The following is a 72089-nucleotide window of genomic DNA, read 5'->3' as shown; positions in this document are numbered from 1 at the left end:
CGGAGAGAGGTTAACTGCGCGTCAACTTGCTCCCCGTGAAGATTTGCCTATAGAAGAGGTTACCCGTTTTATTCAATTGAGAAATCAAGAACGCCGTGAACACGACTTCATTCGTCGCAATAATGTAAAAATAAATCGATAAGCAATCAATAACTATTATCGCTTAACAACTAGCGATGATCCGAATGTTTCTAATATTTTGAGACCGCCCAGAAACCATACCAGAGCAATACCGCGAATTCAAGTAGATACCGCGCGTCTCGTAGAATCAGAGGCGGAAGGTCCCACTCAGATAGCTACCTCAACCGTAACAAACCCACCACGTTACTCGGAATTATACGGGCTCGCTCAAAACCGATTGCTGCCACCGACACCGCGCATCAATGAGGTCGGCTCCCTAGCCAATTCAGACTTGGATCATCAAGGTATAAATACGATGCCTATACCAATCCCTCACCAAAATCGCTTATTGGAAAACGACTGATTCTCCACCGCGCGAGCCAATGTAAACCATGATATCTTGTTGGATACGGATTCGACACTGCAACGCGTTTTCCAGGAAAGCCGACGTTCATCACAGATGCTGAACGTACGCCTTACACCAAGGCCTAGTCCACAGTGGCCTATTGGTCCGACGTATTACGAAATCCCACGAGGGACTGGTAGCAATACCCGTAGCAACGTCCCGCGTCGTCGTCTAGAACAGCAAGAAGAGGACCAACTTCGAAGAGCCTTGAAAATGTCTGCTACTTTAACAGATCGTCGTGCGGACACTGTGACGTTCAGTATGACCCAGTTTCTGAGTGATCCCGAAGCCTTACGCGAACAGCAGGAGATAATGAGGAACATTGAGGAACTCGCTCGAAGAAACCAAACAAGAATTCCCCATGCTTCCCCCTCGGAATCCAAAAGACCAAGGCCCGTATGCACGAACGGAAGCTTACTTAAACGATGTCAGCCTACGCCCCAATGCTGCTGGAAGATACCCTGGAGAACCAAATCGCCCAGTGGACAAGCCTTACGTGATCCAAGATTTCCTACCCGCGAACAGTACATACTGAAATCAGCCAGCAATGGCAATGAAAACAATACAAACATGGAACATAAAATACTCAGGAAACACAAACGAAAACATAAACGAATTTTTACAAAATCTCCGCGACTATCAAACGGGTTATGAAATACACGATACACAATTAATCAACAACCTCAGCCCGATACTCGAAGGTGACGCAAAAAACTGGTACAGATTAAATAGAGGCAAATGGCGAACACTGGAAGAATTCGAAAGAGACATTACACACGCATTTCAAGACATACAACATAGGGACAGGCTGGAACAAAAAATCAGAAACTACGTACAAGGACCAACACAAAAAATCACACAATTCCTAATACAATTTAGAACACTACTATCACAACTAAAACCACCATACCACCCACGAACACAATTAGACTTGGCATACAGAAACATGAAAATAGAATACAAGGCATACATAAAACCATACGACTTCGCGAACTTCGACCAACTAGAAATGGCCGCAAAAGAATGGGAAGCAAATATCGAATGGGAAAACACGAGACAAACAATATTAAACAACTACACACACCCGCGACAAACCTACACACACCAAACACACCACACACAATACATCCCATACAAGTACACACAAACACAACCCCGCCCAGCAATACTCCCAACACCAAATATACTACCGGCACTCACAGACAACATACGACGAAACCAAACAAACCAAAACACGCAACAGACTCGATACCCCGCAATCACGTATAACTCACCGCATTGCACTCAGCAACAAACACAAACGAACCCAAATACAGGCACAACACCACGCAGATGCTTTAACTGCAACCAACCCGGACACTTCAGATGGCAATGCACACAAACACAGAACCAGGGAAATGAGTAAGGGTTGACCCAGCAAGGGTGGAGGGCAACCCCACAAACAACACAAACACACCCGAAACAGTAGCACCTACAACAGATAACAACAGAACGGAAAGTAAGTTTCACATCAGAATCGAAATACACGGTCACGAATTTAACGCATTGATAGACACAGGCGCAACACACTCATACCTAGGCGCAGAAGTAATACAAATACTACACAACACAGACACACAAATAAACAACACACCCAACAGAACAGCTACAATGGGAAACGGAACACAGGTGACGATAGAAGGAGCAGTAACACTCCCAATACGCCTCGGCAACATAACAAAAAAAATTAATTTCGGATTAATACCAAACTTAGGCCCGCAAGGTATCATTGGGAACAGCGACTTAATAAGATTTGGAATACTAATAAATTATGGAAAAAACACATGGTCACTGATAGACGACCCACAGACACACTACCACATGCAAGCTAGACCACAAAAACTATCAACACCACTCAAAGAATACATACAAACACATCAAACACGAGAAACACGACACCAATCAACACAAACACACACAAAACAAGCAAAAGCAGCAGAAAAATTGGAAGCAACAAAACAACAAACGAACCCGAAAACAACAGAAAGACACGAAAACACAAACAAAACAACCATGAAACAAAAACCACTAACACCAACACTACCCAGCACAAAGACACCACCGGAAAACACCCCCCAAAAAGACAACCCACAGAACACACAAGACACAAATCAAAAAATCATACCCACAAACGCACAAACAACAGACAACACACACACCGACAAAGAAACCGAACCACAGATATGCGCAGGAATACAAGAACTCACACAATCACAACACAAACAACTACAGACGACAATACAGCAGAAAATCTCAACAGTACCAGGCCAACTCGGGCTAACACACCTTATTAAACACAAAATAGACACACAAGGACACGCACCCATAAAACAAAGATACTATATGGTATCACCAAAAATTAGAGAAGCCATCCATACAGAAATAGGCAAAATGCTAAGAGAAGACGTGATAGAACCATCAGAAAGCGAATGGTCGAGCCCAATTGTTATGATAAAAAAACCAAATAACACATATCGCTTCTGTTTAGACTTTAGAAAAGTAAACTCAGTATCAAAAAAAGACGCATACCCACTACCATACATGACAGCGATATTAGACAAACTACGGACAGCACAGTACATATCAAAAATCGACTTAAGCCAAGCATACTTTCAAATACCACTCTACGAAGACAGCAAACACATAACAGCCTTTACAGTCCCGGGAATGGGCTTATTTCAATTTAAAAGAATGCCATACGGACTGACAGGCGCACCGGCGACCTTCCAAAGACTACTAGACAGACTCATAGGCCCAGAATGCGAACCATATGCATTCGCATACTTAGACGACATAATAATAGTAACACAAACATTCGACGAACACTTACTAAGACTAGAACAAACACTCAAAAGAATCACAGACGCCGGACTAACAATAAACCCAGAGAAGTGCGAATTCGGATGCGCACAAGTAAAATATCTCGGATACATGGTAGACAGACACGGACTACACATAGACCCCGACAAAACACAACCCATAAAAAACTACCCAAACCCAAAAACAATAAAACAACTACGGAGACTAATTGGCATGGCATCATGGTACAGACGCTTCATACCTAACTTCGCACACATTACAGAACCACTAACACGACTACTGAAAAAAGACCAGAAATGGCACTGGGGGAAAGAACAAGAAAACGCAATGAACACAATCAAACACGCACTCACATCACCACCCACACTCGCATGCCCAGATTACACACAAACATTCACACTACAAACAGACGCTAGCGGAACAGGGATAGGTGCCGTACTAACACAATCTCTCGATGACGAAGAGCATGTCATAGCCTACGCTAGCCGTGCGCTAAGCGAGGCAGAACGTAAATACTCGACAACTGAGAGAGAATGTTTGGCGGTACTCTGGTCCATTAAAAAATTCAGACCGTACGTGGAAGGATATCAATTCAAAGTTATCACAGATCACCACGCACTGAAGTGGCTTAGAGAATTAAAAAACCCCACAGGCCGACTTGCACGATGGGCATTAGAACTATTAGAATACGACTTTGACATTACACACCGAAAAGGTACAATGCACAACGTACCAGACGCACTTTCAAGACGACACGAAGACGAAGAACACATAGACACAATAGAAGACACGACAGACAAGTGGTACACATACAAGAAAACACAAGTACAAACACGCCCAGAGAAAAACGAGTCGTGGCGAATCAGAAACAATCAACTATACTTCCACCGCCCTAACCCCCTACACTCAAACCTCCTACCAGACACAAGCCCATGGAAACTAGTCATACCCAAAGACAAAATAACACACATACTACACGAAAACCACGACGTAACAAGCAGGCCACTTGGGGATCGAAAAGACATACCAAAGAGTAGCAGAAATATATTAGTGGCCGGGGATGTACAGAGACACAGTAAACTACATAAAAAAATGTGACACATGCCAAAGAACAAAAACAACACAAGCGCGACCGGCAGGACTAATGGGCATTAGAATCATCGAAGAACCGTGGACAGTAGTAGCCTCCGACATCATGGGCCCACTTCCACTATCAAAAAAAGGAAACCAATATATCATAGTGTTCGAAGACCTATACACCAAATGGGTGGAAATCATACCGATACGCAAAGCAAACGCCAAAACAGTAGAACAGACATTCCACTCACACGTAATATCACGATGGGGTACACCGTGCATACTACTAACAGATAACGGCACACCATACATAAACAAACTCATACGCGAACTGACACAAAAATTCAACATAAGACACGCAACAATCCCCCCATACGACGCACAATCCAACCCCGTAGAGCGAGTCAACAGAACCGCTAAAACAATGATCCAAGCCTACGTAAACAACGACCACACAGAATGGGACATACACTCACAAGACTTACAATTCGCAATCAATACATGTACACACACATCAACTAAACACACCAGCCTTTTTAAACCTAGGAAGGGAATTAAATCCCACACAATGTCTAAGAAATCAGTTAGAGAACGCCAACGAAGTAGAATTACAAGACACAGACAGATGGACAGACCACTTGAGACGACTACAAATACTTAGAGACGAAGTACAGAGGCACTTAATAGAAGCAAACGAAAAACAAGCACACTACTACAACCTACGAAGACGAGACATTCAATTCAAGGAAGGAGACAGAGTACTGAAAAAGAACCATACACTCTCATCCGGACCAGAACGAACGACAGCTAAGTTCAGTAAAAAATTCATAGGCCCATACATAATCACTAGAAAAGTCTCACCCACAATATACGAATTAACAACAGAGAGCGGTAAAAATATAGGAAAATGTCACATAGAAAACCTAAAATTATATACATAATCAAATAAGCAACAAAAGAACCACGCCCAATAACACACCTTGAAAATGAACTAGCATGTGTATTCACCCCACAGAAACACAACATGGAAAAGCAGCAACCAAAAATACCGGCCCTGATGACACTGCGACTGACGAGACCGACGACAACGACGACACAGACAGAAAGAACACCACTATTGCAAACACCAGGACAGGCCCGACACCCACACAGATACGGACGCGACGGCACACACCAGACTGAGACCCGACGAACCCTACTACCGACACCCACCACATACATAAAGGTAACACAGACCACCACGACAACAACACACATAACAACCACTGCACCCACAGCCACACAGAAACACTCACAAACACACACACCTATGACCACACACACAAGTACACTCTCCGGACCAAGGCAATGCCCAACATGCAACGGGCTGGTCCGGGGCACAAAATACACAGAACACATACAAACCTGTACACAAGCTAACACAGACACACCACACCCACCACAAATTGTCCCACACCCACCAACAGTTACCCAAACCACACGAACTACAGCCACACACACGACTACACACCCACCCACCAAGAAACAAACACCCCACACAACCACACGCCCCACATCTACACCAACACCACGGCACACACTACCCCCCGCATCACCCCCTCAATGGGCACACACCAGATTCGCGAGACCACAAACAACAGAAGACAGGATCTTACAGACATTCGCCAACATGGACAGACACACAGAACCGACACAGACAAAACAAACATACAAAAAACACACAGGACCACCCCCCGAAATAATAGCCATAATTGCAAATTTACAATCAACAAGCACCCTGGACGACGAATTACGAGCACAAAGAGAACGATACATGACCAGACGGGCACACGAACGCACAAACACTGACGAAACAGAAGCCAGCACCTCAACACGCCAACCACACACCACACATCTAACAGCACCACACAAAACACAACCCTCAAACACACCAGACACCGACAGCGACACAGATTCCACCACCTCCACCGCAGAAACAGTCATACACATCGAAACCACACACACAAGCACGCTACAGACACAATCGACGGACAACGACACAAACAATGACACCGACACCACCTCACTCACGGACATAGTCGAATATACACAAACACCCCAACCAACCACACACACCACACGGGACTCAAAACGATACAAAAAACGAAAATCAATACGCAAACAGAAAAAAGAACAAAACAGAAAACACTAGACAAACTGGCAACACCAAACGGACGGACGAACAACGACGCACACACAACACGGGACGCAATACAATACAAAAAAAGGGGACAAAACAGAAACCACCAAATACACTAACAACACCAAACCGACGGACGAACAACGACAGACGGAGGCCAAAGAAACAGAACACAACCCAAAAAGAGAGAAGAGAAGGGAGAAGCAACCACGAGCCACGAGGTACAAAGAACAACGCAAAAAACTCACCAAGACCCACACCGACGAGAGCCACCGAACCAAAACCAAAAATTCAAGTACAAAATAATATAACAATAGAATAAGTTTGTATAAGAGAAAAAACATGATTTTGATTAAGACACAAGAGACCAAGTAGAATAAGTAGATATAAGACAACCCACAACCCACACCAAACACACACCCCGCAAATACAACCCAACCTACATCCCTTATCCCCGACAGATCGGAGCAGACAACACAGAAACAACAGAAATAACAAAAGGAGAATACACAGACGAAATGACCACAAAATCCGTCACCGAAACCGGCTCACCCTATAGGCCTCGCCCCGCGTGGGGAGGGGGAAGTTGTGACGTTGCACCTAGAGTGCAAGTCATAACAAACCCTAAACCCGCGGGGAAGAGCCGAACGGGTGAGTCCTGTCCCGTCGGGAAAGGCCCGAACATAACCGAAGCCCCCCGACGCTCGGCAGAGCCGAGCGCCAGCGGCAGTACGATCACGGCCGTGACAGCATCCAGACCAAAAACAGCCTAGGCTACGAGCGAAAGAGAGAGAGAAACCACCACACCCACACCGACACACCCCGCTACACACACGCCGACGACTCCAGGAACCAGCGAGACCCAGCCACACTCCACCACACCTCGAAACACACACCCACACACGCCGACGACACCAGGTTAGCCTGCATTCTACAGCCGATCTGCTCCTCCCCTCGCAATACCAACCCTTTCTACCTCACACTCCACGTCACACTACACCACCCCATCCCCTCGCACTACCAACCCTCCCGACTTCACATTCCCCGGCACCTCACCCACTCTTCCCCCCCCCGCGCGCGTACCTGTAAGTTAGTATTAAGAAACGCTAAGGGCTGAGGCGTGATCAGCCCCCGTTCGAGTCTACAACCCTTTTGTATTTTTCTTAGTTTAAGTCGACCCCTTTCGCACAAATACACACCAAGTTTTACCTTTTACATCCGCCCCGTCTCTAATTGTCTCTCCCCCCCCCCCCCCCCACATTATTCGTGCGGACTCAAAACCCGTCACAACGCATACAACCTCAAATTCAATCAGATCTACCAAGATCTCGTAGCTGCCTTCTCGAATCAACAACTGCGAGTGAACATCGCTTCTAATCTTCAAGACCTCGAAAATAGAGTGTGCCAGTACTATCTGTGCGGACTCAATCCGAGGATATTCCATCAAGTCAATAACCGTCAGTACTTCAAGTTATGAGAAGCCCAGAAGGCCGCGAAAGAAGCCGCAGGCGAGGAATTGGATTTCCGAATGCATCAACAACAGTTGATGAACACTAACGACACAGCCTCGAAACCCACGTTTTGGAACAAGTCCCAAATTTACGGGCCAGGCAGCGCATAACATACGCAAAGATTCTAGGTACAACAAAGAACCTCGACGAACTCGCCGAAGTCAACTCCTCGATCACCAGCATCTGTCCACCACCACGATGAAGCGGAACAATATAAAGATAAAGAACTCCAGAGATGTGAATGCCACACCTGTAACACACATCGGACCGCCCATGAACAACAAGCAGTATGTGATAACTGCGGAACCAAAGGACACCACAGCCAGAACTGTTCGCTCCGCGCCGACCACAGAACGACCAACGCAACGCCGTAATACTAATGGTAATAAGCGAGACGCAAATTTTCAAAACGCCAGCCTCAAAGACAAACCGCCCAACGACCAAGTCAATTGCACGTCAGAGGAATAAGATACACCACCTTAGTAGCGACCGAAAAGTTCGATTTAAACCAAATTCGGTGAACAGAATTGCCATCGATACCGACGAAAAGAATCTCGATCTCATGTTACTGTTTGGAAGAGACCGCGAATTTTGGTAAAGAGTGATCGTGAGGACAATCGAGGATGGAAAAGATGAATAGGCCGGAAATAAATCGAAGAGTCCGCACACAGAAATTAACAAAGAAATATAATTGAGATTTATTCTCCCTTGATTTTGGATTAATTTTAAATATATAAAATTGGGTAACTGAGGTCGCGCGAACGATGGCGAAGCCTTTCGCGCACACACGTTTTTTTTCGTCTGGAAGAGCTCAACGAATATTTATAAACTGAAGAGACCGAAAAACGAAACAATATCGCGGAACGGATCGCGGGCGTAAATCGCGAGAGTACGTTGATTTAATTTGACGAAGAGAGCCAGGGATGTTTTAGTAAAAAACTGTTGGAAAACTGAAGAGCATGAGTTGAACGTATCGCGGCATTTCGAAGAATACCGGTCGAAGAAGATTGCGGCGGAGCCTCATGTCGAAAAGTCAAAAAAAAGGGGGGGGGGGGGGGTGGTTGTTCGTCGGGTTCGAAGTCCGAGCGAGGCGACGGCCAATATGTGCCGCCATCTCGAGTGAACTCTGAACGCTAAGAAGAATCCTGAACATTCTCCCCGCCTTCGGCGACCGTTGTCGTTGAAGAGTCCACTGGAAGCACCGCCAGTTTCGAAGTTGGTCTCTTGAAGGTTGAAGTCGCCGTACAAAGTGTCACTACTCGGGTGAGGCCATCGGATCCGGGGTGAAGCTCGATCACTCGAGCAAGCGGCCATCTTGAAGGCGGAAGTCATTCATCCGTAATTAGCACGAGTGAGCCGAGTTGGATTTCGTGCGAAGGATGACGCCATTTCGAAATTGAAAGGCTCCGTTGAAGGTACTCCGTTGACCATCGCTGCCAGAAATGTTGAAGTGTGGCTTGAAGAAATTGCCAACTCGAAAGTCGAGATTTCGGAATCGTAATCAGCGATGGTTCTGGCATAGTTGTCAGCGCTTCTCCGGTAGTGAAGTGGCCTGGTGTAAGAGGCGAAGTGTCCTTAGGGTCGTCCAACAATGGACAAAGTAGCCTTGAATTGAGAATCGCCTCGACTTGCGTAAGAAGAGTCGTAAATTCTTCATACGTGAGCGAAACGTCCACGATAACCCGACGAGGATAAAATTTTGCAGATTATACCGCGGCCTCCCACTTTCCACCCATGTGAGGTGCGGCCGGAGGATTGAAGGACCACGTTGTTCCAAGGTTGGTCAGAGAAGTGATTGTAGAGTTCATTTCTGCTGAACCAGCCCTGAAGAGAGCTCGAAGTTCCGCGTCAGCTCTGATGAATTTAGTACCACAGTCGCTGTACAATGTGTGGCAGATGCCTCGCCGTCCTGAAAACCGCCGATACGCGGCAATGAAGGCTTCTGAAGTGTAGTCGGTGACGAGTTCGAAGTGGACTGCAGAAGTTCCGAAGCAAACGAAGACGGCGAGGTAGCCCTTGTAGGTTTTCGCTGCTCGTCTGCGCCAAGTCTTTATTGTGAAGAGACCTGCGTAATCGAGACCGGAGTGAAGGAAGGCTCGTGAAGGCGTGACTCAGGCGGGCGGAAGTTGTCCCATAAGCTGCTGAGCTTGAAGTCCGCGAAGTCTTGCACAGGTGATGCATTGAAGAATGTGGGCGCGAACCGGAGCTCGGCCGCCCAAAATCCAGTACGACTGTCGAAGATAGCTCAAGGTGGATTGCGTGCCACCGTGAAGGGTCCGGGAATGAGCGTCAGAAATGACCAACGCTGTTAGTCGCAACGTTCGTGGTAAGATCGGGGGGTGTTTTGCTTCGGGCTGCAGGAGTGAATGCTTGAGTCGGCGGCCCGCTCGGAGGGTTCCCTGTTGATCGATGAAGGGGGTAAGGTTGGCAAGAGGGTTGCTCTTATGATGAGATCCTTTCGAAAGTATTTTCAACTCAGCCGCGAAGTATGTTTGTTGCACGAGATGTATCCAGATATCCAGAAGTGTCTTGCCTCATCCACGTCCCCAGGGGTGAGCGGGTAGCTCATTGAGGTGCAAGGAAGACGTCTGAAGCGCGCGACAGCTCGTTTACACACTGCCGTGATTCGAAGGAGTTTTTTTAGTGAAGAATAATGTCCGAGAAGGTCCCAAATCTGTCGGTCAGGGTCGGAAGTAGCGATTAACCGAGCCCCGGTCTTAGTTCGAGGTCGGCATCCGAGGGAGGGTCCGGTGGAGCGTTGGGCCACGATCTTCGTGGAAGGGAGAGCCACTCAGGCCCGTCCCACCATAGTCGATGCTTTGAAAGTTACCGAGAAGTCATCCCGCGCGACGCGCAGTCTGCTGGGTTTTGTTTTCCTGCGACGTATCGCCAGGTTACCTTCGAAGTGAGCTCTTGAATCGAGGCAACCCGATTTCGGACGAAGTCTTTTCATCGTGAAGGATGCGAAGTCATCCATGTCAGGGCGACTTCAGTGTCCGTCCAAAGGGAAACCCGAACCTCCGACAATTCCAGCGCTCTCTGGACGCTTGACATCAATTTTGCTAGTAGAAGGGCTGCCGACAACTCAAGTTTCGGTATTGTGAGTCGCTTGAGAGGTGCGACCTTGGTCTTTGAACAGACAAGGGTGACGGTTGTTGTCCCATCGGCCGACGTCGATCGAAGATAAACCGCTGCTGCCATCGCATGAGTCAGAGGTCACTCAAACTCGCTCGAAACCGGAGCCATTTTTCTTTAAGTTGCACCGGCAGTTTGTTATCCCAATGAAGCTTTGCCAACTACAGTTCTTGCAGGAAAGCCTTCGCTTTGACTGTGATCGGTGAAATGAAGCCTAACGGGTCAAATAACGACGCCGTCTCCGAAAGAACGGTCCTTTTTGTAACGTCTTGATGAAAAGATGTCTGAAGTGTGAACTTGAAGTTGTCCTAGGTCGAATTCCACACGAGGCCGAGAAGTTTGAGGTTGGGATCTTCCGAATTGATCGAGACCACGTCCGTTCGGGACTCTGAAGTGACGTATCGAAGGGCGTCCTTTACATTGGCTGACCACTTTTGAAGTGGAAAGCAGCCGCGCTGACAGATTTCTTGAAGTTGCCTTGCAGTCTCTTGAAGCTCTTGAAGGGTATCAGCGCCCCCGAAGATATCATCGACATATCTTCCCTTTGTCAAGGCCGAGATAGCCAACGGGAAGTCGTGACCCTCGTCTTCGACGAGTTGAAGCATGAGCCGGATGGCGAGGAAGGGAGCGCAGCTCAGTCCGTAAGTCACTGTTGTCAAACAATATGGAAAAACTTGATTATCAGAGTCGACCCATAGGATTTGTTGAAGAGCCCAGTCATCCGGGTGGACTGCGATTTGTCGAAACATCTTTATTACGTCCGTCGCGAAGATGAAGCGATGGCGTCTAATCCATAGAAAAACGTCGGCGGTGTCTTGTTGAAGTTTGGCCCCGGTGTGAAGAATATCGTTGATCGACACGCCGCTTGTCATTTTTAAGGATCCATTGAAGACGACGCGAAGTTTCGTTGTGGTGCTGTGGGCGCGAAAGACGCCGTGATGCGGAAGGTAGAATCGTGATCTTGAAGAGTCCGTGTTGGTCGCACGAGCCATGTACGATAGCATTTCGTATTCTCGAAGGAATTCGTTGTAGAGCTCGGGATACGGATTGTTCGTCGAGAGCCGCCGAGGAAGTTGATGAAGACAACGTTTTGCGCCAGCAAACTGTTGTAATATATGTGTTTATTATATTTGAAGAAAGATTTGTGTACAGGTGCGCTCTCGGTGAGCCTCGCGTTCAGAATAATCCACACAGATCAACGGTGGTTCGGAACTGTATACGGTAATTTGGGCGTTGCCAAAATTACCATCTCATACACACACACACTCATACACGCATACATCGTGCGACGCCTTTTCCAACACTCCCACTCGGCGTACGATGTACACATTATCATACTACTTAGGAAAGAAGTTCGTGACCAGGAGGTAGATTGAAGATGAAGGTTTGTCGAAATTCCGGTCAGGAAGAAGAAGGTTTAATACTTTGAAAGACGTGAATATAAAAATCGACGTTTCGGCCGGGCCCTGCCGACCATCCTCAGGAATAAATTCTATAATAATTAACAAAAATAGGATGCTTCAACACAACAAATTCTGAATTGAGAGCATGGAATATGTTCAAAAACAATATTTGTTGTTGTACAAATTAGGTGAAAAATTAAAACAATTGCACGAAACTGTCAGAGTGACAGTTTTAGGTTAAGTGTCAAATTTTAAAGAGAGGTTAATCAGAGGAAAAATTGGTTGATGAGAATTGAAAATATGTCAGAAAATGCTTAATAATAATTTGGGAAATGGAATTGGGAAAAGATCAGTTAAATTTGAAAAGATTACTCACAAAAAATGACGACCAGTACATGCTTAGGTGTTGTTAGTAGTACAGCATTTCGGACGGAAGTGAAGGTTAGCGGGAATCGATCCGTAAATCTATGTTGATCACGTGTGATCTTGATCTATGTTTGAAAGTCATGGAGTTCAAAGGCAGTGACCAATCGGAGTAAGGGGCGCCAACGATTTGAAAACACGATTATGTACACTAGAGAATGTTGGAGTATAGGTGGCTAAGATGTTCAATATCTGTACGTTTGTTAACAGAGTTCCTTTTGTTCTTAAAGATATGAATCATTTCTTTGATGATACGTTTATACCAGTTCGGTTCTGTAGCTAGGGTTATAGAGTTGTTGAAATCGAAATTGTGACCCAGGGTCAAAGAGTGATCTGCTAAAGCGCATCTGTCAGTGACATGGCATTTGATATTAGAACGATGGCCAGAAATTCTATTTTTTAGGTGTTGTGACGTTTGTCCAATATAACTCATGCTACAGTCTCGACATGGTATTTTATATACACAGTTAATTTTCTCTAAATTAGGAGTAACAGATTTAAGATGAGAAAACAGAGACAGTTTGGTAGTATTAGATATTTTAAAAGTAATTTCAATTCCCTCGTCTTTCAGAATTTTTTTGATTTGGCTAGATAGATTTTCAATATACGGTATAGAGATAGAGTTTTTAAATTTATCCTTAACATCAGTTGGGTTGTTGGAGTCTAAATTCCAATCAATCGAGTTGTACATTTTTTTTACTCTATACTTTTTGATATCATTGATGAATTTTAAAGGGTAGCCATTGGAAATAAGAGTTGTTTCTACAAGTTTTAAATTCTTTTTAAGGAATTGAGGGTTTGATATTCTAAGGCAGCGATCGAATAAGGATATGGCGACAGATTTTTTGTGTTTAATTGGATGATGTGAGTTAAAATGAATGTATCTCCCAGACCAGGTTGGTTTATGGTGCCAATCTAAGATTATGGTGTCATTGTGGTTAATTACCATAGTGTCTAGAAAACTGATTTTACCATCTTTTTCCAACTCGAAGGTGAATTGAATACGTGGGTGAAAGTTGTTAAATTTATTAAGAAGGAGTTGTAGGTTTTCGTTCTTGACACACGTTATAATATCGTCGACGTACCGATAGTAAAAAGGTAGGCTGAAGGGAAGATTTGAAATGATTTTTTTTTCAAAATGTTCGAGTACCAGATTCGCTACTACTGGGCTAATTGGTGAGCCCATTGCTACGCCAAAAATTTGTTGGTAAAATTTATCTTTGTAGGCGAAATAGCATGAATCTAAACAAAGTTTGGTGGCGGCTAGGAATTCTTTTTTATTAATGTTTGTGTGACATTTCAAATTGGGCCAGTTTTTACTGATGATCGATATTGCTAGATTGGTTGGAATGTTGGTAAACAGTGATTTGACATCTAGGGATACTAACAGGTGATCAGGAGGGATTGTTTTTCCCCTGATTTTGTTTACAAAGGACCAAGTGTCCTTGATGTGATAGTCTGATGTACCTGTTATGTTTGATAAAACACAAGAACAAAATCTCGAAATTTTGTAGGTGGGAGAATTGATGTTAGAAACAATCGGTCTGAGAGGAACATTTTTTTTATGAATTTTCGGTAGAAAATATATTTTGGGAGGAAGAGAGTTGTATGTTTTGAGTTGTTTAGCAGAGTTGGAATCTATAAATTTTTTTTGTTGCCATAGACTTATCATATCGTTGACTTGTTTTTGTACTTTTAAGGTGGGATCAAGAGAGATAAGATTATAGGTAGTCGAGTCATTAAGGATATCTTGGCATTTTTGTTCAAACTCCATTTTTTCCATGACGACTGTAATGTTACCTTTGTCAGCATCGGTGACTACTAGGTGGTTATTTTGTTTTAAAAATTCTTTGGTTTGTTTAACCTTGGAAGTTATTTGAACGTGAGATGTGGGGGGATTTTTGCCAAGTTTGTTGCCAATGAGTTGGCTAATATTTGATCTTACTTTATCTTTGGTGATTTCACTTTTGTTAATAAGAGCTGATTCTACGCTGCTTACAATATCATCAATAGGTAACTTAATATTATTATATGGTAAACCATGATTAGGACCGAGTGATAAGGTATCCTTAATTTCAGAAGGTAACTCTGTCTTAGATAGGTTAACTAACCAATTATTAGTGTGAAACTCTTTAGGAGTATGTATAGACTTAAGTTTGTTAAATTTTCTAATATTATCTGTTTTAATAGCATTGAATAAACGATTAGCCTTATTTATATCCAAGTTGAAATTTCTATAATCCAAGTTTGTGAAATGGTTCGAAAAGAAGAAAATGGTTCACAAACTTGGATTATAGAAATTTCAACTTGGATATAAATAAGGCTAATCGTTTATTCAATGCTATTAAAACAGATAATATTAGAAAATTTAACAAACTTAAGTCTATACATACTCCTAAAGAGTTTCACACTAATAATTGGTTAGTTAACCTATCTAAGACAGAGTTACCTTCTGAAATTAAGGATACCTTATCACTCGGTCCTAATCATGGTTTACCATATAATAATATTAAGTTACCTATTGATGATATTGTAAGCAGCGTAGAATCAGCTCTTATTAACAAAAGTGAAATCACCAAAGATAAAGTAAGATCAAATATTAGCCAACTCATTGGCAACAAACTTGGCAAAAATCCCCCCACATCTCACGTTCAAATAACTTCCAAGGTTAAACAAACCAAAGAATTTTTAAAACAAAATAACCACCTAGTAGTCACCGATGCTGACAAAGGTAACATTACAGTCGTCATGGAAAAAATGGAGTTTGAACAAAAATGCCAAGATATCCTTAATGACTCGACTACCTATAATCTTATCTCTCTTGATCCCACCTTAAAAGTACAAAAACAAGTCAACGATATGATAAGTCTATGGCAACAAAAAAAATTTATAGATTCCAACTCTGCTAAACAACTCAAAACATACAACTCTCTTCCTCCCAAAATATATTTTCTACCGAAAATTCATAAAAAAAATGTTCCTCTCAGACCGATTGTTTCTAACATCAATTCTCCCACCTACAAAATTTCGAGATTTTGTTCTTGTGTTTTATCAAACATAACAGGTACATCAGACTATCACATCAAGGACACTTGGTCCTTTGTAAACAAAATCAGGGGAAAAACAATCCCTCCTGATCACCTGTTAGTATCCCTAGATGTCAAATCACTGTTTACCAACATTCCAACCAATCTAGCAATATCGATCATCAGTAAAAACTGGCCCAATTTGAAATGTCACACAAACATTAATAAAAAAGAATTCCTAGCCGCCACCAAACTTTGTTTAGATTCATGCTATTTCGCCTACAAAGATAAATTTTACCAACAAATTTTTGGCGTAGCAATGGGCTCACCAATTAGCCCAGTAGTAGCGAATCTGGTACTCGAACATTTTGAAAAAAAAATCATTTCAAATCTTCCCTTCAGCCTACCTTTTTACTATCGGTACGTCGACGATATTATAACGTGTGTCAAGAACGAAAACCTACAACTCCTTCTTAATAAATTTAACAACTTTCACCCACGTATTCAATTCACCTTCGAGTTGGAAAAAGATGGTAAAATCAGTTTTCTAGACACTATGGTAATTAACCACAATGACACCATAATCTTAGATTGGCACCATAAACCAACCTGGTCTGGGAGATACATTCATTTTAACTCACATCATCCAATTAAACACAAAAAATCTGTCGCCATATCCTTATTCGATCGCTGCCTTAGAATATCAAACCCTCAATTCCTTAAAAAGAATTTAAAACTTGTAGAAACAACTCTTATTTCCAATGGCTACCCTTTAAAATTCATCAATGATATCAAAAAGTATAGAGTAAAAAAAATGTACAACTCGATTGATTGGAATTTAGACTCCAACAACCCAACTGATGTTAAGGATAAATTTAAAAACTCTATCTCTATACCGTATATTGAAAATCTATCTAGCCAAATCAAAAAAATTCTGAAAGACGAGGGAATTGAAATTACTTTTAAAATATCTAATACTACCAAACTGTCTCTGTTTTCTCATCTTAAATCTGTTACTCCTAATTTAGAGAAAATTAACTGTGTATATAAAATACCATGTCGAGACTGTAGCATGAGTTATATTGGACAAACGTCACAACACCTAAAAAATAGAATTTCTGGCCATCGTTCTAATATCAAATGCCATGTCACTGACAGATGCGCTTTAGCAGATCACTCTTTGACCCTGGGTCACAATTTCGATTTCAACAACTCTATAACCCTAGCTACAGAACCGAACTGGTATAAACGTATCATCAAAGAAATGATTCATATCTTTAAGAACAAAAGGAACTCTGTTAACAAACGTACAGATATTGAACATCTTAGCCACCTATACTCCAACATTCTCTAGTGTACATAATCGTGTTTTCAAATCGTTGGCGCCCCTTACTCCGATTGGTCACTGCCTTTGAACTCCATGACTTTCAAACATAGATCAAGATCACACGTGATCAACATAGATTTACGGATCGATTCCCGCTAACCTTCACTTCCGTCCGAAATGCTGTACTACTAACAACACCTAAGCATGTACTGGTCGTCATTTTTTGTGAGTAATCTTTTCAAATTTAACTGATCTTTTCCCAATTCCATTTCCCAAATTATTATTAAGCATTTTCTGACATATTTTCAATTCTCATCAACCAATTTTTCCTCTGATTAACCTCTCTTTAAAATTTGACACTTAACCTAAAACTGTCACTCTGACAGTTTCGTGCAATTGTTTTAATTTTTCACCTAATTTGTACAACAACAAATATTGTTTTTGAACATATTCCATGCTCTCAATTCAGAATTTGTTGTGTTGAAGCATCCTATTTTTGTTAATTATTATAGAATTTATTCCTGAGGATGGTCGGCAGGGCCCGGCCGAAACGTCGATTTTTATATTCACGTCTTTCAAAGTATTAAACCTTCTTCTTCCTGACCGGAATTTCGACAAACCTTCATCTTCTATCATACTACTCGCATACGTTCACACATTCAAGCGCTCGATATTTTTCACGAATTTGTCGCTATGGAGAGCTTTTGTAAAGACATCAACTAACTGGTCGTCACTGCATACATACTGCACTTGCACTATTTTGTCTTTATTTGCCTCTCTCACGTAATGCAGATGCACATCGAAGTGCTTGGTTCTGGCGTGCACTTCCGGATTCTTGATTAGTCGCAGCGTACTTTGATTATCGATGTTCAGATCAATTGGGTCTCGCAACTCCTTTCTAACGTCCTTGAGGAGCTGTCTCAGCCAACACGCTTCACGCGCACCCTTACAGCTGGCGGCATATTCCGCCTCGGTAGTGGAAAGTGTGACTTTCTTTTGCCTCTGACTTCTCCAAGTGACAGCCCCGCCGCCTCCCATGGTGAAAACGAAGCCTGTCGTCGATTGTCGAGTCTCCATGCCAGCAAAGTCTGCGTCAGTATATCCGACGATACCTGTCGCAGAATTGTACGTGATGCCAAGCTCTGAGGTCGATTTGAGATACCTTAAGACTCTTTTGACTGCATTTACGCGCCCAGTGCTGGGTTTTTCAAGGAATCTACTGGCTACTCCCACCGCATACGCAACATCTGGCCTTGAAACCATCGCAGCATACAACAGTGACCCCACGACTTCACGATAAGGAAAAACACTGGCGCAGGTCTCTTTTGGAGCGGTCAATCGAATGTTTGCATCAGACGGCGTGCTTGACGGCACATCGTTCACCATGTTGAATTTTTCGATGAGTTTTTCGATGTACGATTTCTGCCCGATACTGAATTTTCTGTTGTCTCTGTCTCTTAATATCTCAACTCCGACATAATATCGACATGCTCCAACGGTCATTTCAAAACAGCTCTGCATATATTCAATCACCTTTTTCAAAACAATGCCACTCTTTGACAAGATGAGTCCATCGTCTACATACAACAACAGAAATACATCGTGTCCATCCACTCTTCCACTGAACACACATGGGTCTGCTGTACTGGCCACGAAATTAAATTTTTGTAAACACGAAATGAATTTCTGATTCCACATTCGTGAGGCCTGTTTCAGTCCGTATAAATTTTTTTTCAATTCGCACGCAAAGTCTTTACCTTCTATATCAAGTCCTTGTGGCGGTTCCATGAAGATTTCCTCTTCAAGTTCCCCATTTAAGAAAGCACACTTCACATCGAACTGAACAATCTCTAAGTCGTCTTGCGCGGCGATACACAACATGATTCGAACCGAATCATATCTCACCACGCGGGAGAAGACATCTGCGTAGTCAACTCCTTTTCGTTGTGAGAATCCTCTCGCTACAAGACGAGCTTTTGCTCTCACTTCGTTTGACCCTGGTGCGCTTTTCACTTTGAACACCCACTTGCATGTCACTACATTCTTGTGCGGCGGTCTTGCAGTCAGTTCCCACGTCTCGTTCCTTTTGAGAGCATCGAGCTCCTCACATATGGCTTGCCGCCATTTGTCAGCATCTTTAGAAACCATTGCCTCTTCATACGTATTGACTTCTTCGATGATCGCGCTATGTCCGTTCTCTTCATATCGATCTGGTTCATATATATATGGTCTCAAGTTGGAGCGTGCTGCTCCTTCACGGGCGTCCTCAACTGCATCAACAAAAGTTTCTGCATCGTTTTTATCATCGTCAACTCGCGTGTCTGCTGGTCTATGGTTCTCTTCGTCTACAGCGTCTTCATCAGCCAGGACAACGATGGGTGAGCTTTCTTCCTCGGACGTAGCGACACAGTTTTCGTTGATCACAGCGTCGCAGCTCACAATTATTTTTCTTTTGCTTGGGTCATACAGTCTGTAATTCTTCGCACTTGACTCGTATCCTACGAGGTACATCTTTTTGGCCCTGGTATCCCACTTTTTTCGACCGGTCTCCTTGGGGACGTACACGTACGCTTCCGAGCCAAAGATTCTTACGTGGCCCAGATCGGGCTTAGACTTAAACCATAGCTCAAAATTAGTTTTTGATGGATTCTTGGCGTTGGGGGTTTGTAACGGTCTTTTCGTTCTCGCGGTTTTTGTAAACTAGGATTCACTCCAATTGCGGAGCCCCTCGCAATTAACGAAAATCTTCCGTAACAATTTTCTTTTATGGTGTTTTATTGTTTTTATTTTAAACGAAATTTCGGACGTTGGTATGACTCAATGACATGCATGGATAAAATTAGAATCGAATACGAGAAGCGAATAAATATCAACGAAAAGAATAAATAAAGGTATAAATAAAATGGGGACGGCGGACATTTAGGACGACAACAATTTCATAAAAGTCATACTCATAAAATTACAAATAAAATAGGACAGGTCAGAACGGAGATAAAACTTATCATTAGCGTTATTGAGGATATTCTTCAGATCCTTAATTCCGTGTCCGGCCAATTCGAATTCCCTCGTCCGTCATTCTTGGTGGGCTTTCCTCGATCGGGAATCCAAATGCGTTTTTTGTTTCGTCGGTTGTCTTTCTTCTTTCGTGATGACTCTTTATTTCGAGCGCACTCTGCTGACGATCCCCTCATCCGTCGTCTCCCGCTTCCCGCTCGATCGATTCGAAACCGTCCTCTCTCTTCAACTTCTCGATCGATTCTCCAACCGTCCTCTCTCTTCCACTTCTCGATCGATTCTCCTTTGTCGTCTCTCGCTGACACTTCTCGATCACCGCTTAGGTGAAAGCCCCCCTCCCTACGGACCTACCTATCACCGAGTTCCGTAGTCTCTCTGGCGGCTAAATTCAACTGTTACAGGTTCTATTCAGGATATACACCGCTGTGCGAACGGCCTCAGACCACAAGCTCATGTGTAGGCCGCTGGTCAGCAACATCGTCCGGGCAGACTCTTGGATGGTCCTATTCTCACGTTTCACGCGGCCGTTTTGCTGAGGCGTGTAGGGTGATGTTCTTTTGTGGACAATCCCTCTCTCTCGCAGTACTTTCGACATATCTTCATTCGTAAACTCCAAGCCGTTATCCGTCCTGAACGATTTCACCCGATTTCCAGTAACGGTTTCGACTGCACTGACTTGCTCTTTTATTTTACTTACGACGTCAGACTTCTGTACTAGGAAATGCACGTATCGAAAACTTGTGGCCTCATCTTTTACCACCAGGATGTATCTGAACCCTCCCACTGAGGTCACATGCATTGAACCACAAGCGTCCGCGTGGAGTCTTTCTCCAGGTCGGCATTCACGGATTTCGCAAGATGGGTGAGACATGCGGTGCATTTTTCCCACAACACAGTCCGCACAGAAGAACTTATTTTTCGCGACGAATGATACTCCATTTACACTGTTTTTGTTCACCATGTTCTGCATCATTTTAAAACTCAAATGTCCCAGTCTCTGGTGCCACCTACTGCACAATTCAGTGGTCACATTGTATGCTTCGCATAATCGATCTACTTGCAGGCCTAAACGATATTGATTCATGCTGTCTTTGATACCGACAACTGCTATTTTTCCGTCCGAGAATCGCACTTCACACTCGTGCTCTCTCTCGATAACAACAAATCCGCGAGACGTCACCGTTCCCGTCGAGAAAAGGTTCGGTCCTAGACCGGGCACGTATTGTACCTTCTCTAACACACATGAGTCCCACTGAAAACCGTTCCACATCGATGCATGAATATTGCCCACGCCATGTATCGGTAGCTTGGCGTCGCTCGCTACACGCACATATCTCCCGGTCGGTGTCTCGTCGAGCTCACTAAACCAATCTTTTCTACTCGTCATGTGCTGCGTTGCTCCTGAGTCAACGATCCATACGTCTTTCAGCGGGCTACTTTTGATTCCATTCGGCATTGCTACGAAAGCTGTCTCGTTCTTGGGAAAAATACAGGCTTGGAAAGCCGTGTAGCTCTTGGAATTTTTTTTGTCTGTGTGCTCGTTGTTTACATTTTCGTTCTCTGAACATTCTCGATGCCAGTGTCCCGTCTGTCCACATTTATGATTCTGTGATTCCCTTTTCCTTTGCGCGATTGGTTTGTAATCTTGTTGTCTCGACCACGGCTTTTGTTTTCCACTTGCTGCGAAGGCACCGTCTTCAACGGCCTTGGTCTTGTTTATTAGATCCTCTTTTTGCCGTAAGCGAGCTAATAGGCTATTGAGATCTCGACCCTCTCGTATGTTGTACCACACCGTCTTGAAATTTTGAAATTTTGGCGTGAGGCTACTGATTATTCTTGACATTTTAATATTATCAGATAACTTTTCCCCTTGATCCTCAATCTCAGCTGCAAGTTTCATCACCTTCGAGACGTATGTCGTTACAGATTCGTCCTCGGACATTTTCAGGGCGAAATATTCTTCATAAAGAGTCATCACACTCACTTCACTTCTCTTTTCATGAATAGCACTCAGTTTTTCATAAATTTCTTTTGCTGAATTGCATGTTAACACATTCATTGCTTGGTCGCTTTCCAATGTTGCAATTGAGATGGCCATCGCTTTGCCATCTTTTTCGTTGAACTCATCGACTTCTGCTGAAGTCGCGGTTCTTGCAATCGTCTCATGGACGTATTTGTTTAGCTCTTTTCCACGCAATATGGCGTCCACTTGAAATTTCCACAATTTGTAATTGCTCTCATTGAGCTTGTGGACAATATTGGTCGACCCTGTGTCTGCCATTATTTTTATTCTTATTTTTACACCGACTTCGACGGCCACTAGTTTTATTCTTTATTTTGCACTCCTGGGCCCATAACCTGTTGTAATATATGTGTTTATTATATTTGAAGAAAGATTTGTGTGCAGGTGCGCTCTCGGTGAGCCTCGCGTTCAGACTAATCCACACGGATCAACGGTGGTTCGGAATTGTATATGGTAATTTGGGCGTTGCCAAAATTACCATCTCATACACACACACACTCATACACGCATAAATCGTGCGACGTCTTTCCCAACACAAACGAATCTCTGAGAGAAGACAGAGGTGCCTTAAAGGGAAGCCGAACCACGTAACGACCGTTGTTGTCTCTCGTATGCGTGTCCTTGAAGTGTTGTTCGCAAGATGCCTCTTCCGGCTCGGGTGTAGGGGCCGAATCCGAAGGAAGTTCCTCTTGTTCCCAGAACTTCGTGAGCAATAAATCGATCTTGTCGTCGATTGAAGTATGCTGAACGCGAACCGAACTTGAAGTAGAATCATTGACCGGGCCGAGCACGATCCATCCAAAAAGTGTCCGTTGGGCGATAGGCTCAGTGGCTCGACCCTTGATAATTTCTGGCTCGACCAAGAGACCATACGAGTCAGCTCCGATGATGACGTCGATTAGTCCTGGTCTTAAGAAGTCTGGATCGGCTAGAAGAAGTCCTTGAAAATGTTCCCATTGGATTGAAGTCGTGAACGAGGGGAGCGTTGGAGTGAGAACGTTGAGAACAAACGCCGTCACTTTGAAGGTTGAAGTTGAATCATAGATTGAAGACAGGGTGACGGTGGCAGCTCCCCGCGTACGGCCCGCAGACCGACTCCCGATTCCGAGAATATTGATCGAAGCGGCCATCCGTTTTAATCGGAGAAGTTGTACCGTGCGTTCTGAAATAAACGAAAGTTCAGCACCGGGATCAATCAGTAATCGGACTCGATGCGAGTCGCCGGAAGGTGACGTCAGAACTGCTTGGCTCGTTGCTAGTGGGACTGATGGCCTAAAAACCCGTACGTTGAAAGGTCCCTTGAAGTTGCGGAAGGGTTGAAAGAGTCAGAAGCGACTGAAGTCAGAAGTCGTGCCGGGATGTCGAGCGAGCCAGTAATCGCGTCGCATAAGTGACTGTCGCTGAGTCAAGCCTGAGGCTCGTTCGGCGACGAAGTGGCCACTGGCTTCGACGTCGGTGGTCGGTTGCTCGAAGTATCCTTTGAAGTTGACTGCCGTAAGGTTGAAGCGGCCGGTTGGGTAGAAGACGGGAGGTGGATCATCGTATGATGTTTCCCGTTGCATTCGAAGCATCTTCCCGTGACGCGGCAATTCGTAGCCGAATGCGGTCCGAGGCAGTTGAAGCAGAGCCGCCGTTGTTCAGCGACGAGGCGGCGCTCCCGGGGGCTCTTTTGTTTGAAGAGGCCGCACTTTGTTATGAAGTGAGACCCGAGACAGAAGTGACAACACTGTGTCGCGTTGCCGGCTGGATTCAGAGGGGCTGTCGCTGCGACCGCTGCCGCTGTGTCGATATTCCGGCTTCTGCCGTCCGCTTAGTTGGCCTGCGGATTGGTTGTTTGCGACGTATACGCCTTGACCGAAGAAGACGACCGTTTCTGTGGTATATTTGAAGTGCCCGAGGATTTTGGCCGTGGCGAAGAGGCTTTTCCGATGTCGATACTCTCGAGGGCTCGAGCTCGGGTTGTCAGAAACTCTCGTAGCTGCGGAAGTGTCGCCGGTTCCGTTGAAGAGCCCAATCTCAACTCCCACTGTTCTCGTAGGTGATGGTCAAGGCGAGAGACGATGAAGTGAACCAGTATTGTGCCCCATTCGTCCACCGGCATTTCCAGAGACCTCAACGCGTTTAGAACCTCACTCGTAGTGTTGATGAGCGCGTTGAGGGACTTGTACGATTTTGGTGTGATGGTTGGGATTCCGAAGAAGCGGTCCAATTGGGAAGTGACCAAGAGGCGCTTGTTTTCGTCCCGAGCGACCAGAAGATCCCAAGCAGCAATAAACGATTATGAAGAGACCGGTAGATTGGCGATGAGCTGGGCGGCATCGCCTTTCAGGGAGAGCCGAAGATAATGAGTCTTTTCGACCGAAGTGATATCCGGGTTCTGGCCGACAAGGGAGACGAAGAGATCATGAAATGACCTCCACGAATGGAATTCTCCATCGAAGTCTGGAATCTTGATCTTTGGAAGTGCACTTCGCATGTGCGAAGATCCCGGAACGGCCGAAAGATCAGCCAGGTTAGCCCCCGTGGAATCGACCTGCTCATAGTGCTCCTTGAGGGCGAGCAAAGCCACCTTGGCATCCTGGTACGCCTGCTGGCATTGGGCTTCGAGGCAATCCTTGAAGTATTCCGTCCCCGCCAAGTTCTCGCAGTTCATTTCGAGAAGAATGGCGTGCTCCCGTTGAAACCTTTCCCAGTTGGTTTCCAACAACGATAGGCGTGTTGTTGCCAACGTTGTATTGGTATTCTGCGGGGTTGACGCAATGGTCTTGTCCGCGAGGGTCTTAATGCACTGAAGAGTGCTGATGAGCCCGGCGATGCGACGCTCCCTCTTGGCGATGTTGCTCGTCATCACGGAAGTATCCGGATCTTTGAAGGAACGCGAAGTGACCGAAGAGCTCGAACGAGTTGCGGCACGAAATTGTCAGACGCGAACCACGCTCAGACTCGAGCAGATACTGTGTTTGAAAATTCACGGAAGGTCACTGAAAGTACTCAGGTCGAAGGGACCGGCGAATCAGAACGCGAATAGAGGCAAAATTGTCCAAAAAAAATCTCGAACCAACCGTAGCCCGAAAAACCAGAAATGTCACAAGGTCACGTAATACACTCGCAATTTGTCCCGAAAATATCACCCGAAGTATCGAACAACCGCACGGTCGAAGGAAAAAAAACCGAAGCGCCCGAAGGACGCGGTTGTCGCGAACGCGAGTCACGTGAGCGCGCGATCTCAGCCGCGAATGCGAGAGAGCGCTTATCACCGTTCGAAGTGTTCGAGTTCACTTGCACTGAGCCTCCACTGAATACGAGGCGTATGACGCAGCAGTGTACCGTAGAGCACGAGCGCGTGTGTGTATAACGCGAAAGTCGCGAGGGTGGTCGATCACAGCAACGAGAGCGAGAGAGCGCGCACCATTGTCCGAAGTGTCCTATCCACACACACAGCTGAGCCTCCAATACGTGAGGCGAAAAACCGTTATATTTGTCGAAGCACTATACCGACGAGCACAAGCGCGTGTGTATATAGCGCGAGAGTCGCGAGGAAGATCGATCTCAGCAACGAGAGCGAGAGAGCACGCACTATTGTCCGAAGTGTCCTATCCACACACACAGCTGAGAGAGTCAAGAGCGACTTGTTTACGAATGGCCGCACAAAGAGGAGACCGATAGCTCGAGCCAGCGTGACGAACGCGTGTTCGCGACGAAGAAACGCCGGTTCTCTCGCACACTGTACGAAATAAACCCGAAATACACACGAAATTTCCTTCCTTTTCTTCAGCAAACACTTAAAAATCGCTCACTGTTCACTCGGATCCGGCTCGAAGGACCAGTAATGTTTGGACGAGACCGCGAATTCTGGTGAAGAGTGATCGTGAGGAAAATTGAGGATGGAAAAGATGAAGAGGCCGGAAATAAATCGAAGAGTTCGCACACAGAAATTAACAAAGAAATATAATTGAGATTTATTCTCCCTTGGTTTTGGATTAATTTTAAATATATAAAATTGGGTAACTGAGGTCGCGCGAACGATGGCGAAGCCTTTCGCGCACACGCGTTTTTTTTTTGTCTGGAAGAGCTCAACGAATATTTATAAACTAAAGAGACCGAAAAACGAAATAATATCGCGGAACGAATCGCGGGCGTAAATCGCGAGAGTTCGTTGATTTAATTTGACGAAGTAAGCCAGGGATATTTTAGTGAAAAACTGTTGGAAAACTGAAGAGCATGAGTTGAACGTATCGTGTCTTTTAAAAGAATACCGGTCGAAGAAGATGACGGCGGAGCCTCATGTCTAAAAGTCAAAAAAAAGGGGGGGGGGGGGGGGTGGTTGTTCGTCGGGTTCGAAGTCCGAGCGAGGCGACGGCCAGTAGTGCCGCCATCTCGAGTGAACTCCGAACGCTGAAAAGAATCCTGAACAGTTACGCATGGTCTATAAAGACGGAATGCCTATGGAAAATATCCTGGTGCAGATTGTAAACACGAACAATCATGGTACTGCTTATGGAATCATCACCACTGGTGAAGAGGAAGATATCGAGCTCGGACTGGAGAACGTCCAAGTCCACCGAGTGAAGAGTATGTCAACCCCGGGTGTATGGCAACAACCACGTGATGAAAGAAAGCAGGCGCATCAACATACTGTCGACTTGAAACACATAGCGGAGAAGTACCAGAAAGAAATTTGGAGTATACACCAGAATTTCAGCGATATCTTTCCCTTACAGGAGGAAGACATGGTCAATGGAACTTCAATGACTGAACATCGCATCGAGTTGTCAGATCCTCAACGCATTGTAAATGTGAAAAGTTTCCGTGCTCCACAGGTGCACCAGCAGGTTGTGAGAGAGGGAGTAAAGAAAATGTTGGAACAAGGAATAATAACGGAATCCGAATCGCCGTACAACTCGCCAGTTTGGGTTGTACCCAAAAAACCGGGCCCCGACGGAAAGCCCAAGTATAGAATTGTGATCGATTTCAGGAAGATTAATGAACTTACCGTTCAGGATTCTTATCCGATACCAATAATCGAGGATTTACTCGATCACATGGGAAGGGCCAAGTTCTGTACTACTGTCGACATGACCGCAGGTTTCCACCAGATCAACATGGTTGCTGACTCCAAGAAATATACTACCTTCTCAACACCTGACGGGCATTTCGAATACCGACGAATGCCTTTCGGATTACAGAACGCTCCTGCGACCTTTCAACGCATGATGAACGATGCGCTGAGAGATTGAATCAGAAAATCTGTTGCGTCTACGTTGATGACGTAATAATTTTTGGTGAAACGGAGGAAGAACACTATCAAAATGTAAGAACCGTATTTCAGCGTTTAAGACAATGTAACCTGAAACTCCAGCCGGAGAAGTGCGCCTTCATGAAAACTGAAGTGAGATACCTCGGATATGTCATCACTGACGAAGGAAGCAAACCAGATACGGAGAAGACCAGAGAGATGCAACAATTACCCGTTCCAGTCAACGTTAAGACGATTCGATTCTTCCTTGGTTTGACGGGGTATTACCGAAAGTTTATACAAAACTATTCAATGTTAGCGAAACCATTAACAAGGTTAACAAGAAAGGACACCCCATGGGATTGGTCAGCTGCCTGTCAAAAAGCCTTCGAAACCCTGAAAGAAAAGTTGGTCACGCCACCGATACTTGTAAGATCAGACCTAGCTAAACAATACTTCGTTACCACTGACGCGTCAAACGATGGAATTGGAGCCGTACTATCTCAAGACGGCCACCCCATATATTTCTTATCTTGAACCCTGAATGATGCGGAAAAGAATTACAGCACGACAGAGAAGGAGATGCTTGCTGTTGTATAGGCCGTCAAGAGACTAAGAGTACATTTGCTCAATACACCAGATAAACCCTTCATCATCCGCACCGATCATCGTGCACTCGTATGGCTGAAAAATTGCGTAGAACCCAGTCAACGCCTGTTGCGTTGGAGACTAAGATTGGAGGAATACTCATTCCTGATAGAACATGTTTCGGAAAAAAGTAACGTAGTAGCGGATAAGTTATCTGGAGGCTTTTGCACAAAGGAAGAGATTTTCGGAAAACTCACCGAATTGGAAAAGGGACTATACGGAATCACGCCAATTGATAGGAATCCCGAATGGGTCCACCATATTGCCGCACCCCACATTGACATCGAGAGATTATCACTCACAACAGGCAGAACGAAATCTCACATCAAACTCGTTCACAACCGAAATCGAAGAGTAGAGGACGGAAAATGGGTAAAGATTACCTTTGAAGAAAAGGATGCCTCTGACAACACCCTGACTATACCAAAGAATCAGACTGTTCGACGTGAGAAACTCAGAAACTACATTTATCCAAAAAGGTACGAAAAGATATACTTCTGGATTGACCCTAAGAAGATCACCAAAGAAGAAACCAATTCCATCATCGAAGATCTCAAGAGGATACGTCAGGACTCAGGTGCAGACATATCATTTTGCTTGACAGGAAAGGATGTGCCTAACAAAAAGCAACAGAGAGAAATCATGGCCAGTGCTCACAATGATATCAATGGACACTTCGGCCTAGCAAAAACAATTGACCGAGTAAAAGAAATAGCCGTATGGTCACATATAGAGAATGATATCAATTCCTTTATCCAGGCATGCCCTACGTGTCAGATGTATAAAAAAGAAAGGATACAAATGAAATCACCCGCTATTCTTTTCGAAACCTTTGCTGAAAAACCTAATGATCAAATTTCAATAGATATCGTCGGACCTCTGGTCGAATCTTGGAATAAACACCGATATATCCTCACGATGCAGGATTCAATAACTGAATTCATTAAATGTGCCCCACTTACGAACAAAACCGCGACAGAAGTTATCAAAGCTCTATCAGAGTACTGGATAGGTAACTTCGGGTACCCCAAAGTAATCCTGACGGACACGGGACAGGAATTTTGTAACGAGCTGACCGATTCCTTTCTCGAACACTGTAATATCGAACATATCACCACGACTGCATCCCCCACAGTCGAACGGCTCTATAGAACGGATGCATAGTGTCTTGAAAAACTATATTCGAACTGCCTGCAAAGAGAGACTACACACCTCAGACAAGGTTTCAACAGAAATGGCACGTGCCTTTAACACTTCCGTTCATCAATCAACAGGTGAAACGCCTCACAACCTCATGTTCTGTCAGGAAGACAACAATCCTGACGGTTTCCGCGAAAACCAATTGAAAACCGTGAATAATAAGAAAATGTTGTGAATACGAAAATGGGAGGAACGGTCCGAGAAAGCTCTGGTCTGGCTTACCAAATCCAGAGAGAAAAACCAAAAACAAGTGGACCAAGGAACACGACGAAAAACTCCTTTATATCAAGTGGGAGATAAAGTAATGATCAAGAACCATACACGACAGAACGCCTTGGAAAGGATTTGGAATGGACCATTCGTCGTCGTCGAGATCAACGAACAAAAAGGAAATATCACTTACAAGAAAACCACGGATGATTCTACATCATCTTATTGGAAGACCCATCTGAATAATACCAAACCGTACTACGAATACGACACCGGACCAAGGGAAAACGATCCAATCCCTAGAATTAGATCAAAACGGGTTTAGGGTAACGGATGGATCTCCACGGAATAGAGTCTTAGTTTCTTTTGTTATAGGTGTAGCAGTCTATCCCTAGCCTACTTCGATGTCTTAGTTATCAAAGGGACTTTACTTCAGGAGGAAGTGGGCAAATTATACATGTACCAGGAAAGATGGAAGATATTCCAATCCATTGACGCAAGTGGGTTCACCAAACCATTACTCGACATCCACAACAAACTCAGAGGCCTCCAGACGATACGGGATACCTGTCTGGACCATTGGAATCCTGGTCAGCGATTCCTCGCCCAATCCGCCCTGGACGCTTTAGATTTAGGATTTGCCCGTGCCTCGTCACACAAGAATATTTTGGAAGTCATTTTAGACCTGGGTGTGCCTATTCCTCAAATGACGCGCCGCCCCTCTAAATTAAGGGAATCTCAATCCCACGGAACCAAAACAAGTACTCAAAAAGCGCTCGCGTCGAGCGATGTTACTTACGAAGCCTCACGCGAAGTTGAGGCAGTATTTGGAAAACATATCCTTCTGACGGGCCTGGCAAATGAAATGTATCCCCCAAGGAAATCTCATCTCTCGCCAAACATCAGACGGAAAAGAGGAATGTTTGACTTTTTAAGAACAATCCAAAAATCAATCTATGGAACTGCTAACGCGGATGATTTGGAAATAATTAATGGGAATCTAGCCTTACTAAAAAACGTAACGGACACTCTAAACCTTGTTGTAACAAAGTCAATCAAAGTCCAAATTAACATCTTGAATACAAATCAGCTCAAACTTAAACGCTCTTTGGAAACTGTATGGGAACAATTAGAATCATTAAAAATAAAAGGTAACGAAACGCTTGCTTATCAGGAATACATGGAAGCTATAACTCTAAGTTTATTCGAAATTAAGGAATTGCAACGACTAATCGATCTGGTAATGACTGCCATGCAATTAGAGAGGCATGGTATCATCGATAACACCCTTTTTTTACTGCAAAGAAGCTTGTGACAGCTCTTCGAGCTTTCGACGCCAATGACAAAAAGACACTAATACCTATTAAGGAGGAAAATTACGAGAAGCTTATTAAAATAAGTGATTTAACTATACACCACAGAAAAAGGCAAACTTATCTATATACTCACAGTGCCTTACTCAGAAAAGGAACCTTGGGTAATAATTCAGAATACCCCGGTACCCGCAAGAATAAATCACACTTATGTAACGCTTAACCCAACATATACTTTGAAATTAGTACGTAAGAATTTTATAAGAGAAGTCACATTTTCTCAACTGAAACAGATAACCGATTATTTTATTGCTGATTACCGTCATGTGGGACATCGCAACGATACTATTGAACTTTGTGAGAAAATAACTGATCCCATACCACGAGGATGCAACCTGAGTCGTTTTCTCATCACAGATATTGCTTACATAAGAACGCAGGGATCACAAATAATCTTACCTTCGAAGCCAATTAAGGTAACCGTAACATGCGCTTCAATGCAGACTTTTATTATTCAAATCACCAAGCCATTCCTGATAACCACGAATCAGAGCTGTGAACTTCAAACTTTGAAAACGCGAGTCAAATCAATCGTAGAACATATGACTTCTCAATTAAGGGCGTTGCTTATGCTTCGACGAGCGCGCGCAAACAGAGACTCACGATTTTCCTTCTCATTTCCTCATCTTTAAAGATAATTAGGTTCTTAGGGGGTCATTTTGACGACAAAGAATAGATCTGTGTCGCCTCTTTTGCCGAATTTTTGATTTCACTTTCAGATTTGCGAAAAACGTGCTTGAAACTACGTTATCTTTGAAGTGAGACACAGCAGACAGTGAATTTTTTTTTCAAATTCGGCGAAAGAGGCGACACAGATCTATTCTTTATCTTCAAAATGACTCCCTAAGAACCTAATTATCTTTAAAAATGAGGAAATGAGAAAGAAAATCACGAAGCATAAAACAGCAAATTTTTCGTGCCAAAGGCGGGTGGCTGCAAGCGCCATGACCGCGTTGGCCGGCGACCATGCGAATTACAGGCAAGAAGAGTAGACTCAAACCCCCCCACTACAATTCCCCTCGTTCGAATCATAGCCACTCGGCACGTGAATAGTGTTCCGCGCTTTTATTTTTGCTTGTGTTTTTCTACCGTGTTTTTTATTCTTTCGAGCCAGTATTTATTCCCGCGATAGCTAAGAAGAGAAGGAACCTGTCTTTGAAGAATAAGAAACGACTCGGGATAAAGATTTTGGCTGAATTCCAGGAAAAAATTAGGTAAATCGAATTATTTATATGATTGATGTCGCATTCTCTCTGACTTCGAGATTCAAACACTTGAGTACGAACAATCGCAGGGCTTTAATCTAATTGTAAGAAGGTAGTTTCAAGAGCCGATATTGCTGTTCATAATAGCAGTATAAATTCATTCTCAAGTCTGTTATACATACGAAAATATTAACTAGAATGCATTGTGACGTATGGTACTAGCCTGGTTTGCATTAGTCGCTAAAATATGTCATCAATTTGTTACGTGTTCAGGTTAAATGATCGAAATCAATATTCGGCAATTTGCATGAGTGTTTACACTTTGTCGATCATAAGGAATATTCTTATCACTTATTGTGACTACCTAAGTATCCAAGGTGAAATTACAATGTACCTGGCAGAATTTTCCATACAAAGTAAATACGGCGCGTACGTATTAGGCCACTAAAATACGCGCGTTTTGTTTTTATAAATAAATTTGACGTCATTCTGGGGTAATCATACATGCACACATTACTTACAAATCAGCCACCTGCAAAACTGTCATCAAATCACATACTACTGCGAAGTATAATTTATTTAGAAACTCATGATGATTTTGATATACTATAACTAATGATGACAAAAAAAAAAAAATTGAAATCACAATTGAAAATGCAAAAAAGAAAAAAACAAATGTGATTAAAAAAAAAAAAATTGGAGTACATGGTAGTTGGCGGGCCCATGTTTATATTGCCATTACAACGTCTATATAGCTCGACTTGTATTATTATGCTAAAAATTTGCTAGTCATATCGTTATAATTATATATCTGATTATTCATTTCAGGAATACTTTCTGCAGTCTGACCGAACTGCGTGTAACGGTGAGTCAGACAGGTTCAAAAGTTTTATTCAGGTATACAAAGACACTAATTAAAATTTAAGATTTTAATATTAATATTAAGAGGTGGCGCATAGCACTTTTAGATTTTCCATAAGAATAACATAGGCTAAATGTTGTTTGCTTCTTCTAGTTTTTATAACTAGCTAACGAAGCGTCGTAAAACAAATCTAAAGACAGATTTTTGTAGGAAATTAAATGCTCTACAAAAAAGCAAGCGTACATTTTACTTTAAATAGATGATAACTAATAATTAATTTTTGCAACAATGACGCACTACCTTCCATAGTTTGCGCTTTCTATAGAATTTATTTAGCCATATAATGTATACAATGCTCGATGCCTTGTTATGATATCAATTTTCTCTATCAAGATTACTGTCATGTTTCACTTATACTGTTTCAATTTAATTTCTATGAGATCCTTTTCATACAGATTTCGTGATTATGTGTTTTAAGTTTAAACGAGTTTGATTTCACTTTTATCATTTTATATTATTTTTTATCATTTTGTATTTTTTTGGTGCAAACCCGATCATGGTTGGGAGGTAGGGACGGGTTGGGTGGGTCTCTGTTTGATAGCAATCTCCACGTGGTGAGACCTAGGAGATTGATGATAATTTCGTTGTTATATCATACATTTGCTAACAGCTATTCGTTGCAATTTTCAATTTGGAAGGACCTGTGACGACGTCTGGCCGGTATTCATAAATAATTACGTATCATTTTCGAGACTGTATTAGGAACAGCTCTCAGCCGATTAAGCTATGCTTTGAGCTGGCTCAAGACAGTCCTGCAAATCGAACCTGACTATGAATACCGGCTATCAGACTATTACCAGTCACGTGATCGCATTGCGTAGAAATACGGACGTCGGTGAATATAATTTTCGTTGAAATATCAGGAATGTATATCTACATCAACATACGTATGGGGAATTCTACGCCACGTCGATCAAAAAGTGACCTCGTATTTTTTCAATCTATTCATACTTTTTTTCACATGAAATAAAGGTAAAAAGAATCGATACGCATTTTGGTGTTCGTCCGAATTATGTTTGTTTTCGAAAGTTACAAGACAATCATTCAATTTTGATGCAAAAAGAGCGCGCATATATCCGGTTCTAATCGACGTGAAGACATCGTTTACAGTGCATTCGGAAGGTGAACGATTAAGCTTTCATAAAAAAAATGTAATGTTAAACATTATCGAAAACCCCAATTTTTATAAACAATTCAAATGTTTGACGATTTTTACCTCATTAGTGACAAGTTTTTAAATTATAAAAAAATAGTTTCGGGTTCCTTATTAAATTCTGTATTACTAGTAAATTTTTCAAGTGGAATCTGAAAGAAGTCTCTTTTTTTTTCCTATTATTCATCAGGTGCTGCGTCGTGCCGATCGCGGCACACTGGGTTGTTTAAAAGTGTTTGAAACCGAACTGCCCGTGAGGGGTGGTGGAGGCTAACCGCGTCACCCGCCCCACTCCGGCGACAGCTCGGCTGCTCCGTCTCATTTGTTTCTCACTCTCTCTTTCGCCACGGTTAATGCGGGAAGCGAAGTAGCCCGCGCTTTCTAGCTAGGCAATGCCCTTAACAGAAATACATGCAGATACCATTTCCCCGCTGAACGAATTTGTAACAGGCCGGGAAATTGTATTGCATCACGTGATTAACTTTGATACCCTTAAGGATCAAGGACAAGCCATTTTAGCCCTTGAGAGTGTCCTCGCGAATAACACAGCGACCCTTCGGGTCAACAATACATGGGCTAACTACAAAAGTATAGGGATCCCATGAATAGCTGCCATTTCTGGAACGATATCCGTCTTGTTTATTCTACTCTTGCTGTGGAAATTTAATGTACCCACCTATATTTCAGCGTTCACCGGATATTGTTGCCAAAGAAATCCCTTTGCTTTGGTAGTATTAGAACGAAGGAAATTAAAAAGAAAGATTGAGGAACAGGCTAAACGTAACGAAAGAGTCCTACGAGAAATCAGAAGCCGCAGAGACGCTCCTTTGTCTTCGTCGGGAGATGTGATAGAGCTGGACCATTTGCGATAAAATGTAACAGTTTTATATCCTCTCGTCGGAACATGCCGGGGTTCTATTGAATGAGTACGAAATTCGTCGTGCGGCGTAGCCCGCCTTGCGCGCTTGGATTCCTTATCGGCAGCAGTGCTCAAATTACGCGATTATATGCACTTTATATGTACTTTATATGCACTGTCGTCGAGCCCGGCGAGAGGCCGTGTGAGCAGTCTCAATACTGCTTCCCGGCGTAACGCACGCCTAATCTTGCTAGAACATAAATTTAATATAACGTTGACGCCCGCATTTACCATTGTTGTTATCAATTATAACGTAATTCTCTGTTTTGAATAAACGTATGTGTTCAGTCAACACCCAAACTGCCCGGGCGAAGCGAAGTTCGGCTTACCCGCAGCAAGAAGGCAGCACTAAGCAGAGCACAGATCACCCGACAATCGATAGCCAATCAATGAATCTCTAGTTCAAATTCACTGACACTTGCGCATTTCGCTATTCTCTGACGTCATTCGCTATGAATTTTCTGATTGGCTCTTAGCTATGGGACATGCTTAGTCTTCCTCACGGGGAAGAAGACTCGTTTTCCAACGGTTTCCGCCATTATTCTTCTTTCGGCTACCTCAAGATCACCTCGTGTTCTTCTCGCAGCTAATTTTTCTAATTGCTTGGCTTCTGTTAACCAAAATTACTGTGTGTAAATTCGCTTTAAATCAATTATTTAACTAATTGTGTTTGGGTGCATTCGCTGCCACGTGTTACTCTTGGCATTGTATTTATTCGGGTAATTCGCTAACTGTATATAGTGTACAATAAATATCATTATAATTTTTTGTTTTTTGCCAAATTCAGTGCGCGCAGTTTTTTATTTTCTCTTTTTATTGTGACAAACTGTATCAGACCAGATCCCGAATTCCTCTATTGTTACTCGCTTTAACATTTGGTCCTTCGAGCCGGATCGGTGCTGGTTTGGTCACAATAGAATTGTGCTTGGCTTATTCTCTGGGTTATTTCTCACGTTAACAATTCGTGTTCAGCATTTGGTGTATTCGCTGTGCAGTGCCAATCTGGTGAAAAGCTAAGTGTCAAAGGCATCGCTGGACACATCGGGTGTCGCCTTTGGCGGTCAGTGTACACCGGTACATAGAACTTTTCCGTATCATTTGACCGAAAACTTAGTTCCGGGTCACCAGCACTGTTATTCGCATCATGTCTCTCAACAACAAGGCTGCGCTGCAGCAGGACCGGGTTGATTCTCTGGCCAACATTGATCAAAGACTCACGCCTGAGGCACTTCAGGCGATGTCTCTCGAGCAAGCCATGGCCCAGTTGGCTTTAGTCAATAGAACCGTCGACCGTATTGAGGCCTTGCACGAACGCATTTACGAGGAGCACGAAGAAGTGCTCGAACATGAGTACCACACCGCTCAGGTCTATCAACGTGGTGCAACGCTGTACGGGAGCCTGCAGACCCGCTTAGAGGCCAAGGTGAACTCCCTGAAGGCAGAGGCGACACCTAGGCATGCAGATGCTACACAATTTTTCGCGACTGGGCCATCCTCTACTAAATTGCCTCACATAAAACTACCGACATTCGACGGGGATTATACGAAATGGCGTGGGTTTAGGGACTTATTCACCACCCTCATAATTGATGCCGAACAACTCACTGGGGCACAGCGCATGTCCTACCTCAAGACACAACTCAAGGACGATGCACTGGCACTCATCGCAAACGTGCCTCTCACAGACGAGGCATTCCCTGCTGCTTGGGATCTCCTCGTCGCGCGTTATGATAACCCTCGTCGGCTTCTCAACACCTACTTGGAGGAACTCCTCACCACAGAGCCAGTGCCTAATCACTCGGCACCTCAGCTAAACGCACTTGTATTACAGACACAGAAAATTATCGATGCGATGGGAACCTTGCGAGTCTCCATTGCGGACTGGGACCCTATCCTGGTTTTCGTCACCCTCAGACGTCTGGTACCAGAACTTAGGGAGGAGTGGGAGAGTACCCTGGGCATCTCGAATGAGCTGCCGGCGTACCAGAAATTACAAGACTTCCTCATCGGAAAGGTACGCGCTTGGGAGATCAGCGCCATCGGAGTCACCTCAAGACCAACCTCACCCAAGGAGGACAAGGCTTCAACCTCCAAGCTGCTAAAAACCTCTGGCAAGCCCCCAAACACACGGTCACCCTCACATTCCAGCAAGACTGCAAGTACCCCCTCTGGTTCCACCGCTCAAGTATACTATACACCTAAAGAGGCTACAGATGAACCTGGCATCTGCCAACTGTGTAGGCAAAAGCACTTTATTTTGTACTGTCAGCAATTTAAGGTTGCCTCTGTCGCACAGCGCCGTACTATGGTTCAAGATCACCGACTGTGCTGGAATTGTTTGGGACGCCACCGCTCACAGGACTGCCGCACCACTACAAGATGTCGCCACTGTGGCAACAAGCACCACACGGCCATCCACGAAGAATCTCGGGCTAATCCTCAACCGACTGCTGCTTCGGGCAGCTCAGGGCTCAATTCTCTGGAAACAATAGCCTTACTTGCTACAGCAACTTGCAGGGTATATTCGACAACGGGAGCTCCTCTGACAGCCAGACTTCTGATAGATCAAGGTTCTGAGCTGTCATTCATGACGAATTCGCTACACAAGAAGCTGGGACTTCCTCTGAAATCCGCAAACGTGGGCCTACGGGCCATCGGCAACACATCTGCTGGCCGCACATTGGGCTCATGCACTGTTGAGCTACATTCGCTATATGGGAAGAATTCGCTAAAGATACAGGCCCACATTCTCTCTGTGTTGGCGGTAGACTTGCCGTCATACACCCTTATCGACAAGAAATGGTCGCATCTACTGGGACTGCAATTGGCTGACCCGCAATTTCTGCAGTCCAGACCAATTGACATCATTTTGGGAGCAGCACCTGCAGCTTTCATCATGAATGAGAAGATTCGCAAAGGGCCTGTTGATTCGCCAATTGCTCAGTCAACCCTCTTGGGCTGGATTGTCTACGGCTCAGTCAATCCAACTGCTACGAAATATTCGGCCAATTCTCTGCACGTGTCAGCCGACGAACAACTACCGGATCTGATCTCCAGATTCTGGGACCAGGAAGAACCGCATGATGAGCAGCACATTCGCTATAGTGAGCAGGAGGACGAATGTGAAGCTCACTTTAGATCCACACATTATCGTCACCCAAATGGGCGTTACGTGGTGCACTTGCCACTCAAGGACAAGGTAGAAGCACTTGGGAATTCACTGAGATCCGCACAATTTTCACTGCGTCGGGTTTTGAAACGGATGAGCACGGACATTACTTACAGTGACCTCTACCACAACTTCATGTCTGAGTACGAGAACATGGGTCACATGAAACACATTTCTATGGCAGATCTACCGGAACAACATTGCTTCCTACCTCATCACGGTGTCCTCAAGGAACAGAGCACTACTACAAAGCTCAGAGTAGTGTTCAATGGATCATGCAACACCTCATCAGGAGTTTCGCTGAATGGGATCTTACACGTTGGGCCAAAAATACAAGTAGACATCTGCGATGTACTACTCCGCATTCGTCGGTTTCCAATACTTTTCGGATCCGACATCACAAAGATGTTTCGGCAAATTGACATAGATCCGAAGGACTGGCCGTTACAGTCCATCCTCTGGAAGACCAAGGACAATTCTCAGCAAGCGTACACCCTCACTACGGTCACATACGGCACAACTTGTGCTCCTTATCTTGCTGTAAGGACTCTACTGCAACTAGTAGAGGACGAAGGATCCAAATACCCGCTGGCAGTAGCTCCAATGACTGAAACCCGTTACGTAGATGACATCTACGGGGGAGCTGACACAGAGACGGAAGCGATTGCAATCGCTAAACAAACCAGGGAACTCTGTGCAGCTGGATGCTTCCCATTAACAAAATGGTCAAGTAACAGCGCTCGGTTACTCGCTACAATGTCACCAAACGATCAACCAGTGAACTCGCTACGGGAAATCGGAGATACTACGGTGAAGGTCCTCGGAGTTGGCTGGAATCCTCACCACGATGTATTCCAGTTCAACTATCACTTGGCTGAAGATCCTCCAGCAACAAAACGGGCAATCTTGTCTGAAATTGCTCGTCTGTATGATCCTCTCGGTTTCCTCGCTCCGATCATCATCAAAGCCAAGGTGATCATGCAAGAACTCTGGCTTGAAAAACTGGGCTGGGATGATCAATTGGCTCCGACACAACTCCACAAGTGGACGGTATTTCGAGCGGACCTCACCAACCTTGCTAACCTCCGGGTAAACAGATGGATTAATCTCAAGGAGAATGTGTCTGCAGAGCTCCACGGGTTCTCAGACGCATCCCAACTCGCTATGGCTGCGGTGGTCTACCTGAAGGTGACGGATCTTCAGGGGAATTCGTCAGTTGCACTTTTATGCTCCAAAACTCAAGTAGCCCCTCTGAAACCACTCACAATTCCACGGTTGGAGTTGAACGCTGCCGTACTTCTCACCAGACTTACTCTCTACGTGCGAAAAACACTTAACTTGGAGCAAATACCAATCTATTTGTGGACTGACTCTGCAGTAACCCTCGCTTGGATACAAAGTCAACCCTCTCGCTGGAAAACTTACGTACGCAACAGGGTTGCGAAAATACAAGACACTCTTCCTGGAAGCCGCTGGACCTTTATCGCTGGGAAAAGTAATCCAGCTGACTGTGCTTCGCGAGGACTGTCAGTTGGCAAACTGCTGAAACACCCGCTTTGGTGGTCGGGTCCAAAATGGCTCAGTTTGTCCCAAGAAAACTGGCCAACTATTGAACCACCTGCTACGACCGCAACTCATCAGGAAGAGAGACCAGGTCTAACCTTCATGACATTCGCTAAAACAGATTCACATCCTCTGCAAATTCTCTTAGAACGCTTTTCTCGCTGGGTTTCGCTGGTTCGAACGCTTGGAATCTGTCTACGTGCCATCAGCCGAATGAAAAAGGTGCCACAGTCCTCATTAGCCACCCCGCTATCTGCTGGAGACCTGGAACCCGCAAAATGGCTACTGGTCAAATATACACAAGGCCAGTACTTCTCATCGGAACTCAAGCTGCTTTCTGACGGGGGATTCCTACCAAAAAATCACCCACTCGCCAAGCTGACCCCCTTTGTCGACTATCACGGAATTTTGAGAGTCGGTGGCCGCTTGAAAAATTCGCTATTGGACAGTCAGCAGAAAAATCCAGCGATTCTGCCTAGATACTCACTGCTGACGTCACTCCTCATCGATCATGCACACAAACGGAACTTTCACGGGGGAACGCAATTGACTCTGGCTGCGTTACGCCAATCCTACTGGATTATTGGTGGCCGCGTACCAGTCAGATCTCACATCTTACGCTGCGTAGTCTGTGCTAGACACCGAGGTGTTCGAGCACAGCAATTGATGGGACAACTGCCCCCCTCTAGAGTGACTCCCGCACGAGCGTTTCTACATACAGGATTAGACTACGCTGGGCCAGTCACTCTGAAAACCTTTCAGGGTCGTGGAGCGAAAACTTACAAGGGGTGGATTGCAGTTTTCGTGTGTTTCACGACCTCCGCTATACATCTGGAACTCGTCACGGACTACTCTACAAGCGCATTCATCGCAGCGTATCGGAGGTTCGCAAGTCGCCGGGGCGTCTGCCACACCATATATTCGGACTGTGGTACAAACTTTGTGGGTGCAGATGCAACTCTAAGGGCTGAATTCGCATCAGGATCAAGATCACTGGGAGAACTTTCACATTTACTGGCTACAGATGGCACAACCTGGAAGTTCAATCCGCCTGGAGCTCCGCACTTTGGAGGTAAATGGGAAGCTGCCGTCAAGTCTATCAAATTCCATCTCACAAGAACTATCGGAGAGCATCTGATGACTTACGAGCAGCTCACTACGGTTTTGACACAGATCGAAGCCGTGGTAAATTCTCGGCCTCTCGCCCCACTCTCGGAAGATCCTGCCGACCTGGAGCCTCTAACTCCAGGTCACTTCCTCATTGGAGAACCACTCACCGCTGTTCCGGAACCTTCGCTACCTTCAACAACGGAATCGACGCTAACTGGGTACAAGTTGCTACAGCAACTGTTGCAACAGTTTTGGAGACGTTGGAGCAACGAGGTGCTTCAACGTCATCAGGGCATCTCCAAATGGCATCGGGCGTCCAACGACATCAAAGTTGGCTCTCTGGTGCTCCTCACAGACGAGCGGTTCCCACCTACCAAATGGCCACTCGCTAGGGTAATCGCTATCCACCCAGGGAAGGACGGACATACCCGCGTAGTGACACTGAAGACAGCTACCACGGAATTGATCCGACCAATTGCGAAACTATGTGTTCTGCCCATTGAAGATCTTGACGTCTCAGCCGTCAACCCGGGGGAGAATGTTCAGTCAACACCCAAACTGCCCGGGCGAAGCGAAGTTCGGCTTACCCGCAGCAAGAAGGCAGCACTAAGCAGAGCACAGATCACCCGACAATCGATAGCCAATCAATGAATCTCTAGTTCAAATTCACTGACACTTGCGCATTTCGCTATTCTCTGACGTCATTCGCTATGAATTTTCTGATTGGCTCTTAGCTATGGGACATGCTTAGTCTTCCTCACGGGGAAGAAGACTCGTTTTCTAACGGTTTCCGCCATTATTCTTCTTTCGGCTACCTCAAGATCACCTCGTGTTCTTCTCGCAGCTAATTTTTCTAATTGCTTGGCTTCTGTTAACCAAAATTACTGTGTGTAAATTCGCTTTAAATCAATTATTTAACTAATTGTGTTTGGGTGCATTCGCTGCCACGTGTTACTCTTGGCATTGTATTTATTCGGGTAATTCGCTAACTGTATATAGTGTACAATAAATATCATTATAATTTTTTGTTTTTTGCCAAATTCAGTGCGCGCAGTTTTTTATTTTCTCTTTTTATTGTGACAAACTGTATCAGACCAGATCCCGAATTCCTCTATTGTTACTCGCTTTAACAGTATGAATATATATAATCGTTGCGTAATTTCCACATGACAAGTTCAACATTTTGTACCCATCTCAAAAGTGCCAACCGCCGCTAAAGAAGTTTTCACTTTAAAAAATTTCACCATCTAATGCGTGTCCATGCGTGATGCTTCAACATTATACGTGAAAGGTTTGGAGAAGAAAATTGGGCTGCCGAAAATTCTGGGTGAAAAAGCTGAAGTCGTAGATTTGAGGGATTTGGGTCGTCCGTCGTTGCGGAAATTGAACTAAAAGTCAGATACTAATTCAAACTGTGCACATTATGCTATATTACGTCCACATTGTGCAGCTCAAAACGTATTGTTACTGCGAAATCTTCTGCTGAAAAATAGAAGCCGATGTCTACTCGAACAATTCTTCATTTCCATTGTCTAAGGCATGGTCACCATACTGTTAAGTAAGAAACATGAAATTACATTCATGTATCAGCATTACGAATTCTATGTAACAATGTAGTCTTAAGTTTTTTCCAATAAAATATTTTTTATTATCAATATTATTATCAATACCAACCGTTTTGATACGGAACCTCTGTCATGCTGGTTAAGAGTTTATTTTAGAAACTTACAGAATTCAACGTCGCACCGGAATCCTTTGACCGTGGGCCGCTCAACGTCAAGTCAAATCTCGTCGGACGTTTCCGAGAATTGTTTGTGGACCTAAGATTTGTTCGAGGTCGTTGCATGAGCCTCCCAACGTCGTACCTCCCCCTCGAAACCACTTGATCATCAGAGAATCTTCTCGAACCTTCTGGAAGCTCTCAAGAAGTGACACGTGCGAGTATTCTTAGTCGAACGTCCATGGATTCACGGGTTGAGCTTGAACGCTCGAGGGTTCACCGGTGCGCTCGGTAATGTAGTTACTCGATCCCGCTCGATGAGCATGATAACCGAGAGCGTTATTTATCTGGTAAGAGTAATACTTGAGGTAACTGATAGCTAATTTCACACACTTCTTACCGACGAAGAACGCTCGAGGAATAGAAACTACGGCAGTTTCGGGGATTTCTTACCAACGATCACGGTCATCTGGGGGATCTTTTACCGACGATCATGGTCATTTAGGAGATTTTTTTATCTACGACCGATCAGCAGAGCACATTTCATCTTACGAGGAGTGGGGGTAACCGTCGAGGGTTTGCGTCTGGGTAACCTTCAAGAGTTTGCGTCTGGCTTTGCCGGTAAAGAGCAAGTCTGGAGATGATGTTACGAAGGCAATGGAATCTGTGCTTGTTCAACGACGGGTGCCGAAAAATTTACACGTCGACAGAGGAACAGAATTTTACAACTCGAAATTTGAATCGCTTATGACACGTTACGGAATCAAACTTTACTCCACGTACAGTAATTTGAAGGCTTCGATCTGTGAACGTTTCAATCGCACGCTGGAAGGTAAAATGTGGAAACAATTCAATATGCAAGGAAGCTACAAGTGGCTCGATATCTCATCTGATTTGGTTTCGGCTTACAACAACGCCAAACACCGAATCATAAAAATGAAACCGTCGGAGGTCACCGTTGCAAACGAGAGGCTGTTATTACGTCAGGCGTACGGAGGGCTTCAAGTGATACCTACCATATCGGTAAAATTCAAATCCGGCGACAAAGTTTGAATCAGCAAATTCAAAAATGTCTTCGAAAAAGGTTACACTCCCAATTGGACGACCAAAACATTCACAATAAGTCTAGTGAAAAATACTCATCCTGTGACGTACAAGCTCAAAGACTACCGAGATCAACCCATCGCTGGTGGTTTCTACGAAGAAGAGCTCCTTAAGGTTAAACGTCCGGATATCCATCTGGTGGAGATGGTGCTCAAGAAGCGTGGAAGATAAATATACGTTGAATGGTTAGGTGTTGACAATACACAAAACAGTTGGATAACCGAATCGGACATGAAACATTTGGATAAATGAATTTTTTGTAAAAACGTGTGTGCCTATTTATTTTATACCCGACACATAACAAGTATGCATCTTTATTTTTTAGACAATCGACAGACATATGCATCGTTGTACAATTTTTCATATTTCGGAGCGTTTTTATTCACCATCCTAAATAATAATATTTCATATATCATGTCACAGTTATAAATTTCAAAGCTGAGGTGCAGGCTTGTAGCCCCACGGGAGCGTGTCGGTTGTGTTTTGAAACACGATCCGCTTGTCGTCATTCCAGCTCAGTGCCACTTTCTGCTGTTCTACGGTGTATACCTCGTGCTTTCGACTCAATATCAAATGCTGATTTGTAGACAAATTTTCACGGTTCAAAACACATTCCAAATAATCGTTAAAAGTTATTTTTCTCAACGCTGATCCTTTTACACCTTTGGCACGTTTATTGTCTTTCTCATCTCCCAAGACTCGGAATGCGTACAAATTAGCTTTTAATCCTACAAATTCGAGCATTATTTTTGCGTGAATTCTCATCTTTCATCAAGCCGCCAACTTTTTTGTTCGCTAGAGGCATTCCATAAACGTTGTCAAGCGGATAATCAGACGTATCGAATTTGTGCAAGTCTTCCTTCATATGTTCGTATATGTCGGGGACGGTAAAATTGTAAATCAAACTGTCGGTATCCGTATACATTAATTTTGCTCGGTTGCCCAATTTCCGTTTAATATAATTATAATGAAAATCGTAGATGTATGTTTTAGCCAGATCCATGATGGAGAAGCTTGCATACAACGGTTTGTTTAACTTGAGTTTCGTCTTACTCATTTCGACGATAATTATATCTTTGTCCAAAACGGTACCGCTGTGAAAATTGAGTTAGGCTATAGAAGCTCCAGCACCGCATCTTCCATCCCATTTCGTGATCAGCCTGACATCTCTATACTTCCTAACATTTTCCATTGTTTTGCCAAAAACTGCGTTGTTCATCAGTTTGTAAAAATTTTTCTCGAATACGTTGTGAGATTGTTTGCGCAAATCGGTTTTCAAATCTATGTGTTTTTTGAGCCACGGGGTTTGTCTGAATTTGAGAACTCTGTGAATTTTGAGTAATTTTAAGCCTAATTGTAAGCATTGTTTCAAAACGCTATAGTGAACAACGTAGTTTTTCTTGGAAAATAGCGTGGGCGTCAATTTCGGTTGCTTACTATTCGAGATCGGAGGTATGTAGTGCTCCCGACACGGTGGTAAATCCTTATGAATTTCATGCAGTTCCTCAGGATATTCCAAATCCACCTCCAGTATGTAACCAAACTCCGCATCGTCAGAGATGGTAAGACCGTCGCATTGTCCGAAGTCTGATACCCATTTGAAGGAACTGTATGGCAGAGCAAAGCTCATAGCAGCACCGTACAAATTATTAACGTCAAAGTACTTGAGATAAGATGCTTCGACCTCAGGATCGAATTCCTCTCCCATATATCTATTGTTGGCCTTTGCGTATCTGTTCGAACACTGTGATACACCACCTCGAATACCCTTTTCGATAAACATAACCATGTCTATGTCGGTGAGAAGCTCGAGTTCGATGCCTGTACATTTTAACATTGCATCAAACGACAGACCGGGCGCTGTGTAGTAATGTAACGGGTCCAGTTTGTACGTCGTCCAACAGCTCTGTCGAAAGTTTTGAAAAACGTCGGCCAGTAAAAACACGTCCGTCTGTAAATACAAGTCCGAATACTCTCCCAAAGTTTGAACATTAAAAGTTTGCCAAACTTTACATGCATGTGCATAGTCCTCGTCTGATATATCCTGATCATTTAATTTTGAGTAAAATTGTTGTTTGGATGGTAACCGTGTGTCCTCGAGCTTCTCCCAACTGTCTATGTATTCGTACGGAAACACTCCTTTCCTGGTCAATAACTGAAATTTATCTGAGCTACGATAAAATTATCGTGTGATCGATTTTTGATCATCACCGAGATACGTTGCTAATTTCTCAAGACTACTGGGCATGAAACGGTAGGAATCTACGAATCTAAACTTTATATCTGTCCCCTCGACATATTTTGTAAAGCGAATGTACTTTTCTTTGTTTACGGATAGAAGTTCAAACGTGCCCTCGTAAGATGTAGCCAGTGCTTTGATCAGGAAATGTGAATCGTAACCTGACAGATTGTGGAATATCCCTGGGATAGTGTGCGAATTTTGGTAATTTAGATTGCAACCTTGATTAGCAGCACCACGGTACTTTCCCGTAAAATGGCGGTGATCACGATGTTTCACGTCTGTAAGTGTAAACGGTTTTTCACAAATGTGATACACTGTTGTTGAATGAAATTCGTTGATTTGATTAAAATTGAGCGGCTACATTGATACAACAGTTTTGAAATAAACTTCTAACGAATGTGTCAATTCCGCTAACTCATTCACAAACCATTGAATGCAAGTTTCTCCGTGATTATTTTGAATTTTGAAAGCGAATCGTCAAACGCACGATGTAGATAATAAGCTATACTATACGGAAGATGCTTCTGATAAATTGTTGTTGTACCCATCTTTTTGAGCGTAGGTTCCAGTAAACATTCGAGATCCGCGTAAATGCATGATGTAACGGTTTCTTCGTGCTTGAAATTTTTCAATTTCAGTATTTTTACCTTATCTGTAGGTAAAATAACTTTGGTTTTGTTTAAATTCATGCAATATACATTGTACTTTGTTAAACATCTTTAAGAATGAAAGTGAGTCAAACATCTATCACATAACCAAGTACGACATTTATGCTTAGAAATTTGAGATCTTGTTAATCGAGACAGATTTCGTACACATGTAAACTGAAAGATTCTATTTTTTTCATAATTTTCCATATCAACATCATCATCATCATGGTCAGTGATTTCAGTTTCTATCGCCAAAAGATGAATTACAGGTTTATCGGACTCATTCTGACTCAGGTGAATCGGTACTATTTCACTTTTTTTCCGATCACCTTGGTCTATTCCATAATAGACATTATGGTCATACCATAAACGTTGATTGAAAGACTGTTAGGCTTCTCCAATTCTGAAACGGTGTTTTTGTCTAGAGACATAGGAAACTTTATACCATCATACCGTAGCACCGAGCTGAAATGCTGGTTACGAGCTGGTCGCGTTAGGATGGTTGTTGTCAGTTGGGAACAGAGCTACGGTGACCGACCAAAGAAAGCAGTAAGAGTCGTTGTTTCTGATGTTTACCACAGCCTTCTTATTACTGATATGCTTAGGTAACGGGGTGTATGTGACCACACCGCCTCATAGTGGCACGTATTTGTTGATATTCACAGTCAAATTTATTATTTCAGTCAGCGACCAGCCTGAATTCTATTCCTGGAAATCTCCCACCTTTTTTAACAAACGCTTCGTCGCATTTTCGATGAACCATTCGTTTATATCCGTTATCTGGAGGATGATTTCATTTCTCGTATTGAAAAATTTGATCTCTTCCACCGTGTCATCATATTTTCTAGCTTCAAATTTACAAGCCAGGATAACGTTGGCTTTCAAGCTCATGTCTTTCTTCAGAGCGTTTTTCAGTCTCGTCACAGCTAGTACCTTTGCGTCTTCTAGAAATCTCTCCACATCATCATGCTTCAAATTGACGATGGATCCATTTCGAATTATATTCTCGAAAGCTGATTCCAAATCTTCCCAGTGAACTCGATCGCTTCTTCTTACTTTTCGCGTACCTCCACCCGTTTTCTAAAGATGTTTGAATTTTTCCGCGAGCGCTTTCAAGAGTCCGATCGTTGTGATGATTCTCGTCTTTTCTCCAATCGATGAAGCCTTTCGCGAAATTTTGTTCAGAAGCCGAATATTTTGACTTTCAAATTTTATCCATTTCTGATTTTGTGCTGTTGATGATGATTTGTCCAAGATTTCATACGCCGATTTCATAATATTCATCAATCTGAAACACTTCGCGGATTCCATCTTGAGCTTTTTCCTCACGTAAACTTGACAAGTTGTGACTTGATGATAGTTTGCAGTGACGAGCGTTTTTCTTATAGGGCGGCTGTACGTCTGTTTGTGTATGCGCGCGCACCTTTCAGCATTCTTAGAGCGATAGTAACCCAACACCGCAGATCCATGGCTCTGAATGTGCTGCGGCTATTGGTAAGTGGTAAGTACAAGTACTGCCGCCTGGTGTTCAAAATTTAAACTAGCGAAAACGGGTCCGCTGTCATATGGATATTGCTCAACATATTGATAATGTAAACTTTAATTTACAATTATTGAGTTTTTTTTATTGTTAGCTAAGAAACAAACTAAAATTAAAATGGAAAGTGTTGTTGATGATTCGGGTGTACGTTTTTCTCCGAGGGAAACAAAAAGTAAAGCTTTTTGCAGTGTGTATGGATGTAAGAGTAAAGCTTGTAGGGATTCAGATGTCAGATTTCATCTTTTTCCTAAAAAAAAACAATTTCATAAAAATTATAAATACGTTCGGTGAAGAAGAAAAAGTAGACTGCCGAAAAATGTGGCAAATTGTGTTAAAAATTGGTAAAAATGTTACCGATAACATGCAAGTTTGTTCTTTGCATTTTAAACAGTCCGATTATTTTTCACCAGGTGATTATATTATATTATATTTGTTTTTTAATTATCTTAATAACTTTTTTATTTGCAATATTAACTAAGGGCATTACTTTCTTATGTAGATTTAAGCTCCAAAGGCAAACGAAGATTAAAACAAAATGCAGTTCCTTCATGTAATTTACCTTCTACAGACAAGACACCAAGATTAATCACCAACAAAAATACTGACAGAGAGACAAGAAGATTACGAAGAGATAAGAGTAGGAATGAAGTATTGCCAGCTAGTCAGCTTAGTTGTCAAGATCAGGATGTGTTAGATACTAATAACTTAGATACTAATAATTTGACAGAGGAACCGGATGACCAAGGAGAAAGTAGTTCCATCAGTTTAGTTCAAGATACACCTCTGCTTACAGAAAATGACCAAATTTTGGCTACAAAACGCCTGGTTGATATTGGTGTTCAGATTAAAAGCGGGGATTTAATCACAGATTTTTGTGATATTTTAAAAACTGAAAAAGAGCTCAACACACTAACTGGTATTATTAATTTTGATATCTTAAAAACTATTATTGACGTGGTAAAGGATGGCTTTCCTAAATATAGATTTGAAACGATGAACCTTCGAAGTAAAATAATAATGACATTCATAAAATTGAAGCATAATTTATCATATGCAATCTTGGCAGTTTTGTTTAAGTATTCATCTTTATCACAGTGTCGAAGAGTAGTCCTTACGATAATCGATATGCTTTATGTTTGTTTGAAAGAAGGCATTCCTTTTCCGGATGAAGATGAAATTTCTAAGAATCTCCCAGTATGTTTTGATGATTTTAGAAATGTGAGAATCGTTCTAGATTGCACTGAAATATTTATCCAAAGACCAAAAAATCTATGCTGTCAACAAGCAAGTTATTCTCGGTACAAAAGTACTTACACAATAAAATTTATGACTGGAGTAACTCCTGGAGGAATAATATCATTTATTAGTGAAATGTACGGAGGAAGAGTTTCAGATGATGCGATATTTGAACAATCCAAAATATTAAATTATCTAGAAAAAGGTGAAGCAATAATGGTTGATAAAGGGTTTCGAGTTGATAAATTATGCAAGGAAAAAGATATTAAGCTTATAAGGCCTCCATTTAAGAAAGAGCAGCTTCAATTTACCAGAGAAGAATTACGATTGAACGCTGAAATAGCGAGAGCTCGTGTACACGTGGAACGTTCTAATCAACGACTCAAAGTCTTTAAAGTTTTAGGTTCGCGAATGCCAATTGGTTTAGTGAAGAAAGGCAAAGAAATTTTAACAATAATTGGTACAGTTGTCAATTTAAGCTCTCCGATTTTGAAAGATGATAAATTTTTGTCTGAAAAGGAATAACTTTATTATAAATTAAATCTATTATTCGTAATATTACATTAAAACTATGTAATTCACCTAGAATGTTAATAATAAATGAAAACACAATTGAATATGTTGCAGGTATTTATTTAAATTTAAAAATATTTTTAAAGAACGGTTATTCACAAATAATCAACATTTAATTTTGTTTATGTTCATCTGTGCATGCATAGTGTAACATTTCATTGAAATATATTAATTTTAAAGATGTGAATAAATCGTTTACGAATTGTTTATCAAAATCTACTGTTAAAACTTTCATACTTCTATCAAACGAAGAAAATATAATAAAATCAGTTTTTTGAATATTTAAAATACCCATTCCGAACTGAATTTGGCCATAATACTTATGATTTTTTTTTAAACTCAAAATACTTTCATCTTTTGGATTTGTTTGAATGAAATTGAGTTTAGAAATAACTTCATTTACAGGTAAAGATTTACCCTCATATGGACATTTAATCTCTAACAATTTAATTGGTTTATCCTTATCGAAAATAATACCGTCAGGAGAATATCCTAACCACGGATTGTCTCTAGAAATTATTAGTCCGCATTGAAATACATTGGTAGATGGATTTAATTCTTGATATGTTTCTCGAGCAACAGGTTCAAATTTTAGACCATGTTTCATTGCTGGAGTGCTAATATTTGTCGGATAGAAATATTTCATAGACTTATTTTTCCAATTGGGTTTTAAATTTTTTCGATAAGTGTATAACTCGTAACATCGCGAGCCAGTTATTCGAAATTGACGTTCTTTCTGCCAAACACTATAAAATTTTTGAGTTTCTAAACAAATATTATAAGGATTCCCAATTAATTGCTCTAAAAGTTTCTGGCAACATTCTCTCAGTGGTCGGAAGGGTTTTTCAGAAAGATTGAGTGGGATTGATGACGAGAATGAGTGTGAAATCAAACGTTGGATAAGTTGTAAGTTCTCAGGAGGTACAGTTTCAATAGTAGGTTGTTGCAGTGGAGCATGCCTTCCAGTTCTGTGATAAATATATTCAAAAACGTGTGAAAATAAAAATTAAACACAACATGATTAGAGAGTCATAAATTTTGATGAAGTAAATGTTACATACAAGTCATGATTAGAATTGATTGAATTATTCCATCGAAATAGTAAAAAAGTTTAAATTCATCGGCAAATATATACAAAATTGATTAAATTAAAAACAACAATTGTTTATATAAACAGTGAATCATAAAATTGTTTTCATGAAAATTTACTTCAACAAAATTTTCATTAAAAAAAAAATCAATCATAAATAAATTAATCATTCACGCTCGTACGCATGCTCTGACAAAGCTGATTTTAAATTTTTCGAAAAAAGTTTTTCCTTGATTGACTTCTTGACATCATCACTTAGTTCCTTGTGATTTTTCTTTATATAGAAGCAGCCGTGTTCACTCAAAGGCTTTGGATTATATTGTTCCAAACAAGCATTGCGAGGTGCACTCCAAAGACATTTCCTGTCTGTTGATGAAACCGTTTTGAAGCCAGCCAAATCATTACTAAAAAAAAATAATCAAAATATAATTAATTTGGCTTGGTAGTAGAAATTACATACCAAGAAACATTGAAAAAATATATCCCACTGTTTAAACTTACCGTGTGCAAAACACCAAAACACCAGCACTATGTTTACATGTTCCACTGTTCCCAGCTGTACAGCTGCACACTGAGGAAATAACCTTATCAGTTTTACTAATAACTGTTGTTATTTCGTGAGGATCTCCCCGAGTATTGGATGATTGTATACAATATGATAATAATTCATACTGCTCTTCATTTTCACTCAAAATTCCCGTATAAATTAAATGATTCGCATTGACAACTTGCTCGCCTTCAATAAAATTTCGGCTTTTCGTTGTAGACTCCAAATAATCCAATACTTTGCACATTGATAAAAACATTTTTTTCATTATTAATAGAACTTAGGGTAATGTCCTTTTTTAATGTTTATTATTAATAAAATTTAAGAAACGGATTTGTTTACATACAGTTTACATATGACATTAATCAGCCGACCCGTTTTCGCTAGTTCAAAATGTAGTCACCAGTTCGCGTGATTGCAACTCCCACTTACCAATCGGTCGACCTTGCACTCTGGTCTTGACTGAAACCGTCCAAAATTCATCGTAGAGTTCACATGACAGTTACAAGCCAGAAAGAATGTCACGTGGTTGATATCAAACTGACATCCGAGTCAGTGAAAAACAATTCTCAGAACCATTAATTTTGGAATGTCGCGTGGTTGATAACGTGGGAAAGGAATTTAGAGTGGTTAATGTTACACATCAGCAGTCCTGTCGTGGGAAAAGAATGCGGGACGGTAAAAAAGTTCTCGTCCCCGCTGCACCGTCCACCGTTGGGAGACGAGTACCACATGCAGATTTTGACCTTCGGTCGGTAAGATTGTCGGTAAAACAGCACGATTTTGACTTTCGACCGCGAAGAATTGTTGGTAGAGCAGTGCGATTTTCACCTTCAACCGATACAACTGTCGGTAAGGTTGCACGGTTTTGACCTCAAGCCGGTAAGGCAGACTGTGACGTGATCGCGAAAAAGGGTTTGAGTCAGGGGAGCATGTCGGTAAGTGTCAGTAACAGGAATCTGCGTGTAGAACCCCCATTGCTATACTACTATTCGACGACGAAAAATTCAAAATGGCTGGTCACTGACAACGCAAAAATCTCATTATCAAACTGTCTGTCGGTATTATAAAGCAAAAATACAGGCGACGCCATCTATCATAGCACTCACGTCAGCAACACTATTGTAGGCTTGCCCCTCGTGGGGGCACATACCGACTGTCGGTAAGGTAGAAATCAGGGGCAAGTTTGCCGGTATGCCGCCATTTTGTGGTCCAGAACCCTCTCATTATATCTACCACGCAGTCAACTTTAACATTCGTACTTTGTCGAAATTTATGGTTCCATGAATTTCCAATAATCACATTACCCGCGTTGCACTGATGACAAACTTAGACAGTTGATCGCACCACGTGGCACGTGTTTCCACAGGCTTCATGTCCTCTGTCACGACGGTCTCGTTGAAGGCGCTGGAAATATTGTACTGCGTGGTGTATTACCGTTTTCTGTAACAAAGTAGTTATAGTCTCAGTGATTGAACATGTACTGAGCGAACAGCAGCTTTCACCCATACCTGAGACAACCCACAAACAGTCGCATAGGTTTTGGTCTTGAAACTTTCACTTTCAAATATTTGTTTCTATCTTTTTTAGCACATTGAAATGAATAAGCTTCGAAGATTTTAGAGCTTTTGCTACGTAAGTAATAGAGAAGCACCTATTCTTGCTTTTTTCTAATATTTTTGGTTTTTTGAAGTTTTCATCTGACTGAATAATAAAACAAATAAATCAACAATACGATTTTTCATCTTTGACTATTACAATATTTTAACATAGATTCAATGATAAAATTCGTTTTTTTTCAGCAGGCTCGTAGTTTGAACTTTGATTTACACGAGGAAAATTATGCCTCACCTGATGGTCAAAACTTTTAGGTAGCAAGGATCCTGGTTTCTCGAGCGGTGCAATCATTATAACCATCGAACCTGGTTGTTTCGTCAGACATCAGATGCCAGAGTGAATTTCATCAGGCCATCGCCACCTTCTTGTTATCAGTTGAGGCAAAATTGAAGAGCAAGATATACTACAGATCATAATGGCTGAATATCCCATCATTTTACTTCAATCGAGCCAATAGCGATAAGTTTGTTACTTAGCCGTTGCTGCCAATTCATTCTACCGAGGAATCATTCTGTGCACTATTGTATTTCAAGCATTATCATTGACCAGCATTGGTTTTCAAACTTCATACCATTTAATTTGGTATCTTATTTTGAAGCTTACTTTTACTCTCTTTGGCATTAAATTCAAATCAATAGTTTTTCGAGTCCTCAATTAGATTGTAGGGTTTAATTTTCCTGGGGAAACCGAATCAATTTAAGTCTAGAATTGTTAAATAACTTCAGTTAAAAATTTCTTTAAATTCAATCTTAGTTGAGGGTGTCATCTGGCTAGCTAGTTGCACGATCACTTAAAACCGAATCCAATTTTACACTCTTTATAGGGTCCTACGCTAAGACTGAAAGCTTGTGAATCTCCATTTACCGCAATTATTTCTGCATTCCATCATTAAAAATTAGATATTCATTTATTTTGATGGAACAAGGAACACAATCTTGAATCCGATAAGTCAGTATCCTCGTAATAATGTTCTGACATTACTCAAAATCATGAGTGTCCTTGAAGGTGATTGTGTCGTCAAGGCGCATTTTGAGAAAGTTGATTTTCAACCTGTGTCACAGGATGTGGTCTACGTTCCTAAGTCCTACGCTTTCAATTAGATTTTCTCTGTTTCGAACCGCACTAACATAAAGTACAGAAATCATTCTAATAAATCTCATAATACTTGAATTTTCAATTTGAGTATTAGGTTTCCTTTATTTATTCAAGCAAACATCATTGAAAATTTGCGAAATGAACTCTGATAATCATTATACAATTTTCAATAGTAGTAGCAATAATTTATTGATCGGAAAAATTCATTGACTATCGATTATTTGTGAATTTTGTTGAACTATTTTCGAGAAAAAAAAGATCAACAGACCTGTTACAGATAGTGAGATATTTAAATTTCTTGAACGCTTGGTTTAATGTTTCATTTTCAAAAGTGATAAAACTCAATGTTACCGCCTGAAATCACAAGAGCGTGAGAAAGCTGCTTAGTTGCTTGAAAGTGGCGATGATCTTTGTACGTGTGATAAATTGAATGGGCAGATAACAGTAAATATTAGAGATGTAATTATTCTGGCCGTATCACCTGTTGATAGAATAAAATTCCATTGCTATTCCTAATGTACGAAATAATAAAATTGATCAAATAAAGTGTTTTCACCTACCTGCTTCGTTTCGTCCAAGCACCCAACATTTGGACAGATTTCTCATTTCAGTCGAATAAAGCCAATTTTCAAAGAGCATTAGCTTCAATTTTCCGAGTTACTACCTCGACTGTTAGAGATTCTAACCTCAAAAATTTGAATGAACTACATCGCCGTCAGAAACAGAGTTCGACAGCTGAAACTCGCAGTGGCCAGCCTGCTCTAGCAGCTGACAAAACTCGCGCATGCGCATTGTATGTATAGTTTCAACAGATTGTCCCGGTATGTATGTACACTAATTTTACGCATGCAATTTACAATTAGATATACTAAAAATGCAAGAGTGAATTTAAAAAGATAAAATGAACAACGACAATTGCGAAACACTCGAAAAACACTCGCGGAACACACTCCAAAAGAGATAAACTCAGTAGAGATCAATGAACACGTACGTCCCGCCGCAAGCCGCGAACTGATGCCACTGGAACTTCTGAGTAGCAGTGCTGTTATAGTCGTAAAACCAAACATGACAACAGTCGAACCAATTGGCCTCTTATGACGATCGAAAAATATATTCAGTACGGAATCAAAAAATTAAAAATTTACTTTAGTGAAATGTGACAGTCGCAGTAAAATATGATTGGTTATAACATTTTATGTTTGACCAAACATCAAAGGTGAGGTGTGGTAACAGTCGTGACAATTGTCGGGTGGATAAACACGGTGATTTTGAATCGCCCCAGGCTAATATCTCTGAAACTAACCAAAATATGGGAAAACATCTTAAACGAAACCTTTTGGGTGTCGAGGGGGAAAGGATACATGCAGTTATATTTTTTGTAGATAAGCGGGCTGAGCTACGGTAGAGGTCAACTTGGTTTTCTATTGACGAAACGGTATTGTTTTTCTTGCAGAATCTGAAAGAATATCAGATTCTGCATTCAAAATATCTGGAAATATTTAGTATAAAAATAATCACGAGATGAGAGCTGAGCGGATTGGATCATAACAGGGTGGTCATGTTATTATAAAATACTCAAAGTACGAAAATGCATCACTAAATTAAAAATAAGAATTACACATATGTTTGTACATAAGTATAGCATTGACAACATTTCATGCAGATTTCGAAATTGATATCATAGAATTTACTATAATTTCGTAATGATTCATAGCCACGGGAAGAATTAACAGGTGAACTCTGCACTCAAATCTGGAAATAATCCTTTGCGAAAATTGAAAGTCCCCATAGTGTTCAAATTGGCACAAAATTCATCGGACCAGTTAGGACTAGATAGATTGCCGTGAGTGGTGCCCCCGAAGAGATATAAGAATAATAAAGATATAAAGTTATTGGCGGCGAGGCATATGTCGGCCCTTTTGTATGTGGAAACGTCCGCTGAATAGAGAAGGAAGAACGATCAGACAGCCGTTCCTCTCTCTCTTCAACGGCAATAGCGCGACAGGGACAGACACGGCTTAGGGACTTGTGATCTCATTCAATGCCCGGACGCTTTGAGCGCTGCCTCACAGCCTCTATCTTAATATCTCTATGGTAAGAATCAGCCGAAAGTGTAATATCGAAATGGAAGAAGAGAGAAGAACTAGTGTGTCACTGCTACCCTTGTTTAATAACGCGTGTTAAACAAAGCAACTGGGATGCACTGAGCTCCCCTTTTGTTGGCCCAGAAACTCCATTTCTTACATCTTGAGTGCCTCAAATCAGCTTTCACTTTCTTTTTCTACCACCCATTATTCAAATGAATTCTTTCTTTTTTTGAAAAATCAGCAGGAATTAATGAAATGAGTATTGTTAACGAGTTTGGCGTTATTTCGATGTCGAAGACCATTTTATTCGTCCCACTCGTATTCAAATCTGTGGTTGAGTCGAAGAGGTCAGGTTATGCCGCCCGCGACGTAATATTTATGCTTTGCTAGCTGTCAACTGGGTTAGGTCATACGTTTCTTCTGCTAGCTGTTAGTCGAGACTAGCTATATGGACTACGATTCACCGTCGATTGTTCGAATCTATCATTTTTTTTTGAAGAAGTGGAAATTATCAAATTGAAAGACGGAGAAATTACATGCTTGTTGGGATTTCGATCCCAATGACAATTTTATTCGTCCTAGTTATATCAATTTTGCCGCATTGTCAGCTTCGTCAGGTTATGTGTACTCTGTGCTAGCTGTGAGTCGAAGGGGGCTGAATGGACTACGATTCCTTGGCGACTGTTCAAATCAATTTCGAGGGTGTAGTTCACAGAGTTGCCACGTGATTTGTTTGTGGCAGCACCAGCAATACTCGCTAGCAGAAGTTATTACCGAGCCGCCACTCTGTATCTGCGATAAAGGATGTAAAAGCATGATTTCGGCGTGTAACGTTAGTAAGAAATGTCGCCCAAATGAAATGTCGGTGTTTTTCGTAATTGCAAACCAGATCAGCTGCTATTTTTTCATCTCACCATCAAATTCTACCGCACAGGCCTAAAAATGTGTGTTACGTCAGCGCTAAGTGGCATCATACCGGATAGTTCGATCTATGCAGTGCAACTGTGAAAATTTTTTCATTGTGTGAGTGGTTACTGATCTGTAATGTTTTTTTCAAAATTCGTAAAAACAAAAAAATCGCTTATCTTTTTCCCAAAATAAGGTATTAGTTGCCCAAGTGTCGTTGTGATCGCTTCAACGGTGTAGAAGTTTTGGCATCCCGCGTTTTCGAAGTGTACCACGCTCCTTTAATAGCACCTCAAATCTTGACTCCTCAGGCTTCGCCTAGGCAATTTGAGGTCAGAAATGTGATAGTTTTCGAGGGTTTTCTCTGCATTGTCTGCAAGTATAACTACTAGTGGAGATAAATGTAGGCAGGACCAAATTATCTGGGGGCGAGTTTGGAACTATACTTATTAATTTTGCTATAAAGTTTCCTGTTTGGATGTTACACTTCGTCGCCGGGTTTGAGCGTGGACACGTCATCGTTGACGCGTTTATGATATTGCGCTTGTTGTCTCTCCTGTGCGCGCTTCATCTCAAACTAGAAACGATGTCGCAACTCGTCCAGCCGTTGTACACGATCCAGCCACTTCTGGTTCCTTGCGGTCTTTTCCGGTGAGTAGGTGTCTCCAGGTCTTCGTGGATCCCAGACATTCAAGAAATGAAATGAGCTGACTACCAGAGTGGAGTGGATTGCCATGTTATACGCCTGACATAGAGGCGCGATTAATTCATCCAACATGTCGTGATTATCGTCGTGCAAAAAACTTGATAGCATCGGGATTATGTTCTGATTCGTTCGCTCAACTGGTTTGGCCTGCAAATGGTACACGGGCGTAAGCACGTGCTCGTTGTCGTGTTCCTGCTTCAGTTAGTTTATGAATTTGTCTACAAATTCGATCCCGATATCCGTTATTACTCACTCTGGAAATCCCCATCGGTAGAAAACTTGCTTTATAGCCTGAGTAATTGATTTTTCGGTGGCAACTGCAAACGCTACGCATTCAAACCGTCGAGAGTAGTAGTCGGTGATCACCAGGAATACGGTTTTGCCTCTTTTCAATCTGGGCATCGGTTCCACGATGTCGATTGAGATGCTCTTCCAAGGGCGTGAAATTCCCTCAGAGCCACTTATCCTCGTTTCTTCGAGTTATCGGCCTTGTTCTTCAAGCGTGTCTGGCACTGTAAGACAAAGTCGCTGACGTCTTTGTACATGCCGGGCCAGTCATACTTCTCTCAGATGCGGTGATACGTTTCTTCAGTGCCCCAGTGACCCGTGTTGATTGGACAATGATGTCTCTCTAATATAGAAAGAATTTCTTTCTCTTCAACGACCATTTTCCAGGCCATCTTATCTTCCAGGATGCTTTTTAACGGGTGTGGGCGGCAGTAATACAGCCTTCCATCGGTTCCGATCTTGAATTTCGGGCATACGCTCGGTTTCTTGTTCACAATCTCGATCTTTCTGTTAATCCATGAGTTTGATTGCATAAGACGCAATCTGTCTGTTGTCGCGGTGGATTGTAAAATTTCTTGCCACGTGGCTTCTTCAGTTTGGCCTTCGAATTATTGAGATAGGTAATCCGGGGCCTCATGTTCCGAGCCTTTATTCTATCGTGATCTTATGCAACAAGAGTTTCAGTGCCCACCGGGCAAGTCACGTGGTTGGATTTTCCATTGACACAAGGTATTTCAGGCAGTTATGATCGGTCACAACTCGAAATGGTGATCCCCCGAGATAGCATCGTAGCTTATCCACTGCCCATACGATTGCGAGGCGCTCTTTCTCCGTCGTCGTGTATTTTGTCTCGGCTCCTTTCAATGCCCTGCTGAGAGAATAAGTCAGGTGTTCTTCGTCCGGTCCTTGCTGGGTGAGGAGTGCCCCTATTCCTGTGTCGAAAGCGTCGGTGTAAAGTATGAATGGTAGCTTCGGATCTGGTGTTGAGAGAGTCGGAATGTTTTCTAGCGAATTTTTGATCGCTTGGAAGGAGCTTTCTTCTTCTTCGCCCCATTTCCAAGGTACTCTGACGCTCGTCAGTCTGTTAAGAGGTCCTTGGACTCTTGCTATGTCCTTGAGGTGACGGTGATACCAGTTCACTATCCCGTTGAAGCGGCGTAGACCTCGTCGCTTCCTCGGCCTTTTAATGTCCTTTAAAGGAGTGATTTAGGCCGAGTCCGGTCGTAGGGTATCTTTGTCAAGGATAAACCCAAGGAATTTGACTTCGGGCACTGCGAAGTGGCTCTTCTCCAGGTTGACTTTGAGTTTCGCTTCGATTAAAACGTCGAACAGCGTCTCCAGGAGTAAAATATGGTCTTCGTAGGTCCTCGTGGCGATGATCCAGTCGTCGAGATAGACGAATATCTTGGCGATCAGATCTTCGCGGTCCATCGTGATCAGTTTTTGCCGAATTCTTTCTCTGAGTTTGTCCATGAACTCCTGAAACGTCGCTGGCGCTACGCAAAATCCGTGTGGCATCCTTTTGTATTGAAACAGTCCTTTGCCCTCGAAGATGAAGGCTGTCAAAGGCTGTGACTCTAGATCCATGGGAATTTGGTGAAAGGCTTCGCTAAAATCGATGGTGGTGATGAAGATTTCTTCATGAAGAGCATCCAGGATTGATTTCATATTTGGTAGCGGCCACACTGACATGACCGTCTTTTCATTTAGTCTTTTATAATTGATGCAGAAGCGGAGTTTTCCATTTGGTTTAAGTACGAGGAGCGGAGGGGTGGCCAAGGACTTTGGCTTTTCTCCACGTACCCTTTGGCGCGCAGACGATCCATTTCTGCATTCAATGCGTCACGTATAGCCGGTGGTCTTCTGTACGATTTCAGTTGTATGGGCGTGGACTCGGTTAGGATGATTTTATGCGAGATTAGGTCTGTGCAACCCATGTCGTATGCGTTGAGTCACTCTGACACCCACGACAACAAAGTATTCAGCTGCTCTGTCTCCGGCGCTTTGAGACGTCGCATCTTATTTGCTGAGACTTTGTACATTTTAAACGGAATTTTAACAGATGACACTACGACACTTTATGTGTTGTTATCGTAAACTCGTATACCCCAGTTAAGCCAAAAGTCCGTGCCAAGTTTAATCTCGTTAACCAACTGTTCCATGATGGAGAACCACTGGATGCTACCCACATTCACAATGTCAATCATAAATGATATGTGCATCTGGGGAACAATTCTCTGATTGTCGGCTAAGGTCACTGGTGCTGCGATTGTGTCTTCTTTTCCATGTTCGATCGCGTGGTGTTTGATCGACTCATATACGTCTCTATGCACGAAAGAGAAATTTGCGCCTGTATCGACGGGAGCAAGAAATCATTTTCCACCGATAAATACGGTTGTATACTAAGTTGCTGAGCAGGTTGGAGGTTGCTCTGGTATAGTCGAGATTATCCCCCTCGCGTATCTTGGTGCTTTCTCTCTCAGTGGAAAACATCCCGGTACTTTCGCGCCGCCGAAGGTAGTTATCTCTGGCCCGCCGAATTTGCAGTACAATTGTAGTCTAGCGCAGATTGCGTCTTCTTCGTCGCTGTCTAAATTCCTCTCCTCCTCCTTCTGTACGGGACTGGCCCAGCGGATGCTGGCGTTGCCTGCAGCAGCCCTTCCATCTCTGGTCCCTCCCGAGCGTGCACGCTCGTGTGGCGTGGCTAACCGCTCCTTCGCTTTCCCGGGATTTTTAGCTCTTCCCCGCCCCTCTGCGTTTTGGGTTTTCATCTGGTGAAGATTCATCTTCTTCTTGGGACGCTTCCCTATTATGCGGTGTAACGTGGCATTTTTGATGCCCGTTACAAGGGGCTCCTTGAACCCTGGGCGGAACCAAAATTTAGGAATTTCCGAAATTAAGTCGCGAAGTTTCTGCAAAAGAGCGCCAGGACTAGAGTCACGCATCCGAAACTACGAGAGGGGACACCTTAGCGAATAGCGTAAGATATTTCAGATTTTTTTTGTTTTTTTATTTTTCGAGCTACAACGACATCAGGCAAGAAGTCGACACCGAATTCGAGGAAAGTGCGAAGTGGCGGACTAGCGACAATTGCGAAGGAAGGATGTCGAGGCTGCGGAGGGGGAGCCGACGCAGATCCCCGCATCGCGGGAATCCAAGGTGGACGTGATTTCCGCTTGCGGCTGGCGCGCCGCAGCCTCTCCCCCTTCACCCCGCCAACAATTGACCAGCGAACTTGCGACGGACCGACTAGCGACGAGGGAGCACCACGCTCACCGCCAAGACGTCATGGAGCTGCGCGGAGGACGAGATTGCGAGCTAGCTTTAAGTTCTGCGCAGCGATGCTATTGAAGGTGCGCGTCGAGTTGCGTGATCGACGAAATCGATGACGGATCGAATATTGCGTATTCTTGTGGGTATGACGTCACGTGTGGGATGGCGTATCGAGATCCGTGTTGCGGCAGGTAGTACGTTTTCGAAACCACTCTAGTTCTGGCGGTCGTGATGAGTAGTCACGTTTTGGGGAGTTTCGCGAAGTAATAGAGTCGCCCAAAAATAGCGAGGGGAATGGAAAGGGGGTTGCAAGGATATAGAAGGTAAGCGCTGCTTCTATCCCTGCTATTGAATTTCGAGCATAATTGTGAAAGGCTTGCCGAGTACCGAATAACCGTTTTGGATTTGCGTTGTAGAGAAGTACTCGAAATTCTTTTGCCGATTCTTTTGCTTGATGACCGTAGCCTGAGTACGCGTGTTAGAGTAGAGTAAATTTTGCGTTCCTGAGAAAGTTGAGTAGAGTCACGGGTTTTAGTTGAGTCTTTCTCGTTAGTGAAATCAAGTATAGCCGAATTTCGCTGTACCGGGTCGAGCCGCGTTATCGGGTTTTTTAAGTCTCACCTCTCGAGTAGGTCTGGAAGTGCCGAATTGGAGTGCTCGGATTAGCGGGTAACGTCTTGGAGGATTTTGAAAAGATTTGATATCGGATGCGTTGCGATTGCGTATAGTTTAGGTTACGTTTAGTTGCGCCTGCATTGAGTTCCGTACCCGTTAGTTAAGATAATGTAGATTGAGTTGCGTTACCTTGAGCTTGTGTTTAGTTGAAGTTAAATGTAGTCGTGCTTGCGCTTAGTTGAATTGCCGTTTAGTTAAGATAGTGTTTAGTCGAGTTGAGGTGATGTATAGTCGAAATTGCCGTTGCGTTAAGCAGCAGTTGAGACGAGAAGTTTGAGCATTGAGTTTTGGTTGCGTTTAAAATACAGTAACGTTTGCGGATTCGTTTAGATTCAGGGCAGCTCGCGGTAGCGTCGAAGCTCCGAGTCAGGTGGGATCTCGGGTGAGATTGAGGACGCTGTCTGTTCGGTAGTCCGACGGCGCACCGTCGAAATATTAGTTTTGGTTTCGTTTCAAGCAATAATCGCCATGGAGAACAAATGGCGAATCTGCAAATTAAGAATTGCGTATGAAGATTTTGTGATCGTTGAGTGACGTTTTAGTTAGGGAGCCGCGAGCTCATTAGAGTAAGAAATAGAGTAGGTTACCTGTAATTTTCTGTTTAATTTTAGACTCGCGATGAGCGATTTTTGGATTATATTTTTTTTGTTCTGTATCACCGCTATTGGGAAATATAAGATTTCATTTTACTTTTGTTACATAGCGTGTGTATTTCGAGTGTCTCTCTCTCTCTCCAAAAATTACCCCTTCCCTCTCCGCGGTACTGAGCTATCGAGCATATGCCCGAGGAATAGCGCATTAATGATTTTGAGGCGTGTTAATCACGCCAGGCGCCCAACAAAAACTTTGCGATATTGTTTTAGATCCAGGGTACGTCGTGGACGCCAAATTATTGTGCACGCGGTAAATTCTCGGTCATTTTGTCCAAGTGACCGAGGAGCGGGAAAAATCCACGTCACAGCGCATACCACTTCTGGAGGTTTGTGCCTCTGTATCCCTCGTCGTGGGCTCCGTGGCTTTGTTGCGCACACCACTTTTGGACCTGTTCGCCTCTGCGCTGCACGTCATGGGCTCTGCGTTTTTCTTGGTGCCGGGTGTTACCACATATTTTCTTCGGCATCCGCCTGCAGGTGGTTCAACCAAGATCTCCTCTATAGGAAGGCCGGCCATCGGCTCCTCAGCCCCTGCCGTCTGTTTCCTCGGTGGGCTCACCTCCTCCTCAACAATCGGGACAGCGCGACTGTTGTGTTTCGTTTGAGTACGTCCTTGTCATTTGGAACGTACGTCATCAGAACCTTCGTCCCCCAGGCTCCCCGGTGTTGAGTGGACTTCAGGCCTTTCGACTGTGGTAAATTGTGTTGGCGGTGTTTCTGACGTAAATTGCTTCGCATATACAGCAGGTTTTAACTCGGTGTTGGATCTTCGTTTTTATGGTTTTGCAGCCTTTCACTTCTCCGGCAAGTTAGCTGTGGATTTGCCGGGCCGTCTTAGTTTTTTGGTTTCCAGTCTTTGTTGAGTGGGCACTTGCAGGTTGCATTGTTTATGCTCTTTTTATTGGACCTGAAGCAGCGTTCGACCATCGGTTTTGTGCAATGGTCAGATCGCCGTCCTCGTTCTAAACAGTTCTAACAAATGGCCTCCCTCAAAGCCTCGAGTCTCGTCTCGTCCAGGTTTTCGTTTTCTGGATCAAACGTAACCGTTGTCGGGTGTGCTGCGCCAGACTGGCTTGATGTTTCGCTGTCAGATCCGCTAGACGTATATTCCTCCTTTGTTCATCCAGGCCTCTTCTTCTTGTTGGTCCTCTTCGCGAATCAGATCATCTTGGGTGGTGGTTTGTATCGTCTGGGATTGGTATCGCCGAGGTCTCTTTCTTCGATCGCTGCGGCTTCTGCTAGCTGGTCGAAGATCTTGAATTTACGGTTTTTCAACTTTTCAAAGAATTCCGGTCGAAAATGTCGCACAATCCAGTCAATCCGTACATCATTCGTGGGCTTATCCCTGAGCAAGCTAAATTGCTTGTCGCACCAAACAATGAATTCGCGTGCAGATTTATTCGCTCTCTGTTCACTTTCTACAATCTGAGCCCACATTGAGCTGTTGTCAAGTTTCAAGGGGGGAGCCTGCTTTAGAGGCTTCGAAAAATCGATTTTTTTTTTTCATAAATGTCTTCCTAAACTATCCAAGAATGTGTCCCTAAAATTTCAGAAGCAAATTCGAAATATTTTCGGAGTTACAGAAGAAATAGTGAGCAAGCGTCGAGCAGGTATACGAACGGCCGGATCGGATAATCGAGTTTCTGTCTGTGTTTTTAGCAATTTCTGAGTTAGTTATTTGCAATTCGTGTAAACAGAGTCTGAAGGGCAACTCTATGGACCAGAAATCCCTGATTAGCATATTAATGCGGTAAGTTCAAGAAAATTACGATTTTTTTCTATACGAAAACTTTGACGCGTGATTTCTCGGTTTTTTATTATTACGATTTTTCGTAATTGGCGGGAAAGATGAGGAAAAAATCGAACGTCCTATCGAAACAAGACAAAATGGATTATATTCAGGATTAAATTCTCTTCTAGTTGAACCTCAAAAACTTTAAGAAAGTTAAGATTGACCCACTTTTTGAACAATCTGAAGAGAATTCTTTTTTTAATTTGCAAAAAATTATTGAATTTTTCACTTTTTGTTGAATTTTCTTGGTTTAACTGGAAGCTAAACTATTGAAATATTAAATTTTTTTGGGTTCTTTGTTTCAGATGGAAATTGCGACCTGCATCTTTCCCGCCGCACGACAAATGCACACTCGCGGCGCCTCGGCGAAATGCTTGTACCACGCACAATATGACATGTATCTCAATGAAAAAATTTGAGAAGATTGTTGACATATATAACAATGAAACCTCAAAGTTTCGTTTTAATCGGATATTCCTTTCCTTCCCAAAAAAATCCTCGTAGAAAACGATTTTTTGAAGCCTCTAAAGCAGGCTCCCCCCTTAATAGCGAGAGAAGTGATTCATGTGACATGGGAGGTATGTCTCTGAAGAGTGAGACGTAAAATGTATTGAGTTGATCGGGGGAGAAAAAATGTAACGGGAATGATGGACTCGGCTTAGTCAGACCTAAGTATGCTAGTTCTTTCCAAATACGAGGTGGTTCACAGGTATTGCTGAGTTTGGCGTACAGGAAATCATTTTTCGCTTTTCTTAGTTTAAGTGTGACCTGGTCTCGAAACTGCCGATATACTGCAAATCCCAAAAGGCTGTTCGAACGCTTAGCGTGCTTATAAAGAGTGTTCCTTATCCTAATACTTGATTTAAGTTCTGGAGTAAGCCATGGTGTCACAGGTTTAACAACAATGAAAGAGCGAGGTAGAGCATGTACATCGAAGGCAGTACAGAATGACAAGCTGATAGACTCGACCAGTGAGTCCAGAGACTTAGTAGTAGAAAGACCAAGAAACGTAGGTTCGATGTTGGAAGTGAGCATTGAGTTTGAAGTGGATATAAATTCAGTATCACAAAATTGACTTCTGGAACGGCGTGTAATTTTTAGAGGTTCAGAGAGAGCCAAGTCGAAAGCAAACTTACGGTGAAACATATCATGACCAGCAATGGTGCTTCAGATTTATTAAAAGATAGTTATTCATCCGCACTATCGAGATTTACTACGTCGAGCCAAGAGTCAGAATGAGCAGTGTGATGAGTAGCTTCAGACCGTACAGGGAAGAGTGAGTAAGAATGAATAAAATCTGTGAGGGAATTCGATTCGAAAGTATCCAATAATAAATTGCAATTTGAATCATCTGCAATAATAATGTTTTTATATACATGACTAAAGCTAGTAAGACTAGAAATATAATCGTTGAACAATAGGCCTTTAGGCCTCCTATACATAGAAGTAAAAGCACCGATTCGCCATTCGGTTGAAAGATATCAATAATCAGAAGTTCTGGAGAGTTTGAGAACTGACTCGGTGGTGAAGCGAGAACACTTGCTTTAAGAGGTATATGAATGACGCATGCTACCCCACCACCTATTTTACCCTCGCGATCGTTCCGTATAATGAAATAATTTTTCAGTTTGACCAGATCATCATGAATGCTCGAGTGTAGCCACGTTTCAGAGATCGAAATAATGTGAAAAAAGTGCGTTTCAAAGTTAATTTTTATTTCATCTATGTGGGCTAATAAAGAATTTGCATTGAGCTGTGCTATTTTAAGGTGAGGTGGCAATGGAGGCAGAGATACGACAGTAGGGGCACAGGTCTGGTTCCTAACGATCGGGCTTGCGAATGGCCGTCAAATCAACTTCTCCAGTTCAGCGGCAGTACACATACTAATCAAAGGCTGACCATTATCTTTTCTTACGAAAATACTCAAATTTCGTGTCCAAACGAATTTATAGCCGCACCTCGTTGCAAGTGCTTTAGTTTGGCGCGAAAGATTATAAAGATCTGACGGAACTAGATCGTTAATATGAATATTCTGATTATTTTTCATGCCAAAGACCTCGCTAATTATTAGTTCACGTTTATTACGTTTAGATTTTATAACAGCCTTTCGAACTGCAGAGAAAGTGAGCCTGACAATAAACGATACAGTCGTACGCGTCACGTTATGATCAGATGGAGCCTGAATCTTCCGGCTGACGGACTGATTTTTCCTTTCTACTACTCGCACAGATAGTATGTGGTTCGAGAGATCGCCTATTCCCAAGCTCACGAATATTTTTTTGACCATGTCAGTGGGTGATAGCTTAAGTCCTGGAGAAAGACCGGCAATAATGATCTCATTGGATACGGCTGATTGAGACACGCTTAGTTTTGCGTTTAAGTTAGTAATATTGCTCGATGATTGAGTACGAGTTTTCGCGAGGTTCATGATCTGAGAAAAGTGATTAGCAACAGTTTGAAGAAGCTTTGGCAATTCTTTCAGTGTGACGTTTATCTCATTTATGACACGTTTGTGTTAGTTAGCAAAGGCAGTAAAATTTGATTCAGAGTTACGAAATATTGTAGCTATGGACTCCAGAGTAATTGGTTGCGTAGTCTGGGATTGGGAAAAATATAAATCGAACAGGCTCTGCGACCCGGGGGTATTTCCAAACATTGTCGCAAGGTTGTTAGCACAGCAATTATTTGCAGATTTATACTCAAGGTAGTATGTAACACAACCGGGATGAAAAACTCGAGAGCAGTCTATACAGGATAAGTGATTATGAGCTATAGTTTTTTGCACTTGTAGCAAAGATTCGACATGCGAATAAAATACCGATATTATCGACGAGTTAACAGCAACAGCAGCAATGATCCAGGCGTCAGATAGATGGCGATAGTAGTTTGGCTCGTTGATCGATGAAGTAGATTTAGCATAGTCGTCGATTTGAGATGACAAGCTGTCGACGAGAAAAAAAGAGAAACAAAAGTAGAGGTGAAAGGATAGGTGTGGGGGCAGGATGACAGTGCGCTGTCTGCAGATTACACACGTCGTTGATGTTGATGGCTAAATATGATACACTAACACACAGCTCAGAGAATTATACCCATGCGCCGTTGATCACCAGAGTACGATATCGGTGATAACGATTATTCTTTTATCCAGGACGAACAGTTCAAAAAAAACCACAGGAACCCTCTAAAACTAGGAGAAGCGGGTCAAAATGTGATAAACTTGAAGCAATAAGCAGCGTGCTTAGATCTGCAAAATACTAAAGAGAGAGAAGGACTTCCATTTCCGATTTGGATGTGAGTGTCTGGTGTGAGATCTTTCTCTTGTTTAAGTGGAAAGGCGAGAATTAGCGGAATAGAAAAGGTAAGGAGAAAAGGAAATAGGGCAGAGAAGCAGCGGGGAGGACCAGGACGGGCTGACGAGTGAAGGGAATAGGGAGGCAGGAGCAGAAGGGACGGACAGGTGAGAAAAGGATGAGAGTTGTTTGAGGTTAGTTGGAGAGAGCGGCGGACGGCAGGAGGGAAAGATAATATAGAAGAATAGGCGGGGACATCTAGGGAGCAGGAAGGATAGAGCAGCGACAGATGGGCGGCAGGCAGATAAGGTGGGGAGCGGTGGCGGAACGAAAGAATATGAGCAACGCGGGTGGCCAGAAAGAAGGGGCAAAGAGAGTAGAGGCGGAGAAGAAGAAAGGGCGGCCGGGTGTAGTAGCAGCGATAGGGAGGTAAAGGAGTCATAGCTTGGGATCGGCGATGACGGTGATAGATTTATGAAAAAGAAAGCCGGAGAAGGTAGCGGTGAAAGGGGAGGAGGGTGCAGATGAGATACAGGAGAGAGAAAGAGCATTTGGGAAAAGCAGGAAAGTTCACCGGTCGCCAGAGGGCAAGGCAGGGGAGGAAGGGCAGGCAGAGGGAGGGAGTATACAGGATATGCTAAGGTTGATTAGGGAGAAGTTGAAGATATGGCTAGAGGAGGTCAAAGGGCAAGGAAGCGGGCTCAGGGAAGAAATGGAGAAGATTAAAGGGGAAATGACTAGAAGGGAAGAGCAGTGGGAAGTAGAGAGGGGGAAGATGAAGGAAACAATAAGAGACCTAGGTAAAAGATTGGAAGAGGTAAAGGGGAGGAGAGAGGGGGAGATGAAAAGGGTAAAAAAAAAGGCTAGAAAAATTAGAAAAGAAGCGGGTAGAAGGTGGGGGGAAAAAGCAGGGACAGGGGAACGCAGAAGTAGTGCAGGCAGCAATAGAGAGGTTAAAAGAGATGGAGTGGGCCATAGAGAGGAAAGAAAGGCAACAAAGAAGGGGAAATATTGTATTGAGAGGAGCGAGAATAGAGAAGGTAAGGGAAAAGGAAGGGTTGAAAAAGATTATGCAGGTGATAGGGGTAGAAGTCGAGGTAAAGGATATGTGGGAGGTAGGCGCGAAAAAGGGGGGAGAAAAGGGGATATGGATAGCAAGGCTAGGGAACAGGGAGCAAAAGAGCCAGGTAATGGAAAGAAAAAGTCTCCTAAAAGAGAGGAAGGAGAGAATAGAGGAGGATCTCACCTGGGCAGAGAGGAAAATGAAGTGGAATTTGAGGGAGATAGCAGCTATTGAGGAGAGAAGGGGAAACAGAGTAAGAATAGGGTATGCAAAGATTTGGATGAAGGGGAAAATGTGGAAGTGGGATGAGATGGACAGGTGCTTTGGGACGGTGCGGGGAGTGAGAGGGAAGAGGGGCGAAGGAAGGGGAGGAGAAAAGTAGGGGAAGGTGATAGGGATAGGACAACGAGTGACGAAAGGCAAGAGGGAGGTATAGAGGCACAGGCCGGGGGACGTAGGGAAAGGCAGTCGGGGGAATGGGCAGTGGGGAGGGGCAGAGGCAGGGGGGGGCGGGAGAGAAAGAGGAGAGCGAGGGGAGGAGGTGAGACGGAAAGGGAGGGTTGGAGAGTCGTTTTCTGGAATGTCGCAGGGCTTGCTAGAAAAGACGAAGATTTTTGGAGGGGTCTAAGGGAGTGGGATGTGATATTTTCAATGGTGACATGAACAGAGAAGAGGGGGTGAGAAAGGATTAGGAATGAGTTGCCGGCAGGGTATGAATGGGAAGTACAGTATGCGGTGAAAAGAAATAGGAAGGGAAGAGCAATAGGTGGAATGCTGTCAGGGGTAAGAGAGGAGATAGTCAGCGGGGAGGGAGGGAGAGTAAAGGTGAATGAGGGAATGATAATAAGGAAAATAAGTGTAGGGGGAGAAAAATGGCTGGTAATAGGGATATACGTAAATGGGGATCTAAGAGAGTAGATAAGGGAATTAAAGGAGCAAGCAGAAGAGGCAGATGAAGGAACAAAGTGCTAGCGGGGGGCGATTTTAATGCCAGGACAGGGCAAGAGGGGGAAGGATGTTGGGGAGAAGGAGAGGAGGAGAGTAGGAGTAGGAAATCAGAGGACAGGAAAATAAACTCAAAAGGTAAGCAGCTAGTGCAATTTTTGGAAGAGACAGGATGGGCAATAATGAATGGGTACATAGAGGGTGATGAGGAGGGAGAATTTACGTATGTAGGAGGGGCGGGGGTGACGGTGATAGATTACCTCGGAAACAGCGAGGTAAGGGATAGGATCAAAAGGATAGAGATTGAGGATAGGATTGACTCGGACCATCACCCAGTAAAGGTATGGATGAGGGGGAAAGTGGCCAGGACAAGGAAGGGAAAAAGGGTAGGGGAAACTAGTAAAGGGGACCGGACCGAGGAGGGTAGGATGAGGTTTAGAACGGGGGTCAAATGGGAGGGGGTAGAAGATGCGGATGTGGCCAGGAGATAGAAAAAAGAAAAGGGAAGTTTAGAAGAGCTTTAGAGGTAGAAGGGAGGGGGAGGGAAGTGAAAAAGGGTTGGTGGGATGAGGAATGTAGGCGAAAGAAAGCGGAAGTTAGGCAGAGTCCAAGGAACTGGAGAAAGGGGGAGGGAAAAGGGGAAGCGTATAGAAAGGAAAGAAGGGAATATTATAAGCTATGCGAGGAGAGGAAAAAGAAAGAAAATGAGGGATTCATAGAAGAGGCAGCAAAAGCAGGGACAGTAAGCAAGGTATGGGAGATAGTTAAGAGGGAAAGAAAGAAGTGAAAGAGGGTAAATGAGGAAATAGGCGAGCAGGAGTGGAGGGAGTATTGCATGGGATTATTAGCGGGAGTGGAGAACAAGGTAACAGAAGACGGGGCGACAGCAAATAGGAAGGGGGACGGGGAAGAGGAGATGCAGCGGGAAGAAATTAGAAAGGTTATAGAAAAGCTGAGGGACGGAAAGGTACCAGGGGGGGATGGAATAGTTAGCGAGGTATGGAGGTATGGGGGGGAAGAGATGGAGCAGTGGGTATGGAAAACATGTAGTAGAGTTTGGGTGGGGGAGGGCTGGACGGAGGATTGGAGAGAGGGATTGATAGCGCCAATAGTAAATAAGTGGGAGGGGAAAAGGGTAGAAGAGTATAGGGATCGACGTTGATGCCAACATTATATAAGGTGTATGCGATGGCACTAGCGGAAAGGTTAGAAAGAGAGGTAGTGGAGAAGGAGATGATACCACATAATCAAACTGGCTCCAGGAAAGGAATGGGCACAATTGACAACGTGTATGTGCTGAACTATTTAATCAATAGACGGGTGGGAGGGGATAGGGGAAAGATGGCGGCGTTCTTTGTGGACTTGAAGGCGGCGTTCGATTCGGTGGACAGGAAGGTGATGTGAGAGACTATGGAAAGATGAGGGGTGAGGGAAGGGCTAAGGCTAAGGATAGAGGAAATTTACAAAGAAACAAAGAGTCGGGTGAGGAGCGGGGGAAAGGTAGGAGAGGCGTTCTGGACGGCGAGGGGGGTAAGGCAGGGGTGCCCGCACAGTCCACACCTATTCAACCTGCCGCTGGCGGATTTAGAAGAGGAAATGGGGAGAAGGAGAAGGGTTGGAGGGGTGGAGTTGACTGGCGGCAGGGTATGGACGTTAGCGTATGCTGACGATATAGTGCTACTAGCGGAGCGTGAAGAGGAGATGGAGGTAATGACTAGGAAGTTAGAAAGATATATGGATAGGAAAAGGCTGACGGTAAATGTAGGGAAATCAAGGATCATGAGA

General features: G+C 43.2%; 3 protein-coding genes across 3 annotated transcripts; 2 read left to right on the top strand and 1 right to left on the bottom strand.

The window, feature by feature from the left end:
• Positions 1-9858: 9858 nt before the first annotated feature.
• LOC124178259 lies at positions 9859-11353 on the bottom strand. The gene is made up of 3 exons (XM_046561495.1): positions 11171-11353; positions 10323-10551; positions 9859-10217 (listed from the first exon to the last, which is right to left on the bottom strand). The coding sequence occupies exons 1-3, from the start codon at positions 11351-11353 to the stop codon at positions 9859-9861; spliced, it is 771 nt and encodes a 256-aa protein (XP_046417451.1).
• A 13076-nt stretch (positions 11354-24429) lies between these two features.
• On the top strand, positions 24430-41863 carry LOC124178258. The gene is made up of 3 exons (XM_046561494.1): positions 24430-24434; positions 31665-31666; positions 37649-41863. Exon 3 carries the CDS (start codon positions 37676-37678, stop codon positions 41861-41863), a length of 4188 nt encoding a protein of 1395 aa, XP_046417450.1. The 5' UTR covers positions 24430-24434; positions 31665-31666; positions 37649-37675.
• Positions 41864-48525: 6662 nt separating this feature from the next.
• Positions 48526-50229, top strand: LOC124178257. Its single transcript, XM_046561493.1, has 2 exons — positions 48526-48640; positions 48968-50229. The coding sequence occupies exons 1-2, from the start codon at positions 48586-48588 to the stop codon at positions 50227-50229; spliced, it is 1317 nt and encodes a 438-aa protein (XP_046417449.1). The 5' UTR covers positions 48526-48585.
• The last annotated feature ends 21860 nt before the right edge of the window (positions 50230-72089 follow it).

Source organism: Neodiprion fabricii, chromosome 3, assembly GCF_021155785.1.
Source record: "Neodiprion fabricii isolate iyNeoFabr1 chromosome 3, iyNeoFabr1.1, whole genome shotgun sequence".
Taxonomy (NCBI): domain Eukaryota; kingdom Metazoa; phylum Arthropoda; class Insecta; order Hymenoptera; family Diprionidae; genus Neodiprion; species Neodiprion fabricii.
The sequence above is the reverse complement of the archived record's forward strand: the minus strand, read 5'-3'. Positions and strand labels throughout refer to the sequence as shown.

What these genes read in the sequence shown, in the direction of transcription:
- LOC124178258 (XM_046561494.1), top strand. Translation starts at nt 37,676, where the DNA reads ATGGTTCAAGATCACCGACTGTGCTGGAATTGTTTGGGACGCCACCGC.
- LOC124178259 (XM_046561495.1), bottom strand. Translation starts at nt 11,353, where the DNA reads ATGGCAGCAGCGGTTTATCTTCGATCGACGTCGGCCGATGGGACAACA. An exon ending in GAGCGCTGGAATTGTCGGAG is followed by an intron (nt 10,552 to 11,170) that starts GTTCGGGTTTCC and finishes ATCGATCAACAG; the next exon opens with GGAACCCTCCGAGCGGGCCG. An exon ending in CATTCTTCAATGCATCACCT is followed by an intron (nt 10,218 to 10,322) that starts GTGCAAGACTTC and finishes TCGATTACGCAG; the next exon opens with GTCTCTTCACAATAAAGACT.
- LOC124178257 (XM_046561493.1), top strand. Translation starts at nt 48,586, where the DNA reads ATGGAAAGTGTTGTTGATGATTCGGGTGTACGTTTTTCTCCGAGGGAA. An exon ending in TTCTCCGAGGGAAACAAAAA is followed by an intron (nt 48,641 to 48,967) that starts GTAAAGCTTTTT and finishes TTTCTTATGTAG; the next exon opens with ATTTAAGCTCCAAAGGCAAA.